The 65,405-nt window shown below is 36.2% G+C and overlaps 2 protein-coding genes and 1 long non-coding RNA gene across 3 annotated transcripts; 1 reads left to right on the top strand and 2 right to left on the bottom strand.

Annotated features, from left to right (window-relative positions):
* Nucleotides 1–5,339: 5,339 nt before the first annotated feature.
* LOC116208082 (phosphate transporter PHO1-like) lies at nt 5,340–20,710 on the top strand. Its single transcript, XM_031541304.1, has 15 exons — nt 5,340–5,703; nt 9,135–9,221; nt 9,783–9,936; nt 15,378–15,786; nt 16,296–16,344; nt 16,782–16,853; nt 17,727–17,856; nt 18,411–18,534; nt 18,629–18,878; nt 19,173–19,277; nt 19,369–19,413; nt 19,525–19,677; nt 19,805–20,083; nt 20,176–20,312; nt 20,406–20,710. Exons 1-15 carry the CDS (start codon nt 5,461–5,463, stop codon nt 20,494–20,496), a joined length of 2,328 nt encoding a protein of 775 aa, XP_031397164.1. The 5' UTR covers nt 5,340–5,460; the 3' UTR covers nt 20,497–20,710.
* On the bottom strand, nt 20,549–26,981 carry LOC116208083 (long-chain-alcohol oxidase FAO1). The gene is made up of 3 exons (XM_031541305.1): nt 26,662–26,981; nt 25,968–26,240; nt 20,549–22,494 (listed from the first exon to the last, which is right to left on the bottom strand). Exons 1-3 carry the CDS (start codon nt 26,869–26,871, stop codon nt 20,689–20,691), a joined length of 2,289 nt encoding a protein of 762 aa, XP_031397165.1. The 5' UTR covers nt 26,872–26,981; the 3' UTR covers nt 20,549–20,688.
* Nucleotides 26,982–41,113: 14,132 nt separating this feature from the next.
* On the bottom strand, nt 41,114–44,637 carry LOC116209660. Its single transcript, XR_004157295.1, has 4 exons — nt 44,320–44,637; nt 43,509–43,548; nt 42,527–42,609; nt 41,114–42,431 (listed from the first exon to the last, which is right to left on the bottom strand). It is a non-coding gene; the product is annotated as an uncharacterized LOC116209660 (long non-coding RNA).
* Between the last annotated feature and the right edge of the window lie 20,768 nt (nt 44,638–65,405).

Here is a 65,405-nt window from a genome sequence, read left to right as displayed (position 1 = left end):
TTTCAAAATATGATACAAAAAAAAAATTAGAGTACGAGACATCATATAAAATAAGAATGGAGATTCAACTTGGTCACTGAAAAATTTCCGCTGAGAAAGTAGGTCGGCCGCACCTCCACCAACTTTATGTGAAAGTACGTGAAATGGATTGATTATGGGAAGACTTTTGGGTCCAGTGGGATCCTAATATTGCACGTTGAAAACTCTGCTTTCAGATGTTGAGGAAAAATCAGGTAATAATAATAATAATATAAATAAATAAATAAATAAATAACTAGGAAAATGGTAAGCTGAATTGGAAAGGTAATTTCCCAATTTTGAAGATGAGTGTTAACACGGTCAGGAGGTTTTAAAAAATAATATCACTATAAAAACGTAGGTATAGTGCAGTGAGTAACTTATCGCTGGTCAATTAAGAGATTGCATATTTGTATTTTACAATTAGATTATTTGTGACTATTTAATAACTAATAAGATTTCTTTTACAGTACCAAGTCCATGGGCCTTTATTGTTACAAAAAAAACTTATTATTTGATGACGTCTTATTAGTGTTTTTTTTTGTCACAATGCCTTACTTGATGGAATGCCTTGTTTGTTTGAATATCACTTAACGTACTTGTGTTACGCATGAAAAAAATTACAAAATTAAAATCTATACCAAAAAACAAATTCTAGTTAAGGTCTAATATGTCAAACATGAGGTACTTTTGGTCATATTAAATTTTTTGAGTGCTTCTAAAGCGGGACGCAAAAAAAATGTAGCATAGTAGGACACCTAATTTTTTTTTATCATATATAGCTCCTTCGAATATTAAAAATTACATATTATTTTATAAATGTTTTTCACCATGTCACAAGTTCATCAGAGCGCATCCAAAATTCATTAAATTTTCAGGATTGGTGACGTGTTTCGAATGCTGAACTAGTTTAACAGATGATCCTCTTGTTTGAACTGTCCAAAAAGAAGAAAAAAAACCCCGAAAGTTCGAGGAAGAAGAAGAAGAAGATGGGAAGGAGGGGGTGGTGGCTCCCGCCGAAGTCACTCACTGCCACCCCTTCAAACGGGGCTAATACACCACTAGAGGCTACGAACAACCTCCTTTAGGCAGTGGTGGTTGGCACCTGAGCCGCCATCGCCAAATCTCCCCTACTGTCTCTCTACTCGCATGAAGAGAGAGAGTGGGGAAGATCTTGCAATGGAGGCTCGGGCACCAGCCACCAACGTGTAGATGAGGCCGCCGACAATCTCTGATGGCTCCATTGACCTCGTCTGAAGGGGTAGTACCGGGCGGCCTCGGTGATAGCCAACCCCCAAACCAACTTTATTTAGGGTTTTAGGGTTCTTGAAGAAGTGATTCTTGATCCCATTATGGGACCAGAGGACAACTGGGGAGCTTTTACCCATTCGCTACTTCCTTTGATTAAAAAAAATGATTCAATTCTTTTAATTTTTTCTTCGACCTTTTCTTTCTCGGTGTTCTTTGGAACTGGTTGACAAGATATCCGATAATCCGATTGACCTCTCAATCTAAATAACCATTATGATTGCACTAATTATTTCGAGAAACATTTAATTCCACCTTATTTTTTAAAAAAATTCCTCTTTTGCCCATTGTTTGTAAATCCGACTTGGGCCTAAATGAACGTTTGTTTTGGTCAGACCGGTATTATTTTTTCCAAACTTTCAGCTAGAAAATTTTAATAAATAGGCAATTTGGTCCCTGACTTTTGGATGTTACATCAACTGGGTCTCTTCTAACTTCTTTTTTACATCCATTTGATCCATGAGTTTTCCAATTTACATTAACTACGTCCTCGTTACATCACTTAGGTCCTTCACTAAAATAATTGCATCAATTGGGCACCTCAGCTGGAAAAGAATATATCATGTTAGGACTCTCAACTGGAAAAAATACATAATGTAACTTCTCTTTGTCCATCGGGTTTGTCCTTTGTCAGATCATTTGGATCCCTCTTCACATTAATTATAGGCGCTAATGGCATTAAATGATGGGACAATGCTACATCATTTTGGTCCAACATTACATCAAATAAATCCATTCTTTTCATTTTCCTTTTTTCTTTTCTTTTTTCCACCGCAACCAAAAAAAAATAAAAGAAAAAGGTTGAGCTCCGGTGTGACGTTCTTTATTCACATTACTAAAACTTGAGATCTTAGTTAAATAGAAGAGACGTCGAACATTAAATTTGGAATTTATATAAGAAGAAACTCTTGACCTCCTTTTCCTTTCATGGATTTTTTTTTTTCATTTTGGGTGATAGGGCACCGAAGGTCGCCACCGTTTTTATAGGCTCGCCAACAACCTATTTAATAAATTATTTTGGACATTTTCTATTCACATGACTAAAATTTGAGATCTTATTTAGGATAAGAGATGACGAATATTAATTTTAAAATTTATATAAGAAAAACCCTTGGCCTTCATTTTCCTTTTCCTTGCACGATTTCTTTTTTTATTTTTTATTTTTTTATTTTAGGGTAGTGGGGCGCTAAAGGCCTCTACCATTTTTGTAGTTTCGCCGGGCACTTATTTAAAAAATTCTTTTAGAGCCCACTTAGGTTAGCTTTCATGAACTACATGGAACCATCAAATGCCACATTGGCAAATCACTAAAATTAAAAGCGAAATAGATATCGTACTAAACGCGATACAAAATCGAATGTTGGCATAATTTCATGTGATCAGTATCAAGGTTTGGCGAAGAACGAAGTCAGACCAATTTCAAATATAGTTGTGAAGGATCCTAAATAATTCAATTAATTAACAACCATCAAATTATGCACAAGTTGAAAGTATATTAGCAAATTTTTTTCATTGATAATCATTTACGTCATTTATTTTTTATCTATACGCTACCTATATTATTACAGGAATTGATATAACGAGAATAATAAATAATTTAAAAAACTCATTTCCGGCCTAGTATCTTTTATGTTAACTCAGAAAATTTTCATTAGTAGAATAAAAAACTTAATTAGTGCATCCAATAAATGTCCGAGTGATCTGGTAATTTTATAAGGACAAATAGATGAATAGGAGAGAGCTGGTAACATGATGCAAGAATTCTATCCCTTTTGAACGCCTCTTTGAAGCTCACATATTGAGTATACCTTCACCTATTGAGTATACCTTGGTGCTGTAAAATTCACTTGAGCATGAAGTTATATATTGTCATGATTATGGGTCCAAACATATGCATGTCTTTGCTGCATCTTGAAATAAAAAGAATCTCATTATTAAAAGGAACAGAAATTTTTGAAATAATTATGAAAGATTATAGAAAATTCTTATAAATTTATTATGCTGAGACGGATTAGAGTAACGGTACCAAATATGCAGAACATACCCACTTGAATTTCCTTTTTATTTAAGGAGGAACTAGAAATTAGAGAAAAATTTTACTTGCACCTAGGGTACTAAAGCTTCTTCTCAGTTCTCACCATTGGATTGGATTGACCTGTCCCTATTAAACAAGACAAGCACCATCGGGCGGTTGATGGGACTCAGGTAATATATCTTGCGAAAGCATAGAAGTTCCAATTCATAGTGAACATGAAGTAGCTGTCGAAATCGAAATCTATAAATATACTAAAAAATGCATACCTAAATATATGAGCCAATCACTGAAAAAAAAGTCACGAACTGAATTCGAGGCACGACAGGCAGTATCTTGTTTATGTCACTTTCAAAAGATACAAAAAGAAAAAATCGATTTAAAATTTCAAATTGTTTTAGCACTGAATATTCATAAAACTGATTTGTGCCCTTTTTAAAATTTCAAAAAAGAATAATTAATAAATACACCTAGAAGCAAATAATTTAAAATTTTAAAAATCTAATCATTGAAAGGAATATATATTTTTGAAATAATCAACGGCTGATGTGGTAACAGTGAAATAATTGACGGAAAATGGCAACGGAAATGAAATATTTGATTTCACGAAGAAAAAAGCAAAACGAATTTGTTTCCTTTAGACACAATGGCCTTGTTACCCTCCACATCAACAAAATCCATTTGATGTGGATGGGCTACTCACGAAATGGTAGATAGAAACGGAATTAAAGTTTATAATTTTACTTAATTCTTTTTGATAGATTATGGCTGAGAAAGCTGAAGGTTTATAATTTTATGGGTTTTTCCAAATGATGTTTAAAATTTATTTATTTTGTCATAAAAGTGACCCATGAGTCCAGTATAAGGAAATAAAAATAAAAGTTAAATGTCAAAAAGGTTCTAGCATAGAGCCACATGCCTTTTCCGGGTAATCAAGAGGTCTTAGGTTCGATATTTATTATGGGACTACATGTTTTCTTCTATTAGCTATTAGTATTTGTCCTTTTATTAGTTATAAAAATTTTTATTTTATTATACTAGGCTCATGAATTTCATTTGTGGCCAAGAAAATGAGAGTGGTTAGGGACCAGATTTTAGGCTTGTTACAGGTTGGGCTGGTGAGGCTTATAATCATGGGCTGAGGTTGCGTTCTGAGCGATGCGGCCCGGCATGAATAATCCAAAGGGGAATGATGCTTGGGAAAGAAGTATATTGGACACATTTCACTTGATTATCGACCTATATGACATGCGTGGATATTGAATATCTTTTAAATTGGAAAAAGAAATATATCTTTCTTTTTCTTTTGGGTGAATTGGGAGCCGAAACACAATCACTCTCTTTGGTTTCAGAGTTAAAATCACAAAAATTTTGACTTTAACTTTAACTCAACACACTACACAACAAAAACACACGTTTTCTAAATCAAATTTATAATCACATCTCATTTGTCATTTTCTACGATCAAAATCAAAATTACTTTGACTCCGAAACCAAACGCACCGATATATCTTTGACTGACTATAAATATTCAGGTATGTATCACTATTTTAGGATTAAGCACATTATTGTTGTTGTTGGTTTTTTTTTTTAGAAGGATTAGGCACATTGTTACATAAGCCTTTTGTTGATTTGAGCGTCGGAGAGGGAAATCATAACACTACCTCCGATTTCTCCTTGTATAGGTGTTCGTGGATCAAGACTTGTGGATTCGTCATCAACCACCCTTATAAGGATTTCTTGTGTTTCACTGCAGATTTCTCAAGTCTGTAATAAATAAAGAGAATGTAATTAGAATATGAGAATTGAATCTACGCATGCATTCCACTACACTTTCTTTCTCACATTTTTCTTTTAAGAGACAACCTTTTATACGTACTTTCGCTGAACAGCGACAGCCGGGGAGTTGCTTCGTCACCCTTCTGGAACTATGTATATATACACACACACGCAGCTGGAGCTGGCATAACCTTTTGATCAATCTAAAGCATTCTCTCCCTGCTCTATGATTCAAATATATTCATATCTTCTCATCACATGAAACTTCATAGTTCCTTCAATCATATATTAACAGCTCGGGATTGAATTCAAACCAAATACCGATGGTGAAGTTCTCGAAGGAGCTCGAAGCTCAGCTTATTCCGGAATGGAAGGAAGCCTTTGTGAATTACTGGCAGCTCAAGAAATACGTGAAGCGGATCAAGATTTCGATGAAGCCTAAGCAATCGCACGAGTACCCTAGCAACAATGGGATCATGGGCGTTTTAGATCCGATCCGTAATCTCTTGCAGAAAATCCCTGGGAGGTTGTGGTCCTCCAGTAACGTCGTAACCAACATAATTCGGGTAAGTCGTCACGCATGTCCATACATAATTCCGGTTAGTAATTTACTTGCTGCTGAGTTAAAAAATATAGTTTCAATGAGATTTTCCTTTCTTCTTTCTCTGTCTTTCTGCTCTTACAATGAAGGGCTTTCAGACACATTAACGAGGGAAAAAAAAAATTCAGACGCTCATTGTTACGTGTTTGTGTACGTATGTGTATATGTATATATATGTACACGGAAGCTCACCGCATCTCCTGGCGGACTTTCTCTTCCCCCAAAGATAAGTCCATGAAAAGTCAATTATGCAACCCGCATGTTTTCACACGATCTCCCCTAACCAAAAGATTTTACATTTTGGTTCTCGTCAGCCGAATTTCTGAAGCTGTTTATCCAGTTTTCTCTTTCACTTAACTAATTATTTGTTGATATGCATGACTCGGTAGCAAAAAGTAAAATGGCTTCTGGTAATACAAGTTGAGTCGAATTAGCCAACTAAAAATAAAACTTTCTTAGCGGTAGATTTCCTGAAAATTCGAACCACAGACCTTTGTTGAAGGAATAGAGGGATCGACTTGAACAACCTGAATTACGGCTAGATATTTTACTGTGGATATCAATCACCTGAGAAGCGGTTACTATCCCGCCGACTGGATATTTTCTGTAACATTCTTTGACTATGAGATATTGGACACACTGTTAAATACGAGAATGCTGAATATTATTTCTAGAGCGAAGTGAACATTGCCAAGACAGATCCGAGTTAGCGGTAACAACAATATTTGCATTTTTTTAATAAAAGAGGCTTATAAATCTACAAAAAAAAAAAACAAGAAAGGAAATAAATATCTCTTAATTATGAATCAAGTGATTGGCACGGCTAAATGACCTAAGAATATTTTTACAACTATTAGTTGCGTATGATGACTTTGGCATGTTATCGGCAAACTTTGAACGGCAGCAACGTCATTAGTGGAAGTAATCAAGGGTCCACCTACATATCCATAACTATAACAAGTGCAAATTCCATATAATATCTTCATAATCATCCCTATATATAGGAATTCCAATAACCTTTGATTCTACGTAGATAGCCTATCCACAAAATTATTGTATACCTATTAATATTTTTTTTATGAAAACTATTCACATTTTTTATAATAATTTTTCTTATTAGTAAAAATAATTGATTAATTTGAAACTCAAAACAATAATCTTCAATCATATTTATAAATGATTCAATAAATTTTTTTTAACTCATTTTCTTATATAATATGAACTATACATTGATTAATGATCAATATACTAATTTATCACGAATATTCAATTCATATTTTTACTATGCCACAAACTCATTTTTACTCTAAAAACATTGTTTTGTGAGATTTTAATTTCCAAATGTAAGATTTTTTGAATAGAATTAGTCATAAATTTTAATTTTTTAAATAACCTTAATTCCATTAAATTAGTGGCATGTGATAATCTTTATCTTCTTTGAAAATTACATAAATAACAATTAATTGTTTCTTTTAGTGTCCTATCTTTATTATCATAAAGTTATAAGATTTATTTAGATTTTTTAAATAAAAACTTGCTTTTAAGTAATTTAATTAGTTAATTAATTAAATATCCCGTTGATAATTTGAAAATTTTAAATTTGAATTTTTTTTATATTTATGAAATTATGCAATTGTCATTTATATAGACCAACTTCTAACTCATATATGTATATAATCTACATATTGTAATCTATTTAGAAACCGATTTTTACATTTATTATTACTTCTTATAAGATAGTTTTCTAAATTATATTAGTTTGAGGAGTTTCTCCAATATATTTTACTATATATAGATAAATGAATATATGAATACTATAATTAAAGTATATTTAATAATTATATAAATAATATCAAATTGTATCATAATTTCGACCTTAATTGAAAAACAAATAAGTACAGTGGTTAAAACAATGGAAACATATAATTTTTTTTGGATTTATTTTCAAATTTAATAAGAATAAAAAATTTTATGAAAATTAATTGATAAATAAAGTAAATTGATATTTTTAGTCTTGTTAAATATAAGACTATTAATTACTTGTAGGAGTTAATTTTACTATATCTGTGGATGGATGGATATGGATACATTTAATTGGGCGAAATATAATTAATGAATTCATTAATTGGACACGTTTATAACCGTCCATTGCGGGCCGTGCTCTTCATGTGTTGCGTTCCGCCTAAAAAGGAGAAGCGCCGTCGCGTTTTGCCACGCTTTTATTACATTTTTTAATCTATTTCTTTTCCTTCTCCTTCTCCTTCTTCTTCTTCTTCTTTTTTTTTTTCCTGAATATGCTCATATATATATATATATATATATATATTGCTTGCGTACCGACATTTCTTATTACAGAATTTATTATCCATAATCATATCACGTCTTGTTAGGGGTTTTAAAAGTGATTCTTCTAATGAAATTAAGGATTGACTTTATTAATCTACTAAAATAAAAAAATTTATTATTATTATTATTATATGATGATTTTTATGACACACAACAAGTGGCGGCGCATACCCACCAGGACTTTGTGTATTGAAAGTACAGTGCTAACTTACCGAAAAAAAGAAAAAAAATACAGTCCTACACTGGTAAAAAAAAACAAAAGAAAAGAAAAGGATGTACAGTGCTCCACTTGGGAAATAACGTTTAATGAAATAGTAAATTCCATTCATGCAATACATATAATATATATATATATATATATTTTAATTCATCCATGTATTGAAAGTGAAGTAAGATTTTTTTTATATGTATACATATGTGCATATACTGGGAAAAAAAATGAAAAATTGGCCCCCAGTGTTGGTAATTGCCACGAAGAAGGGAGAGGAGATGTGAGGATACTGAGCTCGGTGACACTTGAAATTCATGCATGAAAATGACAAAACTGGTCAGAATTCGTGTGAGTCCTCTAAAATTGGTGTCGATATGCGATGCCTGCTTTTAACTAGTGGAGAGATGTGGATTAGTCGAGTACCATGCGAGCTGGCTTGAATACCATCGAGCTAATAGACCAACAAAAGTAATGGCCTAATAGTTTCAAGCTTATCTTAGGTGGTTTGGTAAGCTCAAGGTCCCGTGTATAAAAACATTTACTTGAAATGTGCTCTTTGCTAGGCTTGGGGGACACAGGCTTTTGTGAATTATATTAGGCTTTTTGGGATACTACGCTATTCAGTTTTTCTGATTTGTTCGCGGTTGAATATGAGAGCTCGAACATGGAGTAGAGGTAAAGTCGTTATTATTGCTGCCACCGTATTATTTATATATAAAAAAAACCACCTAGCCAATGGCGTATATATAAATAAAATAATAAAGGGTTCGTCTTAAGAGAAAAAAAGAAAGAAAGAAATTATAGTAATATGATATGATATGCATTTTGCACTTTTGCAGGTGAGGAAGAAAAGCGTGGAGGCAGATGGAGGAGATGGTGAAGTCTACCAAACCGAGCTCCTTCACTTGTTCTCTGAGGAAGAGGAGGTAATTAATTATATAACCGGCAACACAACCTAAATTGAATAATTGGTCTGCTAGAACAAAATCTTCAACACTCGTGATCCCATTCATGTTCATCCGAAAATATGCAAGGTAATCTGTTAAAAGTAGCAAAAAACTTTTTAATAGGTAGAGTTAGATATAACAACCTTTGCTTCGTACATAGGTCAGCTCGTCTAGGCTTACACATCAAACCATGTACACATTGCATGCCGATATCCTAGTATGTAGGACTACAGCATAAAATGTGATCTTCGGTAGACATAACATAGTTTTCCCACGAATTTATTAATAAATATGTCTTTATATCTATATGTCCAACTTAGGATGCATATATGTTTGTTCTACTTATTCACAAGCGATCTGACGATCGGTCAATGAGTTAGGTTACCCGGCAAGCCATAATAAAAACTCTCCTCGATATCAGACGTAATCAAACTTGGAACCTTAGGATATGTTAGATGGAAAATAGAGGTTTATGATGCCACCTCTTGTTCAATGTGTTCATCATCTGTGTGAATAAACGTTTTATGCTTTTCGAATCAGGTGAAAATGTTTTTCGAAAGGCTTGATGACGAGCTGAACAAGGTGAACCAGTTTTACAAGGCCAAAGAGAGTGAGTTTGTTGAGAGAGGAGAGGCCCTGAACAAGCAGCTTCAAATACTCATAGACCTCAAGCAGTTGATCCACGAACCAAGCCGTAAGAACATTTATCGTTCTCGGTCATTTTCTACCCGTAATTCAGATATGTCAGGTAGTTTATGGCCTTCATTTTGTTATCTTCTATCATATTTTGTTTTAGCTAAAATGACTGGCGATTATTTTTCGGAGACCACAGGGCTTATATATATATATATATATATAGTTATTATGCATGTGATTGAAAATTTGGCCAATTTAAGCATCCATACACCCTACATATCAGTAGATAATCTACGGCATCTCCAACAATTTCATAAAAAGACACTGCAGAGAACCCTTTTTTTTTTATGTTCATACAAAATAATAATACCGCATGTACATAGTGCAGTAACAATTCCGTAAAGGTTTTATTTTTCTTTGCCTTTTAACGAATGTTACTGAGCTAAGAATTCAACACACAATACTGAAGAAGACACTTTCGGTTCTCAATATTTGTTGAGCTAAGTTTTTCTTTTCTTTGCCTTTTAAGCATTAATGTTTAACATTTTACCACTTTCGCCTCTTTTTTTTTTTAATCTTCTTAGACTTAACATTTTGCAATCTTAATCAAAGAGGGTATAGTGCAGTGGTGTATGCTCCCGCCTAATAACTTAGAGATTCCATTTTTAGTGGGACTATCATTACCCCTTTATTAGCTATTATAATTTCTATCTCATTGTACTAGGCCCATGAACCTCCCTATGTAACAAAAAAATTTTGCATTCTTACTGTTTTGGCCCGTGTCCATTTTTCCATTAAAAAACATTCTTCATCAAAAAATAATTTTTATTAATAATAATAATTGTAATTTAATTTTGAAAACAATTTTTATTAATGATAATAATCCTAATTTAATTTTGAAATATATATATATACATATATATATATATATATTTGTTTTTTATTTATTAAAACGGGTCCCTATTTGGACCCTTGGGGCGAGTTGGGGAATTTTCCCCACTTGCAAGCACTGTCCCACCATTATTTTTAATTATTTTTATTCTTTTATAATTTCGACATTTAAAGAAAATTCATCCCTTTTGTTGAGTCGTTTTAAACCGGGTAGGTAATGTAGCGAATAATTTAGTTAATTCGTCTGCTTAAATGGCCCGATAGTTATGCTCCGGACCAGGTACTCAGAGAAAATTATTTTTTTTTCAAATCCATTGTTTATATTGCAACTTGATCTTGCATAAAATTATTTTTTAGAATTAAAACCTTGAATATTTGGATATCGATTCTCAACCTTATTTGTTGGTGGTGATATATTTTTTCATAATCTCTATACCAACAATCACGTAACGTATATTTCCAAATTTAAATGCATATTGTAATGGATGATCTTATTAATAATTCTAAATTTAAATTAAATAATCCTAAAATTCCTTATAGTTTATTAAAATAAAAAATAGTGAACTCGATGGTTGAACCAGTTGATATACGCCAAGTAGAGAGTCCGGCTCAATATCGAGGCCGGGTTTGAACATGTTACTTTTGTCGGGGGGGGGGGGGGGGGTTCTACCTTCAAACTAAATTTACCATCTTTACATACCGAAAAATCAAACTAAATTTACCATCTTTACATACCGAAAAAAAAAACTATATTTGCCTTTTCCTTTCTTTCATCACATATTTGCGAATTAATAATTTTTCCATCCTATCTTACAAAATATATATACAACTTTGTTTTCTTATTTTCAAATCAAATATTCTTCAATTATATTCCTCAGTTGATATAAGATTTCCATTCATATAGGGTGCTCATCAATGTCATCATTAACATTTAAAAAGTAACCTAATATTAAAGTATTCATATAAAATAGTCAATTAATCCCAATATGTAATTCAATAAACTTAGTATCTAAATTGAAACTTATAATTAAACGTTGAATAAGTAATTTTTACTTTAGTGAGTCAGACTTCACGAGGTTTATGATATATAGTGTATAATTCAATCAAATTACATTCAGCACCACAAAGCTGATATATCATGGTAAAAGTGTAAAAATAACATTCCTAAGTAATATTATATAAATAACCTTATTCATATATGTAAACATAATCGATCCAAATAGTACTCGACTAAAGTTGGAATAAGGATATAACCAATCAAGATTCTGAGAGTATGGTATGTTTCTAGACACATGTACATTTGATTTTTTTTTATATCATATCAAAATAATAATAATAATAACACCAGAAATATACAAAAGGACAAAATCAATCGGGAGTATTGTACTTTTGGATCGGTAGAAAGGTGCCCCTTTTGTAGTTAAGAAAGAGGGAAAATATAATTTTGATCCTTTATTTTTGAATAATTTTCTATTTTTATTTTTATTATTATTTTATTTTATTTTATATTATCATTCTTTACCTTTAGAAACTTTTTTGTATTAGTACTTTCGTTACTAGCACTGTTAAAAGTGCTGAGTTGGAGTCACGTTAGCTACTATAAGTGAGACCTATTCCACATCATCAACAATAAGGGAAAAAAAAAGAGAAAAGTCAGTGAATTGTAAATGAAAGATTTAATTCTTAATTAGCTTCTTTCGGCATTGAAATATATATATATATATAAATATAGAGGCTTCTTATGCTCTCCAACAAAGTCATCTGCTTTTTTTCTTCCCCCTCTCTCAACAGAACTCTTCTAGCGAACATAGTTAGTCTACATAACATGCACTAACATCTCCTTGCAAGCCCATTCTTGACCATTTCCTCTCAAGAGCACAATTACACGGATCCCACTCAAGTCCTTGATTATGAGAATGGCCAAATTAATAATGAATTCCTATATTAATTGATATGGACAAGTAAATAGAAGAGAACTCAGCTGAGGTCTGTCCCACAAGATCTCGGCTTTCAATTTTCCCAGTTTAAGGATCCCTGAAAAAGAAAGCTTCATTAGATGTCGCTCAAGCTCACTGAATCTCCACTCATTCTCCTTCTTGTCTGAGCTACTTGGAATTCAACTATGAGCTCAGCTCTAAGATCTCCATGCATGGGGGTTTTCGCTTCTAAACACCAACAACAAGCTTGGGGGGAATCGAAAGGAATATAAATCCTTTATTGTGAAGAAAATTCAATGTGGAAGCGGGAAAAGAAAAAGATGACAGGTTCTGTGTTTGGATTGGAGTCGCAAAACTAAGAAGCCTTTTGTTTTGTGTGAACACTAGTATCTAGTATCGCAATAGGGCCTCGACAAATCCAGTCGAGTCGGGTCGGTTTACTACGACTTTTCTTTTGCATTTGTTTTCCTCTTATTATTGATGATGTGGAATGGGTATCCCATATAACAGCTGACGTGGCTCCAACTCAACACGTTTTGACAGTGTTAGTAATGGAAACAGACAAGTTTCTAAAAGTAAAGGATGAAAATATAAAAAGAAAATTGAAAAATGACGGAAATAGAAAAGTACTCAAAGGTAGAGGGCCAAAATTATACTTTTCCCTTAAAAAAAATGTGTTTCTTTCAAGTTAAAACTCTCAATTTCGAATCTTTTCTTGTTTCATTTTCCCTTTTAATTTGATGTATTCTTACATGGAAGGTACGGATCCACCCAAATCAAACCGGAAACCCCAAATCTAACCCGAAACCCATCAACTCTCTCTTCCTTCAAATATCAACCTAAACCCCAAAACTGACAAATTATCTCATCTCCTTCTTTGAACAATGAAGAATGAGTAAATATTACAAACATGGATTGATTCAAGCAGTTCAGCTTCTCTTGCAAGGTCTTAGGTTTGATTCTTGTAAATGGAGAAAATTCATACTGGCAGAGTTTTTTTTCCTCTTAGTAGGTCGATCCAGCTCTAACTAAATTAGTCAGGATCGATTGAACTTCTAGATATCAAGGTATATACTGAAAAAGAAGAATGAGTGAATGTTGAACCTCTCAAGTCCATCGGGTTCCTTTATAGTTATCATCTCTCACACTCTCTCTCTCGTCTCCTTCAATTAGCTCTTTTTCTTCTGACTCCAAAACCTGAAAACGAGGATTAGTTTTGGGTTTGAGGACGATTGAAGATGATGAGGATGACCGGACAAGAGCATCATTTTCGGGTTTGAGGATGATTGAATATGATGAGGGTGACCCAAAAAGACGACGAATTGGGGGATTTAGGGGAAATTAGGGTTCATGTGCAATATACATAGAAGATATTGGGGGATTAGTTTCAGGTTTGATTGAGGATCCGGATCTGTCACACTCGGGTTGGATTTGATTTCGGTTAGGAGTTTGACCTGAGCTGAAGGAATAGAGGTCTGATGTGGCAGCCACATGTGCAGCTCGTGGATCCATTACCCTCCACCTCAGCAATTTGATGGAAAACGTGACGGCATTGTTACGACATGCCATTTTTGATACAGAATAGAGACGTTGGGATTTTTTTTATGTCAAAAGTGAAAATTGATGCCAAAATTGATATAAAAGCGAAAATTTGTATTTTTTGTAATTTATCCTCATTTAAAAGTAATATTTAGAAATGCATGCGCAATGTTAACTGAAACACACATGTAACGCCAACTATCATATCAAAATCATGGGACGATGAGTATCCTATTCTATATTTGAGCAAAAAAAGAGAGTGTCCCATTCTATAAATTGTAAAAACTATACGAGCAATTAAATTAACCCCCCAACATACATAAAACGTATTGAGGACCAAAGAAGTTATGCTGCATATTTTATGGACATTAGTAATCACATCCAATTGGTAAAGGACATATATATATCTATATAGCATCTATCATTTTTCCGAAATGGATTAATCACCAATGCAATCCTCGGCAATTTCTAGAAAATTTTGGTCATGTGAATTGTAAAGTTACTGATTTATCCTAAAAATTTCACCTAATTCCCTTTCTTCTTTCTTCCTTTTTTTTCCCATAAATTCTTTATAACCCGTTTGGTTTTAGGGTCGGTTTTTAAAATTTTAACTCTAACTTTAACTCCACTCACTACACAATAAAAGTCAGCAACACAATTATTACTTTTTTTCCTTCAATTTTTTTAACAATTCAATTCAATTTTTAATACTAAATTCTCTCAACTATTCATTACTTTTTCATACTTTTTCTAATAATTCAACAACACAATCATTACAACCTAATTAAAATCAAAACTCATATCAACTTAACTATAAAACCAAACACACCTTAGTGATTCTATCTCGTCTGGAAAGTAGTTTCAATAATTTTTGCTAATTATAGAAATTTCATTGTTATATCACATCGGATAAATGATCATTTAAAATTTTCTCTATTTCTCTTGGGTACATCCACTAGAAAGATATGTTAGTTAATTATGGTAGTTTCGGAAATCTGACTTTGTTAGATGCTCATGGGATAAGTTCTATTTAAAGGGATTTGTGTAAATATTGTCGAGGGGACAGTCAACATGTTACCTATGGGATGTAATGTGAACGTCATCATAATCTAATTTGATGCAAAATGTCCAGGGGCACCGAATAATACTGAAACACAATCAGAAATCTCGGATGCCGAAGATGTAACTGCAAACGAAGCACAGCAGACCTTTAGTGCTGGTCCTGTCAACAGCTTCATCAATCCTAACTATGGCCATTCATCTTTGCTGAAGTCGAACCGGAAGAGGCCTAACTTTATGAAGAACATCATCCGAGGAGTGAAGAAGAAAAACCTCGACAATATTGGGACCACCACCTCGACATTATCGATCACTGCCTTCACATCAATGTTGTGGGAGGATTTGGCTGGCCACAACTCGAAAAATAAGAATTGCCCAGGAGATCTCGTGCTCAAAAGGAAGAAGGTTCAGTGTGCTGAGAAGATGATCAGACGGGCATTTGTGGAGCTCTACCGGGGCCTCGGCTTGCTCAAGAATTACAGGTTTTATTTAACTGCAAAGTTTTTCTTTATCTTGGAATTTATATGGATTTCATTTCGTAGTGCCTGGTCAATAGTTTAGTTTTTGACATAATAGTTTTGTTTGCTACACTAGAATGAAAATAAACGAAATTGAATGAAAATCTCATCCACTCTATTTTTTATCTAGTCTATATATATATATATATATATAAAAGAGAATGACTTCCTGAAAAGCAAATGCTTTTTTTTTTGGCTGGTAATGTTTTTTTTTTAATTATACTCTTTCATATTTTCAAATTCAACCCAAAAAAATCATTTTTCTCTCATATAATTACATTTCACTATACATAACTCATTTCATTCCATTCTTTTTCACCAAGCACGACTTAGTTCTTATAGAAAGGTAACTCGGGGAAAACAGAATATAGAAAGTACAAGTAAAGGTTGTATTAATGATTATAGTTAAATATTGTATAATTAAATAGAAAAAAAGATTTTCATCATTCTAAGATCTCTTTTTTTCTTTTTAGCTCATTGAACATGGTGGCTTTCACAAAGATACTCAAAAAATTTGACAAGGTAATATTCTGATCATTCTTGCTTTTTCTATGCTTCTTTTGTTCCTTCTTTTACTCTCAGTGATTTATTAATTACCTCTACTTCTTTTCAATATGCCAACACTGTTCCATTTTTCCACCATAAACATATCTATATGTGCACCAGAAAATTGAGCCATGCATAAGATAGTTTTAGGGAGCGGACTTCTGTCTTTCGTAATCCTAAAATCATGTCTAAAGACTGTACTTTCAAAACCATTGTAGATGCAGTTTCTATATTATTTATACGCATTCGGAGGATTTCTACTTATTCCAGCTTGAAATTTTAGGCTTATATTTTATGAAATATAAATCACGCTGTCTTTCATCCCCCTCCCACCCCCCCCAAGAAAAAAAAATCACATTGTCGTTGATAATAATGTATATTTTACCAAGAAAATGTGGATTTTTAATGAGCAGGTGGCAAATCAGCAGGCTTCGGAGACTTATCTGCAAGTTGTGAAGAAATCCCATTTCTTCACTTCAGATAAGGTAAGAAAATTACTCGTTCGGTGGCTCATCAAATAATATTGAATAAATAAACGAGGAATAATTGCTTAAAATAAATCTCCACGTTTGGTTTCAATTGAAAAATTATCCACGTTCCAATTGATGCAAAAGAAAAGGCGGTGGTTCACTGGTTCTTAATTTTTTGCTAATAGGGGAATGTGTTAATTTTCTATCATATTTCACGATGCTTTTCTTGATATTTCAGTAATATAGAACTGTATAAATTTTAAAACAAGGCGAAAGTTATTAATATAGTTAAAAAATTTGGATCATTTGTGACCACTATATGCGACAAAGAGTCCAATCGCACAAAGAAGAGGAGTCTGAAAAGCACGAGATCTCCCATCTGGATTATTAAAATATTCGAAATTGATACATATATAGATATAAAGAATACAAATAATATTTGAAAGTCTCACTTTAGTGAAGTTTTGAAATCAAGTCTTTTTTTTTCCTGCAACAATTTAAACGTAGGGAGATATATTTTTTTTTGATTGATGCCCAATGTTGGGATTAATTTTGCAATTACCCCAATAAAATATTTTTGAAACCATAATATTTTTTCTTAATGCTTGAAGTGGAGGAGAAAATGATACTGCCATTAATCTCTTTGAACCACATCTGAAAGAGAAGCGATCATAGACTCTAGTTATTTTTCATTTTGAGCTGTTTATGACATCATATCATATCATATATGCATTAATGTATGGTTTTTAGTCACTGATATAAGTAAATAGGCAAACAGATAAAATTACTGATGGTTTATCTATGAAGAAGAGTGATCATAATTAAAATTTTTGGTGATTATCGGGTTGTACATATATGTTATTAGTGTTCGATCTGGTCAATGATAAGGTGGTGAGAGCAATGGACGAGGTAGAGTCAATATTCACAAGATACTTTGCGAACGATGACCGCAAGAAGGCAATGAAGTTCTTGAGGCCACGACAGCAGAGAGACACACACATTGTCACCTTTTTCGTAGGTAATATATTGTCCATTATTTTGCTTTTTTATTTAATTTTATAACGAGGGACATTTGAGCGAAGACCGACTAATTTCGTTTCCCTAAACATCCTGCAAATCTTCAGAGCCTGAATTTTCTTTCCGGGGGAGGCAAAATAATGACTTGACATTCTTGTTATGGGGCCAAAATTTTGGGAAACATGTTTATGGGGAATAGCATTAGAGAGGCCAATTTGATGGGGCAACTGCATTCTTGAATTACTTATGGCTTCATCTGTGAAGTCCGGGCGTAGAGTTAGTGCAATTAATCGTAATAACATAATGTTGAGATTAGGGGTGTCCCCCAAGGTTTGGGTTTAAGTTGTCTCCTGTTGATCTAAACTCGAACAATGCCGGACCAAATGATATGGGCTGGCTCTTTGACAGAGTGACCTCAGTTTGGGCCTGTTAGGTTCGATCGAGTCATCGCCTATGGCTTAGAGTGAGCCAACTCAGAAAGAGACTAGAGAGGCATGGTGATGAACATCGAACTCAAAACCAATTGATAACTCTGCAAGTTGATTCCTCTCGCAGGTTTGTTTACGGGGTGTTTCATCACGCTATTTGTCATATATGCAATCTTGGCCCATGTAGCCGGCATTTTCTCTTCTTCTCGTTCTGACATTTCGTATATGGAAACCATCTATCCTGTCTTCAGGTATGCAAAAATGTGTGCAGTGCAATCTACATTGTATCTATTAGACAGAATAAGTAGTGCCACCGGCGTTGAATTTCTGTTTCTCTATCTGCAGCATCTTTGCGTTGCTTAGCCTGCACTTGTTTATGTACGGGTGCGACCTGTTCATGTGGAAGAGCGTGAGGATCAACTACAACTTCATTTTTGAATTCAATCCAAATACGGCCTTAAAGTACAGAGACGCGTTCCTCCTTAGCACAACCCTCATGACCTCCATGGTTGGGGCGATGGTGGTCCACCTTCTCCTGAGATCCAACGGCTTCTCGCCCTACCATATCGATGCCATCCCGGGAATTCTCCTCCTTGTGAGTCCTTCTTTTCCTTTTCCATTATATACGTTTTATCTATTCTAACATATATTGCTCATGCCCATGCATAGCAAGAGAATATGATGAAATGGATCATAGTCATTCATATAAAAGCACATCGATTTCGCATACAATTAGTTTTCATTCTCTATCATCTTTCATTTCTTTGGAACGAACCTTCGCTGATCAAGCGCAGAGATTCTATTGGCTCATGGAAATAAGACATTTAGCGACAGTCGGGTTCTGCCTAAATTTGTGATTAAATAGCGAGTCTGTGCCCACCATCCGCAGGTTTTCTTTGCCTTGCTAATCTGCCCCTTTGATGTTTTCTACCGATCAACTCGGTATTGCTTCATTCGAATCACGCACAACATCGTCTGCTCGCCTTTTTGCAAGGTATATCACATGCATCTATTTAACCTTATTAAATTCCTTGAAATTGAATTGCTTTCGATTTCACTGATGTACAAAATACCCAATTTTTCAGGTTTTGATGGTTGACTTTTTCATGGCTGACCAGCTAACCAGTCAGGTAGTCAAATAATTTACTATCTTTCAAATATTCTTGTTTTTGAAAATTAAATATCCTTCATTATAGATATGTGTATCACTAAAAATTGAATGGTTTTTCTCTCTCTGATAGATCCCACTGTTGAGGCACCTTGAATCTACAGCCTGCTATTTTATAGCGGAAAATTTCAGAACGCATCAATTCGAAACCTGCAAATCAGGAGTGCTTTACCGTGAACTCGCTTACGTGATCTCGTTTTTGCCCTATTACTGGCGGGCAATGCAGGTAACTAATCATACTTGTGCTCTTACACGGAAAATTTTATTGTACGTCAATACAATTAAGTTGATGGTTAGGACTCGTGACCAGTGAGTCGTGACGTTTGGTTCCTCTTGTTTTCTTCATTTTGTAGTGCGCAAGGAGATGGTTCGATGAGTCCGATTTGAACCATTTGTCCAACATGGGAAAGTACGTTTCGGCCATGGTAGCTGCCGGAGCCCGACTGACGTATGCTAGGCAACCCGACCCCTTGTGGTTCTCACTCGTCTTGATAACTTCTGTAGTTGCGACTGTTTACCAACTGTACTGGGATTTTGTCAAGGACTGGGGCTTTCTGAACCCGAATTCGAAAAACCCCTGGCTAAGGGATGACCTGATCCTGAAGAGCAAGGGCATTTACTATGTTTCAATCGTAAGCTTCTGTCTTCTATTCGTTGTGGCTTGCACGATGAATAAATGTTATAGGTGATGACTAAATTTGAGGGAGATGTCATCCATTTCCAGGCTTTGAACGTAATTCTTAGAGTAGCTTGGGTGGAGACAGTGATGCGTTTCCGCATTGGAGTTTTCCAGTCCCGACTGCTGGACTTTCTCCTGGCTTCGCTTGAGGTTATTCGACGAGGACATTGGAACTTCTACAGGTACTCTTGTCATATAATACATTTGTGATAATCTTTAAGAAGTTACTACTAGTTTAATTCGCAGTATTCTAACTATGAACAATCTTCAAACAGGCTGGAGAATGAGCACTTGAATAATGTCGGAAAGTTTAGAGCTATTAAGACCGTCCCATTGCCGTTCCGTGAAATGGATTCTGATGGTTAAGCCTATGTTCTAGTCCCATAAGATGTTATTCAAGATATATAAATAGCTCAAATTTCAGGTGAAAATCAAATGGTCAACCGATACTAGAATGACCAAATGTACCTTACTTATGATATCAATATGCACTGACAGACAAATCTACACAAAGAATCGACTCCCAAATGTACAATGGACTTGTGATGATTTTCCAAATTATTCGTTATGATTTTTGTTCGACCCATCAGCTTTTGAGGAACTAGTTTTCTTTCCTGACAAGGACTCAGCCATCCTCTTCGAGATGCAGTAGGCAGTGGATTGAATTGTAATCATAGGATTGACGCCAACAGCGGATGGCAGCACGCTGCCATCACAAACGAATAGCCCCTCAGCCTCCCAACTTTCCCCGCATTCATCTACCGCCCCGTCCCTCTCGGTCACTCCCATCCTGCAACTCCCCATCTGGTGTGCCGAGGAGTAGATCATCCACTTCTCCCTCATCGACATTGCCCCGTCCTCCGCCGTCACTAGGTCCACAAATGCATTGATGTCCTCCTGGCTGGCCCCCTGGCACCTGAAACTTTGGCCGTCACTTCTGTGTGTCCCAACCTCCGCTGCCCCGGCTGCAATCAGGATCTCCACTGCCTGCCTCAGCCCTTCCCGGAAGTTCGCCCTGTCTGATGGGTTGAAGGAGTAGCTCACCCGACCCTCAGTTCTGACCTCCCCCGATCCGCGGTCCCGGACGATAATGATCAGGTTGGCGGTTCTTGAGTACTTAGCCATCCGTCCTTTCATGTCAGCTCCTGACCGCCACGGTGACAGGGCAACAAATGAGGCAGGCCCCAATAGTGGAGTTTCTATGATGGCCCTGACTTTGCCGGAGTCCGATCTCACCTTATGGACGGATGTGATTATTCCCCCCTCATAAGACTTACCTTTGAAATCAGGGCTCGCGCCGGTCGGCTTAGACTCAGGGAAGTAACCCCAGGCCATCGTGACAGGGTGCAGGTGGAGGTTCCGACCGATGTGCCTATTCCTTAGTCCACTTGAGATCAACAATGGGGGCGTGAGTAGAGCTCCGCCGGCGGAGATTGATACTTTGGCCTCGATTTCCAGCCTACACGCGATGTTGCTGTTCAAAACTTTTGCCATCACTCCTAAGCATCTCTTTGTTCTTGTCCCTTTAGGATTGATCACCTTTTCCATGATGAACCTCTCTGCTTTACATCCTGTTAATATGATTGTGCCGTGATTGACTGCATCGACCAACCACGTCGTGTCGGTGCCCTTCTTGTCCCCTCTCCTGCATCCATAACCACAGGATCCGCAGTAGTGACCCTCTGAAGAGTTCCGGGGAACCTTGTCAATATCGAGGCCGAGTTTCCTGCACCCCTCCCGGAGGACTTGATTCTGGAAACCCTCCTGAATGCAGTCCTCTGTGATTCCAAGTCTCCGCCACACAGCATCTGCAGCGAGGTCGTATTCTGAGCTCCCAAACATTGGAAGCTTGCACTCTTCTGCCCATTCTCGAAGCACCGACTCTGGTGTTCTTATTGCTGCAGACCAATTAACGGCTGAGCCACCCCCGACCGTCGACCCTGCCAAGATCACCAAATTCCCGTTGGTCGTTGCTAACACTCCACCCGAATCGTACAGCTGGTCCAGGGAAGGCCCTTCCAGGGAAGAGTAATCTCTAGCGGTGAAGTAATTCCCTTTCTCCAAGACCACCACCTGATGACCAGCGCTCGCCAAGACTGCGGCTGCGACTCCGCCACCACAGCCTGAGCCAACGATGACTGCATCGCACTGCACGCGCAAGACATTCCTCTTCAAATCGAGAGAGACTTTAAGGCCTTTCCGGCGGAGAGATTGAAGGAGACTCAATTCATTTAGCAAGGATGTGGTCTCAGTGATTCCCCTTTCAAGGGGTCTCTCGGTTGGCAAGCCGGACAGTTCTGCCTCGCCGGTGTCCGGTCGATACCCTATTGCTTCCCACATAGGGTTGTATCCATTCTCATCCACCTACATACATACATAAAAGTCCATGGATCAGAATCAAAGCACTTAAAATTGAGTTTAAAAAAAAAACAAAGTGGGGGTCCGAATCGTAAAGCGTAATTAAGCTTTACATAAAAATTGAATATAATTCTTCAAAAATAATTCATACATATTTATATGAATAATACCCCATAATAATGGTCAACATATAATTCAATTACTAATATCCTATAAAACAAGCTATAAACATTTTTATAGACGTCGATTTTACATAGAAAAAGCGAGGTTACATGAAGTTACCAAACTAATTTTCCATTATTTTAAGATATATGGGCTATCACTCCGAATCAATTCGGAAAATTAATCAATTGCCCTTATGATAGATTAAGAATGGTAATAAATTAATTCAACTTTGGATTGATCGACTTGAATTTCTGCTATTTTTTTCCAAACAAACATTTTTATATGAGTTCATTAGATTTAAATTTTCATGGCAGTAGACTCCTAAGAAAAGTAAAAATATAAAACTGTACCATTTTGCGTGTTAAAATCGACTTTATTGTGGCAACGATTAGAATTATTTCCAATATGACAGGCAAAGCTTATGTGGTAGTTGGGTTGGTGTAGAATTGAAGCTATTAATGTCGTGCTGGTTTTTGTTGTTGCCATGTCCGGAAAACGATACTACATCGTGGAGGGACTTTCGTCCACATGTAGCTGACAACTAGCTCATTACATATCTATCACTAGTTATCGTAACTTCTTAGGGGTAATTATACTGATAGTCCAAAAAGTTTCACTAATGTATCAAGTTGGTCCAAAAAGTGTTTTTTTTTGCTACTTGATAGTACAAAATGTTTCAAAGTTGTAACATGATAGTACAAACCGTTATCTCGCCATTGACGTCGTCATCTCGCCATTGACATGGGTGGACCTTTAAGTTAATTAAAGAAATATTTTGTACCATTATATTACATCTGTAAAACATTTTGAATCATTAAGTGATAACTTCAAAAGAGTTTGAACCATCATGTAACGTTTCACCAACTCCTAAAAATATATCAAAGTTACGTGTCGGCCACGTTTCGGTCACGTCAGCTTCGCTTGACGGTGTCAATGGTAAGATAACGGTTTGTATTATCATGTTACACTTTTGAAACATTTTGTACTATCAAGTAGCAAAAAAAACTTTTTGAACCAACTTGATACATTAGTGAAACTTTTTGGACCACCAGTATAATTACTCGTAACTTCTTAATAACAAGATTTGAATGTTCATCTAACCCAACCTCGTATAAAAGGTACCAAGATAGAGACAATTAACACGAACATGAGAGTGTGGAATCCCGTTTTAATATAGCTTTAATTATACGTACCATAAGCCCTTCCCTAATCACCTACCCTCTATTTAACTGAAAGGCGCATTTCAAAGAGGTTTATTTTACAGGAAAAATAAGGTTATTGATTGATTTGTGTTTCCCTCGCCTATTAAACTCAATACTGAATGAAGCAAAGTAGTTGTTGTATGTGCCTTCTCCTGCAATAAACTTTTGTAAAATAACATTCTTCAAAAGATTAATCAAAGACACGTTTGACATTCGAATTTTAAAGTATACCCATGTAGAACAAAATGGTTACGCAAAACCCAGTCCACTACGTCAGCAATGCTGAGCTGATTTACATTAACTAGAGTCAAAATGATGAGATTTTTTTATATGTGAACCAATCATCAATTGGCTGCATTCACTGCTGATGGAGTGGACTGACCCCTAGGCAGCATGACTCACGAGAGAGTTCAAATCATATGTTACTTGTGAAGGATGCAAAAGAAAACTATGGATTCAATATCTGTTTAAGGAATCAACATTATTGGCTGATAAATTTTCTTTCAATTTAAGCCGCCCTTCTTCAATATATATATATATATATATATATACACACATACATATTGATTTGTGCCATTAATGTTGGTAGTTGTGCATAACGAGATATTTTTTTCATTTTTGTCTATTTTTATTTATTTTCCGACTTCTTATTATTATTGTTACTATTATCATTACTTTATTTTTCTTTTTCAAAAACAAGATCATTTTATCTTCAAATTTTAAGTTGAATGTTCATGCAATTGGTCCTCTGTCGTGAGGGGTTATTAGAAACCAACTCGAATAATTATTGACCGTAAAGACCTAAAATCGGGTAATACTCGTCTCATTTTTTTTTCCTGCTGTGTATTCGGTATTTGGAAATCCAACCGGCTCCGACTAGTCCAGTTCGAATCAGTCAGCCCATAAGGAGTAAACCTCTTGAATCATAGATTTTAGTTCAAGTTACAAGTTTCGAATCCAACATCTTATTTAAGAGAACAAACATCGAAGTGATTGAGCTAATCCCAGTTAGTTATTCATTTCAAATTTAATTTCCAAATCTGTAGCATCCAAAGATTTATACGATTAATTAACGCAGATCAGGTGGCTTCCTATGTTTAGTCAAGAACCCAACATATCTATATAGAGCTTGTCACCGGGGAAGATAAATTTGATATCTTACCCTTAAAAATATATATATATACACACTGTTGCTCCAAATGACACCCAATGGCTGAATATACATTGCACTCAAATGCTAAAAAATCTAAGTTGTCTAGTGGACAACGACATAAAATTTTGACTTACAATTCAGAAGTTTTGAATTGTATGTGTTTATCGGAAAAAAACCATAAAATCCAAAACCAAAGGGATGTTTGCACTAGTCTGTGTTTAGCTTGCAGTAATACAAGAGATAAATCCACCAACTCCCACGGTACGGAGAAGATTCCACTTACAATCAATTAAACTTCTTAAATTCAACTTACCCAAAAAAAGAAAAAAAAACTCTTCTTAAATTCAACCACTCAGGGGAAAGCCATTATTTCTAACTAGAAAAGGACACGTGCCTATTTAATATATTTTGTAGGTTTGCTAGCTTTGACAAATTCCTAAATTGCCGACTCCCTTGCTCATTAAAGTGACCATATCAAATCCACAAAGCAATGGGAAATTATATCATAGTCATGTTGAAAGTGATTCTTCTAGATTAACTCAATGACCAATATCAGTTTTCCTAATATTAAAATAAGCTCTTATCATAAGTAGAGATTGGAATTGATACCGTCACATAGATCGGATCTACATCGGGATTTTGATATATCTTTCGACTCCAAAGCAAAATTTTGAGAATGACTCGACCTCTAGTTTCCGAGAATTTATGTAGTTACAATAAGTAACAACCATACATATTAAGCGACTGGTCAGTGTCTATTAATCTGTACTTAGCAAAATGATTGGTAATTACCTGGTGACTTATAGAAAATTCTCGAAAAATTTCTCCTGCTTTTAAATCGTAATTCTCTATAATCCGATGCATAAGATCACTCGCTCGTGTCCAACAGGGCGCACGTATACGTGTGTCCAAAATTCCCATAATATAGACCAAAAACAAAAAAAAGAAAGAAGGATTACCCGGGAGAAGTAAATGTAGAGGCATAAGACCTTGAGGTAGATGAAGGCCAAGCGGATGGGAGTGAAGAGCCAGTGTTTAAGCCACTTCTGCACTATCTTCTCCCTCCTCTCCAATCCAATGTCCGGGAAGCTGTTAATGGTGAAGTCCTCGTGGCCAAGGCAAAGGGACCCACACAGCAGCAGAGTGCCCAGCCTCGTGGACAAGAGCAGAAGCACCACCCTCACTAGTATCACAGCTTCCACCAGTCCCCTCTTCAGCAACAGCTCCGCAACCTGCTCCGAACATGGTCAAAACCCGAGATATTATTACTAGATGGACAAGCCCTCATGCCGGAACTCGTTTCCTTTCAGTACGAGGAAACTTTTAAGTGATCCTTCCTTGCCATGTTGTGTACAAGAAAAGACGATTAGTCGTCGTGTTTTAGAAAGAGTATGCTCGAACATCGATTCCTTATATGGTATAATCAAGTATCATCCTTTGCGATACCAGAATTCAACTGACATGTTCGTTATTGCAGCATGACATCTGGCCACTGCGTCATATGTTCGATTTAACGTGGATGATGGAGCGAATTGAAGCAGAGGCTTTTCGTCCGACATTGAAAATATTGGCTTTGTTTTCCAGAATAACCGGTCGCTTTCGTAGTTAGAAGTTTTATATTCAAATATGCTGGAGCCGAGGCATTCGTATTACCTCATCAGGTATGGGATTCTCCGATGCAGAGGCTCTGTAGAATGACCGTACAGACTCCGGAGAAGCATCATCGATTGAGAGCGGCGGGAACAGAGTCTCACAGACGCTGGTGAGGGTTCGAATCTCGGCAGAAGAGAAGCCATGACTGAATTTTCGGTCTCCTCTGCTCCCTCCCTTCAACAAAGGATGGCACCGATCTCTGTTTTCCATCTCCCTTTCTCCTCCCTCTCTTTCTCTCTGAGTTCTCCATTTGTTGAATCTTAGGGGGGGGCCCTTTTTATAATGTTCTTTCGAGCCCTGAAAGTGAAAGCGATGGCTTTTTGATTTGGCTGGGGAAGCCGATTCCCCTTGGCTGAGGAGAAAGAGAAAATCGCCGGTTGTTTTTGTTATGGGAGAAAATTAAGGGACCGGAGATAACGTGTATTTTTATTTTCCCGATATTGTGTTGAAGCTCCATTATTATTTGAATATTATTTTATATTACCAATATGGGTCAATTCAAGTAGTTAGGCGCTTATTCCGTTAAAGTTAATTTTCAGATTCAAGTCTCTGTGAATGCAGGAAATCCATGCTGGAAGAGTTTCATCTCTTAGTAAGCTGACCCGACTAGACTATATTAGTTTGGACTCAATTGAATTTTCGAATATTAGAATTCACATATAAAAAAATATCATTTTCTATTATTTAGGCATTTGGCCCACCATGAGGAGCCGTTGAGATTGGTCCAACCCGAATTTGGATCCGACTCTCTCTTGCAGATTGAATGTGGATTGGCAGATATTTAGAGTGCGTTTGGATTTAGAGTAAAGTTGAGTTGAGTTTTAGTTTTAATTGGTTTATAATGATTGTATTGTTGAATTATGAGAAAAAGTGTGTAAAAGTAATGAATAGTTGAGAGAAAGTAATGATTAAGTAATGATTGTGTTGTTGAATTGTGAAAAAGTAATGAATAATTGAGAGAATTTAATATTAAAAATTGAATTGAATGATTAAAAAAAATTAAAAAATTTTAAAAAGTAATGATTGTGTTGTTGAATTGAAGATGAGTGAAGTTGAGTTGAGTTGAGTTAAAATTTTTTTATAAAACAAACACACATTGCCGGTTATAAAAGAATTTTTTCGGTTACAAAAATGACAATGCATACTTCAATAAAAGAGAAATAATAAATAATTAATAAAGGGGCACGAGTAGTCCCACTAGGTATCGAACCTGGGACCTTTAGGTCAACAAGTGAGGACGTGCACAATTACGTTACACTCACTTTTGATGGTTACAATAGAATTAATCTCTTGTAACTCCCAGCATTATTCCGCACCTGCGAGGAGGTTCTTGTGCTATGATTTGTATTGGTTTCCACTCGACTACGTAGTGAGAATCCATTGCCGGTGCTGCTCGTGATTGTTCTTGCAAGAGACTCAATACGTGATCAACTCCATTCAATGATTTCTTGTGAAACCTAGTACAAAGCTTCAAATGCTAAGTCAAATTTATTCTCGGATTAATTAATTAATATCGGATTTATAATCTGGGTCATGTTTTTCCAACGTTGGTATCAGAGCTCGTAGGGGTTGTTTCCATATCGTTCTAGAGCAACTCTAGTTGCTCATTAAAGTTTCGATACTATGATGAATGCTCTGTTATACGATATTGATGTTCTGGCGTGTGATTTTTATATCATTGGATTCTTTTTCTGAGACGAGTCCAACAATATATTGTTAGCGTTATTTCAATATCGGGATTGCAAAGTCATATACATTTAAAGTTTTTGATCGGATCAAAATCACCAACTTTGGTTTCGGGTTTTGGAAGTAGCATGAACAACAAGAACAGCTTGCACCCTGTCGAACACCCTCGATAACGCATGTGTAGCGCGCTAAAAGATCCGATTGAGTCACTGATGGCGGCATCTGACTCCAATCCCTGACGCAACGCTGAAGGAGACTGGCACATGCCCGCTAGTGTCCTGGATAGTGGCGCATGGAATGCGCGCACACCACTGCGGCCTATATGAAAGGTTGTTGGACTGCATCGCAGCCAAAAACGCACCGAGGCACATGCGGCCAGCTTTGGCCGCCGCTCTGTTCACTGTTGCATTCCAAATTTGATTTCCTACTTTTTGGATATTTTTCAAAATTAGTGAAAATCTGTAAAAACCTGTTGAATTTATTTTAAGTTGCTGGAAAATAAAATATTTATTCTCTTGATAATTCTTGCACTGCCGGTGTAGTGCGATGTGTTTTTGAGCCTTTTTTTTGGGGGGGGGGTGTGGGTGTTTTGCTGTAGTCTCAAGATCAGGGGATAATTTTTTCTTAAATTTCCAGGATTTTCGTTAATTAATTCTGATTATTTCATCACATTCATTGATCTCCCATAAGTCTGAAGCATTGAAGTGCTTTCAGAAGTATATAAGTTTGGCCGAGAATTAATTAGGAGAATTAAGGCTTTTAGAACTGACTGTGGTCGCGAGTATCTATCAGGACAATTAAAAAGGCTCTGTAATGACAAGGGAATTGATAAACGCTCAACTATTCCAAGAACTCCACAACAAAATAACGTGGCGAAACGGAGGAATAGAACACTCCTAGACATGGTGAGGTCTACGATGGCACAAGCTAATGTGCTAGTCTCCCATTGGTGTGATGCAATGTTAACTGCTGCCTATATATTGAATCGTGTCCCTTCCAAAGCGGTTTCTATGACCCCTTATGAGTTTTGGACTGCGAAAAACCTAATTAACGTAATTTGCAACCTATCTGCACAACTCTTCCCAAAAGTATAGGAAGTTATGACATAGGGGTAGACGGTGTATCTTTAGAAGGTATGCCGAGTACTCTAAGGTATTTGTTCACTGAGGAGAGCGTCGACGACTGTTTTGGAGATCAAAATTCGAGATATGAATATCTTAGAGGATGAATTCCCTACTAGGGGTGAGGTTTCGAGACGCATAGAGATCTATGAAGTGGAGGACTCCAAACTAGATATTCCAAATGCATCAATAGAGGAAGAGGAATATATTCCTCTACTTCTTGGGAATATTAGGAGTGACTTAATATCTGATAAACTTAGTTTATCTGACAGAGCTTCACGCAAACCTCAACTGCGTGGAAAGCTAACGTGGAAACATCCCTTGTTATCGATTTGAGGTCAAGAGGGATGCTAACTGATATGCAAGATGATGGAGAACCTAGGTCTGTGCAAGAAGCTCTCTCATCTCCTACGAGTAAGGAGTGGACGAATGCAATGAACGATGAGATGGACCCCATGAGGACCAACCATGTCTATGACTTGGTTGAGCTTCCACCTGGATGTAAGACTATTTGGAACAAGTAGATACTAAAAGTCAATCGAAAAGCGGATGGTTCTATCGAAAGAAATATGGCTCATCTAGTGGCAAAAAAGGAAGGTGTGGACTATGAAATAACCTTCACACCAATGGTTAGGTTTGTTCTAATCCACATTTTTTTCTGGCCATGTCGCACATTTGGATCTCGAATTACACCAAATGGACATTTAAACTACCATTTTTTTTTTCTAAATGAAGAACTAGATGAGGAGATCTATATGGATCAACCTGAGTGTTTCGTGGTCCAAGGACAGGAGTGCAAAGTTGGCAAGCTCTTAAGATCCTTGTACAACTTGAAACAATCATTCAAATAGTCATAACTTTGATTTTATCGAGCCATTACGTCTAATGGATTTACGATGAATGAGAAGGGTCATTGTGTGAATGCGAATGTGATTGCGCAGTAGGAAGTGATCTCGAAGGACATCCTTATGGGTCAAATTATTAACTAAGCCAATAACTGGAGATAGTTTTTGGGCTTATGTAGGCATTAGGACTAAGTAGGTGATGATTATGTTTCTATTTCTGAGTTAATCATTTCATTTGAGAGATGAAGTTTGTTGTTATTGGATTGTTTCTATCAATGAGCGATAATTTTGAGTTGTTTATTATGCATTGCTTGCATGGTATATTAGCCCATGACGAAAAGGTATACATATGTCAACAGATGAAATTGACTCTCTCACAAGAGCAATTGCCCTTAGAGTCTATGATGGCGAGCAAGGATGAGACGAATACGAGTAACTGGCCTTGGCACAAGTGAGATAATGTCAAGGATGTTAATTGGTACTGATGTGTCGCCTCCGGCAGACACAAGATAAGGTCATTAAATACTTGACCGAAATGAATACCACACTCTATTCATTATGCTAGAAATTAAAAGTCGGATGTGAGATCTTAGTATTGACGCCTTGAATGGTGAGCTAATGGAGGACTCAAGTTAAGCGCTTATGTAGCGGCTGAACTAAGATCTTTATGGTGTTATTATGAAGAGCTTGACATACACTATGTAAATAGAAGCTCCATTGTAGCATGTATGTCATACTATATATGCTCGAGCAACCTATTTAGGAAATGTATGAATGGGTCCCTACTTATCCCAGTGAATTTTACACTCTTAACTATGACTGGTTAATAAAAAGTCATCATCGAGTCTCCTATGCGATGGACATTTCTCTTTGCATTAAAGAGTTTTATCACACATATCTTTTGTGCAATTTCTCCTCTCTTCTGCTTTATCTTCATTGATTATTGACAAGTATGAGAATTGGTATTAACTACTTGAGTAGTTATCATAATTATTTTTAATTGTTACAGCCTTATTGGTCTTTTCTCACCACATCATTATAATTAAGGACCATTTAAAATTTTTTCCTATTCAAAAATTCTTCTGTTGAACCAACATGAGTTAGCTTAAGTGGTTCAACATTTGGTCTCTTGAAGTAAGGTATCATATTCAAGTCTTGTGAATTGAGAAAATCCATGATAAGAGATCTTTACTCATTAGTGGGTTGACCTGACTCGAATTGAATTAGCCATGGCCCATTGAGCTTTCAGCTATCAGGATACATACCGAAAAAAAAAGCTTCAGGAGAATATCAAACCGGGCTAAGATTTGAAGCGAAATTACCCAAGCTCCAAATTATTAAAAAAAAAAAGATTTTACTTTACCTTTGTCGATATAACACCAATCCCATTTATCTCCAATGGTACAATAAGATATATCGTACATACACTGTATGACGCAAGGATGGACCAATACTTCAGGAAATGGGGTGAAGTGACCCCATTAAAGTTTTGGGAAATTCTATATGGGTACTAGTAATTGCAAATATATTTTCAATTTAATTCCCTGTGGGTAGGGGTGTGCACGGGTACCGAGTATACCTGGAACCGGTCGGAACCTACCCATTAGGGTAGGGTCTGGGTAACTCGTATTAAAAATTGGGTAGGTTCAGGGTATTAAAATCAGGAATCGGTAAGAATCGATTCCGGTTCCGGTTCTTTTCTACAGGTACATGGAACCGATTATTTATTTAAAAAAAAGAGAGGAAAGAGTAAAGTTATTGTCTCCTCTAATAAATTAGAACAGAGACACTTTGTTGTATGAGATCGTATTATAGATGTTTAATTTTGTCGATAGATTGATGAGACATATTATTTTTTTATTGTTGTGGATTAATCTAAATTTTATTGATATTCTATTTGACGTGATTACTGATTATGTATATGATATTTTCGATTTTATTTAGCGAGAGAAAAAAAATTACAAGTTCCAACAGGGTACCTAGAACCTGTGGTATAATACAGATTCCGGGTAAGTTCCGATTCCATGATTCAACAGGGTAGGGTTCGGTTTCAAAATCTTAGAACCTGTTCCTTACAGGGTAGGGTCCGGATATCGTGAAAAATGTAGGGTACTCAGAACCGATCACCCGTACCTGTGGATAACAATCAAATATAAATGGAACTCACTTTCGACTCCGACATAGAAGGAAGTAAAATTTTGGGTCCACACAAAAAGTATCCCACAAATATCTTTCTCATGTAAGCTTTCACTAGCAATACTAGTCCACTTAAAAATTATGAATTCAATTTCTCTCTCTTCATCTTGCGCCTCTTGGTTTCTATGGTAACTAGGTATAGTCCCACGTGTTGTGCGGGTAATTAGAGAAATTAATAAAATATAATTATTTGATATATATGCGTGAGTAACTATCTAATTTCTCAATATCGGGTTATATTAAAAAAAACTTTTAATATATATTGGAAAATAAAATAATAGTTTTATAGGAAACTTTTAATACTTATTTGTGATTTTTAATATATAATTAATTGTTATGATTGTATTAAAATTGAAATATTCAAATACATGAATTCTTTCGAACAAATTAATTATTTGAATAATTGAGAAGACACTTAACCACGAGTTAAGGATCAGCAATTGGAGCTTCCACGACTCGCACTACACTTAAGCACGAGCTGAGAGTTAGCAAATAGAGTGCTCACGTCTCGTTAACGAGGATTGAACTCGAGATCTCATGGTTCCGAGTTAGCGACTTCTACCGCTACGCCAGACTCCCTTCCTCAATTTTTATATACTTCTACAATCTATATTAGATTCAATTCTAAAAAATTTCCCAATTTTGTGCCCTCTCTCATGTAAGTGCGAAATCACTTTTTAATTTGAAATATAATTCTTATAGTGCAATTGTAACACATACGGGTTTCTATTGAACTCGACGTACATGAGGTAAAAAATTTAAGTATCTTCACAATTTCTTTCATTTCTCACCTAATTAACTAATGGATAAGTCCTAATAATAAAATTGCAATTCGAATTACTTTAATTGTAAAAATTTTACATAAATTACGAATAGGTAACATATAGTATATATTATATTAATTCTATTTTAAAATTCGGATTATGTAGGCTTAAGTGTGTTAATTGTCATATAAATTTTAATTCCTTTTTAAGGAAGTATATAATAAAACAGAATCAATCGCACTGTGAGAGCACCAATCATATGGAGAAAACCAAGACAAAAAATGGATAGAGTTTTGTAAAGTAAGCTCGTCCTGTTTATATCGATGATCATACATTGTAAAGTGTTGAAATATATATACATATATATTAAGATTTTACTATAATTTTGAAATCTTAAGTTCACCTTCTTAATTTTGATATTATTATAAAATTACAAAATTATTTAGGTAATATTTTATAAGAGCATAAAGTTTGTAGTTTGAAACCGCATCACATGAAAATTAATGGACACCACGTGAACAATACTTATTATCGAGAATCATATATATTCCCATCGGTCCACTGCCCTATTTGACGTAGGCATACTATTTTTTACATTGGCAAAAAATATCCACAAAGTTTTCCACACTCCATGCCAAACTTTATTATTCTTCTTTTTCTTCTTGTTCCTCTTTTTTTTTTTGGGTGAACCATGCCAAACTTTAATTTCTGCTGGTCGCTGTTAGCGTAAATTTGGTAACTTTGGGGACTCACGTAATAAGTTGGTTGGACTTTCCCCAAAGAAGAAATTTACGTGATTCTTCCTCTGAGGCATAGCCAATCAGTTGCCTTTTATTGCAGGGAATTTATGTATATTATCAATTACCTTAAGTAAATACTTATTTGCAGGTACGGCGAACCACCAGTTGACTGGCTGCCTCACCCTATGTCTTCAAATGTACATTCATGTACATACTTAACATTATTTTCACAAAAAAATAAGCTTGATTAATGTAATTAATTTGCATTTTGAATACGTGATCTACAGTAGAATGAATTTGTATATATGTACGTATGTTTCTTGGCACATACTATATGGCCTTAAGTAGACGTTATATACAAAAAAAATATGCAGTGTTCCTAGAAGACATGCCCGACGACAAGAATACAAAGAATTGTATGAAAAAATTTCAGTGTGTAAGTTTATGTCTCAGATGAAACTTGCGATTGGTTTATCTGTAATTATTTGGTGTTGCAAAAAATATAAGATGAGCTTACATAGTTCGTATAGATGTAGATTTTCCTCTTGAAATAGATGTGCATTCAATTTTGAGGTACAAAGATAGCTCGTGAATCTAGTAAAAAACAAGAAATAAATAAATGTAAATAAAGGGGTACATGTGGTTTTACTGACAATAATTGAACATAATACCTCTTGATTCATAAGCGATGGTATGTGCCATTACACTACGCTTCCTTTCTCGATCAACGCACATTATTAATTCTCATTTGGGTGCAATTGTTCGTAAGGTTGATGATTATACTGCTTTTTGTGTTTCTTTCCTATGTTGATAGTGTTTCTACCCTTTCCTGGTGGAGATCCTGAGCGAATATGTTTTCTGCTGATCGCGAGGTTTTCTCAGTATTGCTTACAGGGATCGATTAACTTTTGCTCAATGAATGAGGAAGGAGTTTTGGTGCATTGGTACAAGGCGTCGCTCGAAATCAAGAGGTCTTGGGTTCAATCATCACCAATGGGACTTATATGCTTATTTATTTTATTTTATTTTCTTTCATTGTACTAAGTGTATATGCCTTCCTTATTACCGAAAAAAAAAAACTTTTGCTCAATGAACCTTCTTTACTATTGTTCTATATATCAAACCGATCATTATTGACTTTCACAAAAATTTTCAATCCTCTAAAGTACTTCTATTCTAACCGGCACATATGAGGGGGCCTTTATTCTAATTATCATTGTACATTAAAATCATTTTCTATATTTTCATACCAAAATATCTTCATTGGAAAGCAGATCTTTTATATATGGATTTAAATTGTCCATAACTGGGGAAAGTAACAAATTTAATTTTTTTAATATTATTAAAAATTACTCTTATGTAATCCACCAAAAAAAAATTACTCTTATGTATCCATCCTTAATTCAACTGATTTATAATTCTTCTTTATATCAAGTGTACAGGAAAGATACAAATTTTAATATTTTTATATCAAAAAATCTTCTCATTTAATTATATCCTCCAAGTGAGTGACTAACAGTCCATCTGCATATAAACTTGATTGAACTTGTCGAAAAGTTATGCATAAAAAGCAAGTAAATCCTATAAATTTTTCAACAAGGTTGAATAGGTGAAAATTTAAACTAATTAAGAATATTGAGTTTGTTTTGGTTTATGTGAGTAACAGTTCATTGATGAGTGCCGCATTAGATGGCCACAGCCTGATCCTCGCGATATTCGCAGTTATATAGTACAATAACTCCCATAAATTTTTTTACAATTTCCAGTAATAGGAAGATTTACAAATATTTTCTTGAAATCCGTGACTTTCAGCAACAAAACAAGTTTACATTCATTAATGAGCGGTCCTCTGCATATAATAAAAAAATTAAGCCAAAATCATAAATTAATAACATGTGATAAAATTTTTATGTCCAATTTAAGACAGAGTTATAACGTGTATACATATAATATAGTTGAAACATATAGTACATTTGTCATGTATAGTTTGAACAAATAAACATGACAAAATCTAATTATAACACGCATTATAAAATAAATAAGATAAATTGCATAATTGATATATATTGAGATATGCAACCTATCTTAATTAAATTTAATTATTGACAGGCACGGGGAAAGGGAAACTATAATATTGGAAAAAAAATGTTATAAGAAGAGATATCAACTATTCCGCTTTGAATTTAGAAGACATGCAGTCATGAATATATTAAAAGAACGAATGGAATTCCATTAAAAGCATGACCTGAAAATTCATACTGCAAATTTTTAAAGTTATACAGATTCCTTTGATCAATTCCTGCGAGTAGTCCGTCGACACGTTCGCATTGGCAAAAGTGTAATTTCAACTTAGTGCAGCGTATTTTCCAGTCGTGAGAGATAGAAATTATTGAATTACCCAAAACACCATGATCTCACTTGTCGAATTCATCAAATCGATTGAGTAATCGGAAGCGTACCTGAATTAATTGCGAAATCTAGAAACGAACAAAATATGGGTATTGTGGTCTTCCAAGTCTATACATTATGACGTGAGCTATATCTTAGTCTGAGTAATAGAGCCTCAAAAGAGCATCTATTTAACATACAACTTGTGGACCATAACCCCTCAATTACATCTAAGTGCCTGAGGTTATTGTAATTTCTAATTATGCTCATCATTAAATAAAAAATTACCTTATAGTATTTGCACATTAGACCCAATATTCTACCGAGATATCGTTAAGGCCCATTACTTATAAGTTTATTAGATCACTTAATCATGCTAATAACAAAGATAGCCATAATGCACAACTAATCAATATATATGTTGGACCATAATTATTGAATAAAATCCAACAATCTCCCACTTGGGCCGACTTATATATCACTGTCCAATTATCTATTACAATACCATAAGAGTGCTCTTAATTGCGATCTTTATTAAATATCTCAAACAATCTGGTCCATTGAACATATCAACATAGGACCAAAGCGATCTTCATCACCCATATATCGTGACTAGACCTATCAATGCTCATGTATATCAATACACTCAACGACATAGATCACGTACAGGTGCGTAGCATGGAAATTACATGCAATGTGATCTAAACATGCGTATTTCCAACTGGTTCACTGTATTCCTTAGTGAAACCAAACAATACTTAACCAAAGTGGAATATACTATAAATTGTATTCCATATAAACTGTAATTTCTAATTATATACTACTTCAGCCGAAAAGTATCGAAATACAACCTCCCACTAAATCTTAGTATCCTCACAAATAACACCATTATGAGCAACATGCTCATAAAAGACAATGGGTGGTAAGCCTTTAGTGAGCTGATCCGCAACCATGGAAGTTGTACATGGCATATAGATAATTGGCCACTCTAAATTGTTATTGGAATATAAGACTGCCAACTTATTGTCACAGAATGACTTTAGTGGTCTTTCAAAATTTTACATAATTCATAGCCAGTGGTAAAATTTACAGCTATGAATTCTGCCTCCATCACTGGAGTAGTGGTAAGCATTTGCTTATCATTCTTCTAGGAGATGACTCTTCCAGCCAATACAAAGACATAGTCAAACGTGGATCTTTAACTGCTTTTGGCTTCCAATAGAACAAGAATACTTAATGATCTCAAACTAAATTGATTTAGTGAGCATAAATCACTTTGTTCTCTATAAATATCGGAAAACCTATTTGGGTACTTACCAAAATGATCCACGCTGAAATTACTTAAGTACCTCCTAGACATGGCAATTATGTTCGCAATGTCCAGATGCGTACATACTTGTGCATGCATCAGACTCCCACTGCACATGCATAGGAAATCTATTATAACTTTATATGTTCAAAGTTATCCTTAGGGCATTGATTGAGACTGAACTTGTCTCCTTTAGCAACAGATGTAGCTCATGATTTGCAATCTTTCATGCAAATATGCTTACTCCCACTGAACCGATGGTATCTATATTCATCAACCAAATCCATCTCAAAACTAAATGAGACGAAGCCTTCATGAAATTTATGACACCATTAACGAAATGCCTACTTTAGCCTATTCTTGAGGTTGTTGAATTTGTTCTTCTGGAGTAGTCTCTTGAAGCTGGATAAGGAGTAATTTAATGTTGTCTTATTGTTCTAAATTCATTGTCTTATCAATATCAGAAACAACAACAGTAAGAAGAGAAACAAATTCCCTCCAAATGACAACATCCTTAACCTTATCTCTCCCCAAATTCAACATCCTCAAAAATTGGCATTTCCCGTCAAAGAATCACTCGGTAGTGGGATCATAAAACCTGTAACCCCTGGATCTTTCAGATTAACCAACCAAATAGTAATTTACTGTCATTATGTATAGTTTCTTTTATTTGGCTTGCCTTAGTTGAACAACCCCAAATGCATAAATACTTTAAATTGAGCTTATTGCCCATCTATAATTCATAAGGGGTATTTGGTACTGCCTTAGTTGGTCACTCTGTTAAGTAAGTTGCGGTCTTTAATGCCTCTCCTGAAGGGATTTTGATAAGGTAGAATGAGTAGTCATGCTCATCACCATATCCTTAAGTGTCATAATTTGTCTCTCAGTAAAACCATTCACGCTGGGAATTCCTAGCATAGTGTACTATTGGACAATACCATATTCCTCTGAGGATTCAGCAAAAGATTCGATAGTATTCACATGATCCATCAAATCTACCATAATATTCACCATGGTCAGATCAATGGCCTTAATTCTCTTGCCAAGTTGGCTATCAACCTCGGCCCTTATAGGACTTGAACACATCCAGTGTTTGAGACTTCTCACTAATTAGATACAGTAATCATATCGAGCGCATCCATCACTAAACGAAGTATTGTTTGACCATTCCAAGAAACCATAGGGAAAAGTCCACAAATATCCAAATGGATTAGTGTTAAGACGCCTAAACTCCAATAGGTATTTTGAGTTTTGACTTAAATTTGAGAATCATTTTACTCTAATATACGAAGTTAAAATTGGAAATATTTTTACATACATAAGATAGTAAAGTGTATTACATTAAATTATTTTGAAATCATGATTTTTGAATAATTAGTTTCTTTTTTAATTATTATATAATATTGAATATTTTTACTTATTTTGAGTTTTAACTTAAATTTTTTAATTATTTCACTCTAATATACCAAATTAAAATTTGATATATCTTTTACATGCATAAAATTGTAAAGTATAAGACTTTAGATTATTTTACAATTTTCTAATTATGATACTAAGTATTTAGGTTTATTTTGTGTTTTAACTTATCTTTGTAATTATTTACTCTAATACACTAAGTTAAAATTGTATATGCTTTTACATGTATAAGATAGTAAAGTATATACTGTTTAATTATTTTGATATCACGATTTTGAATAATTAATTCCTTTTTAATTATAAAGTTGAACATTTTTTATTTATTTGAGTTCTAACTTAAATTTGTAATTTATTTCACTCTAATATACTAAATTAAAATTCAAGATATCCGCGACATGCATAAGATAGTGAAGTTATTATTTGAAATTATTTCAAAATTCATAATTTTTTAATAATTAGTTTCTTTTTAATTATAATATTAAATATATATTACTATATATAGATGGTATTATATGATGCAGACATATATCAGAAATTTCTTATCTCGAGTGATGAATCAAATTCTGTACATCATGTGTCTTACATATCAAACTAGTCTTGAAGCCACAATTCCGATTTTTTATATGAGAGAAGATGATTTTTATAGAAAAATGCAAAAATGAAATTAATGAAATCGTTGTAAAAAATCAAATGTCCATATTAAAAAACAGAAACTCGAAGAGCCAGCTGATGGGAATGTCCGAAAATCCTATGTGAAAAGCTCTCGTGGATCGAATGACAGGCTCTCATTCGCGGGAGGCTAATCAATTTTTTTTTTTGACATAAAAGAAGCTGACACATGGAAAATCAAAAAAATTAATTATTTCAACAATTTAAGGAATTAGATGAGAAATATATTTTACAAGTTATTATTCAACCATACAGTATTGGCAAACAAAGAAAAAAATATATGGTAAAGCATATGATATAAAAAGAATATATTGAAATTTCAATATCAATCAAAATCCTATCACGTAATTATAAAGTAGAATAATTATTTTACTCCACCGCATTTGAGGGTTTTACCATGTATATCTCTTGTGCAATATCTCTTATGCTACATCTTCGTTGATTATTGAGTTGATTCCCAACAATTATAAAGTAGAAAATGTTTTTACTCCATGTATGCCTATAAAGTGAGGAATTAATGAAACAAAAATTTGCTAATACAAATAAATTATAAAAAGAAATAGTATTTGAATATTTCACAATATTCTTTCTAAAATTGTTTATATTGGAATCATTTTTATGCAAATTATGCTCAACATTTTCATATTATCGTTTTTCTTTTCGTATTTCCATGAATGGAAACACTTATGCAGAGTTTGCAGAGCCAAATTGATTCTTTTTTTTTACAATTATTAAATTCATCATTTGTTGTTTATAATTGATTTTTTTTTTACAATTATGAAATTCATCATTTGTTGTTTATGTATTTATATGTAGGTGATTATAGTAAAAAGGTAAGTAAAGCGACACTCAATCAAGAGCCAAAGAAATAGTCTAAAATCCTACATGGCAAGCTCACATCGAATGAATGGTGATCTCTCATCGCACAAACTCGAGGAGTGAAAATTAAATACTTATAATATAATAGATAGATAATAAATTGTTGGATTTGGCATATCAGTTTAATCGGTTAAACATAGCTTTATCTGCAGATCCTGGATCCATATACCATTTTTCTTTTTCGTTTTCTTTTTTAATATACTAGTAGGATGGCCACATACGTTGCACGTGATCTATATTTCCATGATTTTTTGTATATACTTTTCTTAGGAATTTTTTAGTGCATCTTCATATGAAGTAGACTTTAATAAGTGCACATATAAGGCGTACTGAGTTAAATATTAGACCACTGTATATCAATATTGTTTTTCTCTCTTAAATATCTTCGTTGGGTTATGCAGTTGAGGTATCATAAGAATTTATTATGTACACGTACACAAATCACGAACTTTGATATATTCAATGCGTCCTTCTTTACATTTTGCAATTTGAAGGTTCATCAGCTGGAGGTCACAAAGTTAACTTTACCAAAAAGTTGAATGAAGATGACATGAGATAGAAGGTTTGGCTTTCCTGTTAGTACAAAATTCCCAGTTCCTCCCATGAAAGCCAAATATTAAACTAAATTAGGTTGACAAGGATAGCAAGCAAATCTTAAATCCAACTGTTATCCAAGTTATTGCAATAAAACGTCAAATCGAAACTTCTTAGCCCTGCAAAATTGGTAGTTCGAAATGGACTTCAATTCATATGGCTTCCTGCATGGCACAACCCCTATGGAGCAAAATAAGCAATGTGAAATGAGGTGCAATACACATGAGAAAGGCAAAACAATTAAAGCGAATAAGCATTAGAACAAGGGTTAACCATAGAAGTACTATGAGTCACAACTCTTAGATTTGTCTTGAGCTATGCGAAGATAAAGAGGTGAATAAGTTTGTTAGCAACAACAGGTACAATGTCCTCATTCTAAAGAGGTGAATAACTTTGTTAGCAATGACAGGTACAATGTCCTTGTCACTAATTTTATTTCAAATAAGCATTTAAATACCCGTTATTGAACATGTCAAATAGTCTAATCTAGAAGTGCATCTACATGTACACATTCGACCTTTTTTTTCCTTCTATTTTTAATGGTTCATCTATATCAAATTTTTCATACAAATGAAGAAAGTTGCTTCTCTATAATGCTCATATTTTATATAGCATCAATAAAGTAATGAACAGTTTTTCTCCCTTCAGATTGCCACTTCAATAGGTCACAAAGTCATATCTTCGCGTTTTGTAGTATTAAAGAATTTTAATATTAACTATTAGCGTACAAACAAAGGTTCCTCCAGCAAGAAATTATCTGATAGTAAGATCGTGTAACTTTGAAGCACCACAAAAGTCGTTTCATGATAATGATAAATAACTGATGTTTACATATGCTCAAATAATTATTTTCAAATCTTAATAAATAAAGGAAAAAATCTGGATCTTGCATCAAACTATAAGTTCCAGTTCTTGGCATGTTTTTGTATGACAACTTAGGAGCATAATAATTGCATCAGCAGATATACAGCATCCAAAATGTAGAATGTCATAGACTAGCACATATTTTTCATTAACAGTAGTTAAATAATTGCACCAACAGCAAGGTGCATATAAAAACCTGGAAAATAATAGGTGATAATGGATTGAGAAGGACCAATTCACTAATGATCACGACCAAATGAGGTCGTTGATAGCAAATTCCAAAAAGGCTTTTTAAGCTACTGCACGAAGATAAAAATAATGATTAGGCCTGCATAATATATCCAATTGATGTATCTAGTCTAGTACGAAAAATATAGTATATAATCACATGTACCTTCATTAGTATAAGGCCTTGACATAGGCCTTTTTCTTTTCCTGGGTTAAAGTTATGAATTGACTCCCTCGAATCTGAGCATTCTATAGCAAAGTGAAAAATTAACAAGCAATGATCTACTAACTATATGTATGCAATAATTTGTAGAAATATGTAAAGGAAATCTCTGTTCCATGGTCAACTCTACATCTTGCACGCAGAGAAAATCAGCTGTTTCATACCTGTGGGTGAACTTCATGCTACAAGAAGCCAACCTAATGATCTTGCTTTATATGCAATAATAAATTCGCTGCTTACATATGTGCATCTTTAGATTAAGGATAAGATAATATATAGCGAGCAAAAATTTAAGACATCACTCATAAAAGGAGCCCCTTTTTTTTTTTTGTACTTTGCTGTAGAAATAATAAAAAAATCACTGTTTGAACACTCCTTTCATGGGAAAAATATTTGCAAAACAATTCTAGAACAAAAAATGATGACTTTTTATCCTTTCTAAATTTAATGTGGCAAAGAGATCACATTGTAAGTCAGCTAGTGGTTGGAAATAATTATAAGGCAGTCTCTCACAGAGGCCTTAATTTGACCCATATCTATAATTATTAATGTCTCAAAGATGACGAAGGGAAAGGCCAATAGGTCGAGTATGTGCTGAAAAGAACAAGAGCCCTTTTACCACATATAAACTAAGTAAACTAAGCACCAAGGATATACGTCAACTTATCAAGTTAGACGATTAACTGTATAACTTGCTTATTGTTCTGTACTAATACGAGAAGATTATAAAGAATTCTTAACATTTTAAGATCGTGACATTGGTATAGCATTTCCGCCAAATCATTTTATCAACATCCTGGTCATTGAATGAAAAACGGAATCATGGTTCAAGTCTCCACCAGCAGAGAGAGATAATTGTTGCCACTAAAGCAAAAATGTACATGCTAAAGAAATGAGGAAACACTGACATCGAAGTAGTGAATACCTCTTGTTCGCGATGAATTTGAGCCAAATCACAAGAGGAACTGTACAAGGAAACATCAAAGATCAGAATCTATTGCAGAGTTGGAGATGAGATAAATAGCTGGTGAGTGCATTTGATCGATTTCGACCAATGATATGAAAAGGTTGTGAGCCATAAAATGGTAAACAGATGACCGAGATCTCTCTCATAAGAATTTGAAACAAACTAATTGCAAACAGGAGAGTAACGAAAATGAGAAACAACCTGAGGAAAAATTAGAACGCACCGACAAGTCGAATTGAGGAGGATCAATTCTCTTCTTAATTAGGTTATCATCCTTATTTACTTTTATTTCAGACACAGATCATTGGTGTCAGTCAACTACTTGAACCATTATATTACGATGAAGCTGCCACCCATGAAAAGTGACATGAGTATGGTTGACGACAAAATTGGCCAAGTCAGCCTAAAGCCATTACACTAAGATGTGCCCATCTATCGTGATAGCCTATGATACGCATAGAATGAAGGCAATAAATGGAAGAGAGTAGCTAATGGGCAGTATATACTATATGAGAGGTGAATGCTAATGACGGTAGGCAATCAACAAAGTCAAATAATAAGGTGTAATGGGGGTAAAAGGGAATCAAATATATGATAGGAACCTGTGTTGTGTTTAAACGCAGTATCGAGGCAACTTATGCTTGCAAAGAATTGGATGGGCCAATTCGTCGAACACTTAGTGGGCACAGAGCAGGACAATTCACCATTCGAACAGAGTAGATGGAGTAATGCTGTATACGGAGGGACGATAAGATCAAGGGCATTTTACCTGGAAATTAAAGTCGTGGCCATGTGAACTGGTGGTTACCATTTTCCGGAGCAAACTGGCCGACCTTTTCCTTGAAGAGAATTGCGGAGGCGGTACATTAGCGTGGTTTAGTGCGCAACTGTCTCTCAGGATAACGATTCACGACAGAGATTGTGAAGGCAGAGGGCGGTGCAAATATAGAGGATAATTTCATGATGATAAAAAATACATATGGGTAAAAATCGTGATGTCTCAATTCAGATTTTCTATAAAATTATACTTATTAACATGTGATGTATAAAAGCTAACAATTCTTTTGCTAAATTTCACTTAAATTTTTAGTATTTCGATTAAAAGAATCTAATATTACTGATAAAACTAGCAATGTCATTGGCATTTGTGAAAATTTACTTTAAATTATCAATAGATTCTTTGATTTATACATTCTCATGTCATTTTATTGAATTTTCACATTTTATGTAATGCATTATATATCAACGAGATTCGGTTTTTTCTTTTACTTTTAAATTTAAAGATTAACATTTGTAAATTCAATATATGAAAGATATAGAAAAAGTATTGACGCCCGCGCAACGCTCATTTTATTGAATTTTCACATTTTACACGACACGTAATATCTCAAGAAAATTCATTTTTTTATTTGCAAAAATTAATAATTAATTTTTATAAATTCAATTTACCAAAGATTAACTAAAAATAAAAAATATAGATGCCTGTGCAAAATGCGAATTACATGGCTAGTATGCTAATATTCTATCTTTATTTTATTGAGTGAATGTCCTCACTTAGGTATTCACAAGCCCAACCTAGATGGGCTAACTCCAGATCTCTTTTGTTATTCTTTACGCCAGATAAACGAAATGTCCTCGTTTCAAGATTCCACTATAATCTCCTATTTATAACTAAATTTTGCATACTTTAGTTAAACTTGATAGATAATTAAGTATTGAAACCATCCTCAATATTTTAATTTAAAAGAAATTAACTAAAAACACATATTGACTGCTCGTACAATGCATGAGCTAAATGACTAATTTAAATGATATTTATGAATTTCTAATTCCAATAATTAGTGCATACTAAGTTGGATATATTAAATGAAAAATTATACTATTCTTTCCCATTAGAAAACAATAAAAGTAAGGACAGAAAATCTAACATCCGATACATTGTCTACGGTTAATAATCCATTTGAAAAATAACATCCTTTAAAGTAATTATCCAAGGAGAGGGAACACTGTCTCCTGAGGGGCACAGATGTTCCAAATATTTGTTTTTCTTTTTGTGTTTTCAAGTAAAAAATTGTTTTGGTACTTATGAATATTTGATTGTGTTTCATTTTGTTGCATCAAGATTACTAACCAAGCAATAGAATACTAAAAGAAAAGAAGGATATTTGGTACTTTGGGATAACACCAGTTTTTCTCATTCATTATACAAATGAATATTCTTTTAAGTAATACCAGTGGTGGAGCATGTGTCTTCCTATTACTGAGATAGCATATTTTAACATTAAATTACTAGATATTATAACTTAGTAGACAATATCTTACGACGTTAATTTCGGATACAAAATATAATAAAGTAAAATATCATTTACAATATATTCTGGGTATAATTAAAAGAAAAAATGAACTACTCGAGACATTTTTCCTAAGTTGAATCAAAAAGTTAACTCTTCATGACTTGACCAGACACTTCATAAGTTGTGCCAACTTGGTAATTGGTGAAACTCCACTTTTACTGCATATTGCCTATTTATGAATGAACAGAGCCAAGTAGGCATCTGGTAACAAATTGGTAACAATGTTTTTTGCAAGTCAAGCAATGTATCCAAACAGAGAAATTATTATATGAACTAGGTTTACCACGTCAAATATAAACTAGCCAATAAAAAACTAACACCTAAGGCTACGTGCCATGTCATCTCTTGACCTTTAATGGCTGAAACAGCTAACATTCGAGTAAACTGGCAATTTCGTCCCTGACTTACGCAAATTGCATCATCTGGGTTCCTGAAAAAAATGTTACATCGAATTCGTCCCTGGTCACATCGAAGTCGTCCCTGATCACATCGAATTCGTCTCTGATAACATCAAGTTCGTCCCTCGTCACATCAAATTCGTCCCTGGCCACATCAAATTCGTCCCTGGACACTTCAAATTCATCCCTGGTAACATCAAGTTCGTCTTTGGTAATATCAAGTTCATCCATGGTCACATCATGTTCGTCCCTGGGCACATCGAATTCGTCCCTGATCACATCTATTTGGTCCTCGGTAACATCAAATCCATCCCTCCGTCAAATCTATCGGTAACACTGGATGGAAAATATCGTATTCATCAATATCATCCTTCTATGTAACTGTTCAATTTATTCCCTTTTTTTTTGTCCCCTCTTTTATCACTCCCTCTCGTCTCTAGTTCATAACATAAGGACCTTTTTTATGCATAAGGACCTTTTTGATACACATCAATCTGGGTCTCTCACGGAGTTATAACGGCAACGAACCGTGGGATGGATTTGATATTACCAAGGACCAAACTGATATGACAGAGGACCGAATTGATGTGACCAGGGACAAATTCGATATGCCCAGAGACGAACTTGATGTGACCAAGGATGAACTTGATGTTATCAGGGACGAATTCGATGTGACCAGGGACGAATTCGATGTGACCAGGGACGAATTTGATGTGACCAGGGACGAATTCGATGTGACATTTTTTTCAGGGACCCAGATGATGCAATTTGCGTAAGTCAGGGACGAAATTGCCAGTTTACTCGCTAACATTCCCATTACTTTTTCGTTCAAAAGCTGCTCTTTTGTACTTCTCTACCATTTTATGCAACAAGTTCTAAGAAAGAGAGCGCTTTACGGTGCGTTTGGTTTCGGAGTTAAAGTAATTTTGATTTTGATTGTGGAAAATGACAAATGAGATGGAATTATAAATTTGACTTGGGAAACGTGTATTTATTGTGTAGTGTGTTGAGTAAAAGTTAAAAGTTAAAATTTTTGACTTGAAAAATGTGTATTCTTGTTGTGTAGTGTGTTGAGTTAAAGTTAAAGTTAAAATTTTTGTGATTTTAATTCTAAAACCAAACAGAGTGTTAAAATTTCAAACTTCCCGCAATTTAAATTTCCCCGATTTTACTTTAAATAAATATTATAGATATAATACATATATATATATATAGTTTTTCTCATTCTCATATTCAATCTCTCTCAAACTCTCATCCCCTCACCCTCCGCCCCTCATGATATTGCAATAGATTCGAAGGTATTGAATCTCACCTTCCATGGCACTGAGGCGTTCAACAGGTAGGAGAAAGCCCTTTCTGGACCCTTTGAGGAAAAGTTTCATTTTGCGAAGGAGGTGGTCAACATCTAAGGAGGTGGGCTTCAATTTCTCTTTATTAGGGGATATAATAAACCTATATTTGGCTATTAGTATATATATTTGATTGATTGAGTAACACTAGGTAGAAGATATTTTCTCCTTTTATAGGATTTTTTCCTTAATTTTTCGAGAGTCACTGAGGGTGGAATTGTTATAATATGTTATGTATATCTCATCCATAAGTCAAATTCGAGTTTACACTCTTCCAATTTCATTTATTTATTACTAATTTGCCCTTTTTATGGACCATCTGACGTTAAAATTTAGGCAATGTAACTTGGTGGAACAACTGAGACAACACTCAGAAAGTCAGATCAGGAAGAAGAGAAGAATCCATACATATCTTAACGAGGAGATGATCCTTGATCATTGGAGGCATCAAGGAATCAAATTGCAAGTCTTTACTGTTAACTTTCTTCCTTCTTCTTCTTCTTTTTTTTTTTCCAAATTTAGGGTTTTGTAAATTTTTTCGTACTTGTTAACGAGGAGATTATCCTCACTGATCGGAGGCACGATCCACTATTCTTGATAATATGTGGAGCCATGCGTTTTTTGCATTCAAAATCCTTCCATGCCTCAGAAGCACGCCATTCCATGTACAAAATTTGATAGGGATGTTGTTGAAGTGGCAATCCCATTCAAAACACTTTGTACTTTCACTTCTTTGGGATGCTTTGAATCCTCCCGAAAAAATGTCGAGATTAAGAGTGGGGCACCATTTTTTACTTATCTTATACATACCCATCAATCAATTATTACCTTGAGCGTCTTTGTAGTCAACCATTATCCTTTTCCATGTCTCCTTAAATTTAGCTTCTGATTCACATCCTCGTAGACACTTGTTGAATAACTTTTTAAATCCTGGTTATGCCAAGAGCACTCAAATGTGAAGGTGCATTTCTGGATATGTGCCATAAGCATAGACGATGCCTTGTGTTAGGAAAAGCTTTTGGAATTGCTTAGCCATAGCTTGGTCTTGATCTATGAGGATAGTCTTCGGTGCTCGATTCTCCATTGATTTGAGGAAACAATTGAAAACCCACTCAAATGAATTGGCGATTTCATCTAGCACAAATGCACATCCAAACAAGACATTTTGCCGATGATGATTCATCCCCACAAATGGTGCACAAAAAAGTCCATATCTGTTAGTACGGTACATGGCATCAAAAAAGATAAAATCCCCGAAGTAATCATAGTCATTCCTTGATCGACTATCTCTCCAAAAAAGTTTGTCAATTTGTTTTCATGATCAACTTGTACACTATAGAAAAACATGGGATCTTCATCAGTTTTAAGCTTGAAATCATTCATCAAACTTTGTCCATCCCCGGCTTCAATGGTCCTTATCTTTTGCTTGTTAACACAATTATAGAAATCTCGTATCATAAGCCCAATCTTATCTACATCACCAGCTTCTTTAGACATGTACATGTAAGCATCACTTGTGGAAATGCCGACATTCACCGTTGAATCAATAACACTAGCTTTGCTAGAAGAAAGGGAACTAGCATATTTTAGTAGGTATCTTTTACTAGGCATGGCAAGTTTATGATTATGTTCAACAACAAATTTCGTAACTGTCAACTTCCCGTTTTTTACGGTGAAGCGAATTATTGCTTGGCATCCTGTTCTCATCTCCAACTTCTTGAACTTCGGTTCTCTATCTTCTTCAAGTTCTTTAAAACCTTGCTTAGAATAATAATACTCCTTCGTGCGAATATTTTTTGTCCCAGGATGATAGTTTTGCTTCCCTTTACGTACACTAAACTCGATGCGATAGCCATATCCCAAGTAACAATTGTATGCCTCATCTTCACTTAATACAACTCTTCCCGACAAGTTATCATCAAAACTATTATCATCTCTAATCACGATGGAAGACTCCTCCAAGAATTTAACTCCATTTTCTGCATTTTGACAATATAAGGGATTTAGCCAAATCATAGAAGAAACTGACAAATGTAGTTTATGGGTAATATTTTTCCCATTCTTTTAGCTTTAATAGATGGGAAATTTCTTTCATGGAGTGAGATTACACAACTCAAATTACCAAAAAAGGAAAGACTGCCAAAAAAAGAAGATCATACGGCCCAAAAAAAAGTTAATGCAACCCAAACTACAAAAAAAAATAAAAAAAATAAGAAGAAGAATACCAAAACAAAAAAGATTATAAACCCATATCTACCCAAAAAAAGATTATCTTACAACATGTAATGGGACAAAAATTATCTTGCAGCATTTAATGGGAAATCTGGGGGGGGGGGGGGATCACACTGATCGATTAACCCCCAAAAAGCTTTGGCAATATTTGTAATATTTTATTACATAAGCAAAAATTTGATATTTGTACGTTCTATAATAGAATGAAGAGAAGAGGTAACTGCGGATGTTAATGGAGATGTCACTTGGAGCCATTGATAGCGTGGCACAAAACCTTAAGTGTCAGTCCCTTATTCGCTAGTTCATATCTGACGTGATGAACCTAGTTCATATAATAATTTCTCATCCAAACGGGAACTTGTTGAAATTACCAATAATCACAAGATATAAGCTCAAAGAGAAACAACAATGTAAATATCATATACAAATGATCTTACAATTACGTCACAAATTTACACTGGAGTTAAACTACCACGGTTTCTGCAGCAAACTGGTTTCTACAGAAGAATTACATGCAATGCAGCAAAAAAATAGCACTTTTAGCAATTGAAAAGGCAAGTTTCTTACCAATCCGCTTATAGCCAAAGAACTAAATTGAAATCTGAGCAGTAGCCATTTATAGATATATTTAAAAATTAATATTCCTCAAGAATGTTAAAAGTTGCCACTACATATGATTAAGAGGATATTTAAAGAAATAGCCTAACTGCAAGATAAAATGCGCAATAAAAAATCAATTATTGTGTGAAAATCTAGATGTCATCCATGCAAAGCATTGATAATAACTTCACGAGTTTGGTGCAAGAAAAACCTGACTCTTGTGAACTAGAGATGAAATAACTCCAATATAAAGCTCATGAAAGATTGTTTTCCTCATTAACTTACCACCTCCATTTACCACTTGTCTGATAAGATACGGTGGAAAGTGGAGAGCCAACAACTTTGCTTCCATATCCATGAGTGGAGCTCGGAACTTCAGCAGATACCAAGGATTTACAACAGTGCCCATCGGGAGATGGATGCTAGGATCGAGACCGTAAGTTTGATCTTATCCTTTATAAACATATTAACATGAAACAATGCCATGCCATTATAAAACAGGCCTTATGGTTGAACACGAATTTGTAATGGTTGTCGAACATGCGCTCTCCTCTTGTGGTCAAATTGATTTGACGAACTTCAATAGGTGAATGCCGGTGGTTTCGCTTCTGGGAAATCAAATTCACCGCTTAACATCAGAATTACAGCTGGCATGTTAGGTCCATCAATTGCGTTGTCTTGAATACAAAAAAGCCCAATCTACAGTACACACATTTGATTATTTCCAAGTAGGAAATGTCCAATAATGATTGATCAACCAGTTTAAGTGGTGTATTCTCTCTCCATAATTGCGATGCCTGTAGTATAGATTGATGTCTTCAAGTCATTTTAATGTAACCAAAGTATTGATTCGTAGAGTTATCCAGCAAGATGTTTCTTGCTGCTAACAATCTCTATTAGCAGAACTCTACAACTGAAAACATCAGATTTCTAGGCAAATATTTCGCCTTATGACATAGTCGGGAGACATATATCAACTGTAGTAATCCATATGCATCATCGATAAACTTGAAATGACAGTCAGGAACTTACAGCATTTCGAAAACTTTTTGGTTTTAACCAAATCCGGCTTGCCCCAGAATATTCAAGCCAAGCTTAACCTTGAGATTTTCATATTCATCTTTTCATCCAGAAGGGTATTGCTGACCTTCAGATCTCGATATATGACTCGCAAACAAGAATCTTGATGGAGATAAAGAAGCATTGTAGCAATACCCTGGACAATGTGGAATTGTGTTTCCCGGTTGAGATCTACTTTTCTCGAATCTACTTAAAACACCAACAATGTCGTAATTGCAAGTTCAACCATGTTTAGTTACATTACATTTAAAGTAAGTTGAAAACATCGACCAAAACCTACCGAAAAGGAAGCTATCCAAGCTCTTGTTTAGCTTGTATTTGTTTGGCTTGTATTTTATATACCAAAATCTCTTCTTCTCATTCGACACAGCAACCCAGGAGCTTGATAAAGATTTACAACGAAGCGTAGACATTAACAGAATCTCCTTCTTGAATTCATGTCCAGAGGTACTTGAAAGTCTTTCTACTGCCACAACCTTGTTATCTTTTAGCTTTCCTAAATAAAAATCATGTATATGGATTTAGTAGTGTTAAGATCTCAGTTTTCTGACCTTGATCACGTGCAGACCACGAGCCGTGACTTACAAAAAGGGGAAGAACGGGAGGAAATCCTGATTTCCCTCTCTGATGCTTAAATGAGAATGTATCGAAAAAAGGTACAAATATTGAACTCCAAGTTTAGACATACCTGGTGGGGTATTTATAGAGATTGTAGGCAATTTCCATTAGGATATCGTAATTTGTATCATATATATGACTGCATATAACAAGTCAATATACTTATCTAATATAGGATTGGAGATATGAAATATCTCGTTAAGATATAAGATATATATCAACAGAATATTCAAGGGATAATATCAAAGATATTGATAGATATATGAGAGATAATTGTGGAGAAGATATATGCACAAGATATTGTTAACGATTTGGGCATATCAAGGTGGGCCCATGATGATAAGTCGGCTCGATAAGTTGGGCCAATTTTTTGGTTCCTAACATAAACCCCCTACTCTCGTGAGCTCAAGAGGTCGCGGGAGTAGACCAGACCGTGTTGTAAGAGATGCCCTTGTTGTGAGAAATTTTCCTTCGCGTTTTGAGCGAAGGACAGACTTTGAGAAATTTTTACATCACATTTTGAGTGATGGCCCAATTCTAAGAAGTCTTCGCATTACGTTTGAGTGATGCCTCCATTTTGAGAGGTCTTCGCATCACGTTTTGAGTGAAGGCCCCGTTTTGAGAATCTCCATCACGTTTTGAGCGACAACTTCGTTTTGAGATTTTTTCCAAACCGCATGGGCCAGTGAGGGTTGAAATAAATCACAGTCTTATAAGAGTGACATAACAAAGCCTGAAACTTTATTCAAAAGTCTAATAATCATGTCATAAATAGAAGCATCCTAAGTAGTTCTGATAATATTCTTAAAGAAATGAAATCATTAAAAGCTAGAAAAATAAATGTTATCAAGGTTTGCTCAACCTTTAGGGAATCACCCCACTTGGACATTATGAGTAATATCGACTAGGATCCTCGGGTCGCGAGGAACTCTCGTCGCGACGAGGGCTCTGTGCCTTGTCTTCGCGACTTCCTTTTCAGATGAATGACCTTAGGTGGCCAACTTGGATCAGCTTTTCTATTTCTATTTTCAGCAACTTGCAATTCTCGGTGTCATGACCTCGAACCTTGTGGTACCTACAATAGCTATTCGGATCATTACCCATATCTCCTTTCTTCTTGACTTATGGGGGCGTTGCTAAACCAAGCTGCTTGATCTCATTAAGAACAACTGCTTTCGATGCATTGAGGGGTGTAAACTTCTCAAAACACGGAGACTGCTTTCGGTTTAGACGGTCTTCCTCTCTTGTGTGATCTTTCTTTTCTCACCTACATGATCTTTCTTCTTCTCTATGGAGATGGACACTTCGACAACCATGAACTTTCTTGCGCAAGTAGATATATCAACAAAGCCATTAGGTAGTGTAATGATTAGACTCTTTGCGAGGTCCTCATTCCTTAAACCTCTCTAAAAGGCTGCCACCACCTCGACACTTCGACAACCATGAACTTTCTTGCGCAAGTAGATATATCAACAAAGCCATTAGGTGGTGTAATGATTAGACTCTTCGCGAGGTCCTCATTCCTTAAACCTCTCTAAAAGGCTAACACCACCTCGCTTTAAGTCAGGCCTTCCACCTCAATCGGAGCTTTGAAGAACCTATCATACCAATCGCGAAGGGATTCTTTTTCCATATGCTCCAAGGAGAACAACTCAGTGATGGTCCTCTTCGCTTGTCGCATGCTCGTGAACCTTTCCAAGAATAGCTCCTTTAGTTGCTTGAAGCTCGTTATCCAACCGGGTTGCAGGGAATAGAACCAATCCGCTGCAACTCCCCAAAGAGTCCTTGGGAACCTGAGGCATCGAGCTTGTTCTGACACTCCCCTTCCCAAGAGCGAAGCAGTGTGGCAGTGAATGTGGTTGACCGGGTCAGTTTTTCCATCATATAAAGTGATATGGGGAGAAGAGATTTTGTGAGGGGCCTTAGAGCGAAGGATATCCTTGCAGAGAGGCGACTCAAAGTCCTCCTCTATCGGTGGAAGCCCCAGTTATTGTTGCTCCACAGCCTGCATCACTCTTGCCACTTGCTCAGCTGCCAGGCGCAGGTTGTCCCCACTTGTGAGAATTATCACCTGTGTTGGTGCAGTCAGAGTTTGTTGAGATTCATCTCGCGAGCCAAAGGCTAGCCCCCCAGGTATACTGTAACAATGCGGAGGTTGCGGTTAGCATCCTGCAATGGGAGCACTACCGCCAGGAATATCAAGGTTCGATCCGCCCGGTCCACGATCTCCCTGAGAGGCTTGCCTTGTCCAAGAAGCAACATGCTTGTTGATAATAACATCCATAATCTCCGGGAGTAAAGTGTCGAGTTACGCTTTGTCGACATCTTATAGGAGCAGAGGTTGTTCGTTCTCTCGCCGGGCTGATTCAATTGCGTCTCTGTTAACATCCTTTGGGGTATTCCCATTGACCTCTGACCCCTCATTGCCTACTTACCTTTGGCTTCTTGTTAGCACCATGACTTTTTGTGTCGGTTCCCACAGACGGTGTCAATGTTAGGATCTCGATTTTTAGACCTTGATCATGTGCAGACCACGAGTCTCGAGTGACCCACAGAAAGGGGAAGAATGGGAGGGAATCACAATTTTCCTCTTCAATACTTGAATGAGAATATATCGAAAAAAGTAAAAAAATTGAACTCTGGGTTTAGACATACTTGGAAGGGCATTTATAAGGATTATAGGAAATCTCCATTAGGATATCGTAATATGCATTATATATATGACTGCATACAACAAGTAAATATACTTGCCTAATATAAGATTAGAAATAGGAAATATCTCGTTAAGATATAAGATATATATCCGCAGAATATTCAAGAGATAATATCAAAGATAATAATAGATATATGAGAGATAATTGTGGAGGAGATATGTGCACAAGATATTGTCACCTATTTGGGCATATCAAGGGAGGACCATGATCAGAAGTCAGCTTGGTAAGTCAGGCCAATTTTCTGGCCCCTAACATAAGCCCCCCACTCCTTAAGCTTGAGAGGTTGCCGGAGTAGACCATTACCGTGTTATAAGCGATGCCCTCGTTGTGAGAAATTTTCATTCGCATTTTGAGTGAAGGCCATGCTTTGAGAAATTTTTACATCATGTTTTGAGCAATGGCCCCATTTTGAAAGGTCTTCGCGTCACGTTTTGATTGACGGCCTCGTTTTGAGAGGTCTTCGCATCACGTTTTGAGCGGCCCCGTTTTGAGAGTTCTCTTGTCACTTTTTGAGTAACGACCTCGTTTTGAAAGGTCTTTCATCACGTTTTGCTTAACGGCCTCATTTTGAGAGGATTTTTCTCCATCACGCTTTCAACGACAACTTCGTTTTGAGATTTTTCCCAAACCGCATGGACCAAGGAGGGTTGAAATAAATCGCACTCTAAAATCTCGTAGAATGTTTTAGTTTTGCTAAGGCATTGATATGTGCGGAACTAGAAAATCCGAGTTCGGGGGTTTACGTTACGTGTGGGCCTATATCCCACACGCCCTTTTGGTACTCTGGTTTGCTAGGCTTGCTGTTTTCATTTACCACGTGAATTAGACTGCGCTCGGTGCACACGTTTTGACATCAGAAATTCGGTGAACTAAACGTTGGGAATAGCCGTGGGTTTCCTAGACCCGTTTCGGGTTTCAAGCATTCTCTTTAACCCGATTTCGACTATTTTTCGCATGTTCAAACATTAAACACAGTAAATAACACGTATTTAATAAAGGTCGGTATTGCCAAGAGTTTGAAAAACGCATTCAAGCATACAAACATACACAAACACGTTATTTATGGAATCGATAAAACAATACCGACTCCATGGATATAGGAAAGCATAAAGATTCGGGAAACAATTTAAATCGTGGCAAGGAAACCGGTTATAACCCGAAAAACCAACAAAGGGGTCACAGTTACCTTTCCTCGAAGGAAACCCATGAGCCTCTTTGGTCGTTCGAGTTTAAATCGGTCTCCTCGACTTCGATTTAAACATTTCCTGACATGCTAGCACGTTAAACGATGATAAACATGCATGATATAACATGAAAATTGCATAAAATTAAAACTTGAAAGTAAAACATGCATAAAATCAACTTATAACTCCGTAAACACAACGAAAACATGGGACTGTTAGAAGTCGGGTTGGATCTTTGTTGGGTCAGGTTTGGGCTGTTTTTCATTGAACAGACCCAAATAGGTGCAGACAGATCCGGCTGGAACACTGAACCGACCCGACTGCCACAAGTCGGGTCGGACGGCACCACGGAGGCTCCCGATGGAATTTTGAGGCAAGGTCAGCGGCTCCCGACTCCTAACGACCCCTAGAGATGGCTGTGGTGGTCGTTTGGTTCCAGACCTGTCGGGTTAACCCGTATAACCCTGCAAAAATCACGGAAAAGAGAGTACGTCTGGAAAATAGACCCCAACTAGGCAGTTTTCGAGTCGGATGTCACCACGGCTCTCGACTCGTAACTGACCCCCGGAGGTGGCTGTGGTGGTCGTTTTGGGAAAGAGTCTCGGATCGACCCGATATGCAAGAAAACCGCAAGAAAAGTCGGAAAAATCGACCCGTTTGGGCAGTCGAGCTGTTTCTTCGTGCTGGGTTAAACCCACTGGTTTTTCTTAGATTTCTCGACTCCTTGACACCCTAGGGTTGTGTGGGGAGGTGTTTGATGGGTTTTGGCAAATCAAACCAACCCGGAAGGCCTTGAAACCCAGGTTGCCATTCTTTACCCGAGAAGACCATTTTCTGGGTTCGGTTTTGTGGTGGCTATTCCGATGGGTTGGAGGCTTCAAACTTAAAATTTAAGCTCGGAAATGGATAGAGGGTGTCGAAAAAATATGAGATATGAAGTTTGGTGAAGTTTGGATTTAAGCCACGATGGTAAATACCATGATTCTGACTTAAGTCTCTGGTGTTCTTGCTTGGTTTTGCTTTGCTGAAGCTTGCTGCGGTTTCTTCAAGTCTTGGAGAGCATTTGAAGAGTGAGAAAGCTAGAGAGATGGCATGTGGTGAGTTGTGATTAGCTTAATGACAATAATGCAATATATAGGCTAAGCTTAAGTGCAATTAAGTGAGAAAAAGCTTGATTAAGGCATGCTTAACAAAAACTGCTAGCTTAAGGAAATATCAAGCTCAATCCTCATCCATTGCTTTAATGGAGAAAAGATGGAAGCATTGATGAAAATGGAGTATGATCTTGGTATTGTAGGCTTGATATTTTCCATGAAAGACAAAGCAAGTTGCATGGAGGAAGAAGCCAAAGAGGAGGGCAGTTTGGGCAATGGATAAGGCAGCTAGGGCAGCCCGTGGTCCCCACGAGTCTTGAGGGAAGTTTGGGACAAAGTTCGGGTCTCGATACATTGCGTGTTCGAGGTTCGTGGTTCAACCAAACGTCGAATTGTCGTTGTGCGCGCGAAAACGGTTCAAATGAGCCTAAAATCCTCCATTTTGCCCAAAAGAATGTTTGTGTGGTTTTGGGCTCGGAAGCCGGTTTTGCTCATTTCAGGTGATCAGAGCAAAGTTAACCACTTCTAACAACATATCTTATATCTGCATCCCACGTTGGTCGTTTTGACATAAATTGTCAAACAACGTGAACAATTGACCCTTAAGTCGGTAATGCAAATGTGGAGCCGGAGACGTCCTAAGAGTCCGAAAATGTATTTCTCATATTGCTTTCAGAGTTTCTTGGGTGATCCAGAGATCACTGTGATCTCTGTTTATTGATATTAGACCTCGAAGGACTTGAAAAATGCCTCTGAGACCTTTAAATCACTGCTCAAGAGGCCTAGATGAGTTGTGTAATTCAGTCTGACGATTCCACATTGAGCCTTGGAATGGCTAGCACTATGTAGGGTAGGCATCCGGCGTCAAATTTACACAAAAAGGACCTCCGGATATGAATTTCCATTGAAAATGGCCTTTTATGCTCTTCGGATGTTACTCGGGAAACTAAAAAGGGTTTTGCTGTCTGTTTTGCCCAATTGATTATGTCCAATGGAGTTTTCAGGGCAATGCAGGGTCAACTTCGTTTATTGTTATTCCGTCAGACCAGTCTCCGATTATGCATTTCCGAAGAAAGGTATGCTTGTTACGTCGCTCGGAAGTCATTTGAAGTGTCAGTGTGACTTTCAAGAGACAATCTGAAGCATTGCTCATGTTCTGTATGCTTGTGGGACTTGGCCGCATCTGACATTTGGAATTAACTTTCCTCAGAGAAACCGGCATTTTTGGACTTCCACTGAAAAGTTGTTTGTATACAGAAAGTTGTTCTATATATTGCAAATGATCTGCGAAATGCGTTTGAAGACAATTTTCATCTGTTTAGCACTGATGTGGATTTTTGAAGTCCAATATTGGTTATCTTCCGATTGTTGAGTGAACTATCGAAAAATAGGACTGTTCGCAATGTACTCTGAAAATGCCGATTTTAGATGTTATTGAACTCTCTAGTCACTATGTTGCCTTTTGATGACCTAGGGAATTCTTCTATTCTTCGTCCATATCATCTGCTTGTCTTTGCTAACTTAAGGATGAATAGTGATTTCTTGCTCTGTCAAGCCGTTTTCTGTGATAATACTCAAGTCCTGGCATGGATCACTGCTGATATGTATTGCTCGAATTGGTGAGCCAAAATGGGGTGCTAACAATGATTCATACTCCTAACTTATATAGCCGAGCCTAGAGTAACTAACAATCAGTTAGCTAAATTTTTATTACAAAATAGGCCAAAATTAAGATAAGGGAACCAAGAAATATGGCTCTTACTAACTATGCTTCAAACGAGCAATGAAATAAATAAAAATGGTAATACCCAACTTAATACGTCCTTACCATCTTGAAGATTACTCTAGCTTGCAATTTCCTTAGATGCTAAGATCTCCCCACGCTTTCCATTTTTGAGCCTACCAACCGTAAACGCGGTAGGTCTAAGCTGGATGTCGCCGCTTCCCTCGGCCTGGGCTAGCCTAAAGATGTCCTCTGCAGGCCTCTCCTCTTCACTTGGTCTTTACAAGCCTAAGTCCATTAAACCTCCCAAATGGATCGTCCACGTCACATATTTAAGCCAACTCACATCCAGCCAAAGCCCAATTGATCCTTAATCTTAGTTAATTAGCTCTAGTTCTCATGACTAACGCGCAAATACGGACATGACCCTAGGGTGATGTGATGACGACGCCAGCCCTTAAAGCTGATCTAGTACTCCATTCTGTTACCTCAAAGGCTAGGACTTCAAGTTCCTCGTCCCAAGAAGCTGGCACATCCAGGCATGAATGGTCGGCCAGGAAATCAACTACAGCCTGACCTTTTACGGCCATGCGATGTTTAAATATCAACGTAAACTCTATTAACGATAGTACCAATTTCCCTATGCGGCCGCTTAGAAAGGGCCGAGATAACATATACTTGAGAATATCTGTTGGGAATTGGTGTATGTCATAGAGGCAATCTGTCATCAATTTTGTAATGTGATACATATATTTCATTATAATATGAGGCATTTATGTTATTGTGTGGGTTGCACTGAATATGAATTTTACACAATAACGTCCTTGGAATAGTAAGTTCAACAGGCATCAAGTGTGACTTGATTGTGAGATCCTATAATGATTGAACTCTATTCCTAAATGTCCCTAGTCAAAGTATTATCGTTAATTAGGACAACGATGATGCGGTTAGACTAGTGTGGGTGTAAATTGATGATCAAGTCTAACAAGTCATGGATGTGGAGACATCGAATCACACCGCAGGTATACATTAGGAGTAATGTGTATTGGACTGACCCGTCATGAGACTGCTACATGGGTTATTACGTGACTGTCATTTGCAGATCTCATAGTGACTATGGTGCAGTGGTCCTTTGACTTGAGGTCATTATAGTTTCCTACATGTAATGTTGTATACTTTGATACTGTCAAACGCCACCGTAATAGGCTGGTTATAAAGATAGTTATTGGGTATACTACAGAGCATGGAGAGGAATGTGAGTGACCAAGATAGGATTTGTCCCTTCTACGTAATGGGAGTGATATCTCACGGCCGCTTGGTTGGCAGAGTCTATAAGTGTATGCATACCCAAATGAGTTGATATAGGGATATCGAGCTCATTTGTTCTGATAGACTTACCCGGTAAACCAAGAAAAAGAGATTGAGCCATACAATGATGATAACGACCATGCCTTGGGCTCAATAGAGATATAAAGGACAAAGGGATTATACTGCACAATAACATAGGTCACAAGGTCTGTCGAGAAATTGACTTTCCGATTACTTGAGTAGCAGTGATGCATTGCTAGATGCCACTCACTGTTTATAATATTAAAATAGAGATTTCGATATTACTGTCAACGTAATCGGGAACCTACAGGGTCACACACTACAACCAAATCGACAGGATGGTTTTGAAATGCTAAATTTGTCTAATAGAGATTAGACGAGTTACGGTGTGATTAGTTGATCGGATATTTAATATGATTAAATTTACCGATTAATTAGACCCAATTTATTAGAATAATTGGACCCGATTCATACACGAAATAGAGACACACGGGACCCGAATTGGGAGCCACGTGGCACGTACATGCCAAGACACACATATCTTTTTTGCTTGGAGGCTAGGTGGCCATTCAAGCAGTGTTATCAGAACCGGACCGGATGATGAACCGGAAGGGGTACGGGGTCATGGGTTTATGGGTCCAACCGGGGGTTCGATGGGTCGGACCGCTTGTTTATTTAAAATAAAATAAATATTCATATTATTAAAAAAATTATGATAATTAAGATAAAAGTATGATGATTTTAAAGAAATATAACAATAGTATAAGAAAGTATCTATATTTAATATTTCTTACTTCAAAATAAATATTTTATTTTAATAAGTACTTAAAAGTAGAGTTAAAAGAACAAAAAAGTGGTGGTGGCTTGGTTGGTAGTATGCTAATATGAAAAGCAAGAGGTCATGAGTTCAAATCCTTACACAACCAACCAATTTTTACATTAAATAGGAAACCCATAAAAACCCATAGAACCGGCCGGTTTAATGAAATTTTGCTTAAAACCGACCGGTTCAATGGGTCTGGCGGTTCAAAGCTACCATTTCGGTTTTTAGGCGAACCGGACCGGACTTGGTGCCGGTTCCCGGTCCGACCGATCGAACCGGCCGGTCCGGTCCGGTTCTGATAACAATGCATTCAAGACATGTGTTTCATTGCATGCTTTCATGCATACTTACACATGGCTTCCATTCAAGAATTGAATGGAAGAGCATATGTATAGTTTATATGCATATGATGCATATGAACAAAAGAATGAATATGTGTGCGTACAGATGAGATGCGTCCCAATATGTCTTTTCTAAAGATATGGGTTGCGAAGCTTACGTGAAAAGATTGTCTTCGGATAAGCTTGGTCCTAAATCGAATAAATGTTACTTTGTGGGGTATCCTAAGGAAACACGAGGATACTATTTCTATAATCCCACCGAGAGCAAAATGTTTGTCGCTCGAACTGCGGTATTTCTTGAAAAAGAGTTTCTCTTCAAAGGAAAAAGTGGGAGGAAATTAAGACTTGGGGAAGTTCTACCACAAAATGACATTGACCAGTCGACGGGTAAGGTTGCAGAACAACCACAAGGTGTTGTGGTACGATCTTCTACACAGGTGACACAAGAGCCTCGTAGGTCTGGTAGGATACGTCATGAGCCCGAGAGATATGGATCTCTCGTGACTCAAGATAATGACATATTGCTCGTAGATAATGATGAACCTACAACTTATGCGGAAGCCGTGACAGGCCCAGACTCCGAGAAATGGCTGGAGGTCATGAGATCTGAGATGGAGTCCATGTACACTAACTAAGTATGGACTTTGGTTGATCCACCTGAAGGGGTAAAGCCCATTGGGTGTAAGTGGGTCTTCAAGACGAAGACCGACATGGACGGTAATGTAATTACCTTTAAGGGTCGACTAGTGGCAAAAGGTTTCAAACAAGTTCATAGTGTTGACTATGACGAAACATTTTCCCCAGTGGCTATGCTTAAATCTATCAGGATCTTGCTTGCAATTGTAAATTACTATGATTATGAGATCTGGCAAATGGACGTCAAAACTGCTTTCCTGAATGGAAGGCTCCTCGAGGATTTGTACATTATACAACCTGAGGGTTTTGTCGATCCACAAAGTGCTGGAAAGGTTTGTAAGCTGCAACGGTCTATTTATGGACTGAAGCGAGCTTCTAGGAGCTAGAATCTTCGCTTTGATGATGCAGTCAAAGAGTTTGGCTTCATTAAGAATGAAGATGAACCTTGTGTTTACAAGAAGGTTAGTGGGAGCGCAATGATCTTCCTGGTGTTGTATGTAAACGACATACTTCTAATCAGGAATGATATTCCTTTTCTACAGTCTGTGAAGATTTTGTTGGGAAGGTGTTTCTCCATGAAGAACTTGGGCGAAGCTACCTATGTGTTAGGTATTAAGATCTATAGAGATAGATTCAGGAGAGTGCTTGGCTTAAGTCAGAGTGCATACACAGATAAAGTGCTTCGGCGCTTTAGCATGCAGGATTCTAAGAAAGGATCGCTGCCCATGTTACATAGCATAAACCTTTCGAAGACTCAGAGTCCTTCTACTCAAGAGGAGAGGGATCGCATGAGTAGGATTCCATATGCATCAGCTATTGGATCCATCATGTATGCCATGTTATGCACTCGACTTGATGTCTCGTATGCTTTGAGCATGACAAGTCGGTACCAGTCAAATCCAGGTGAGAGACACTAGATCGCAGTAAAAAACATCCTTAAGTACTTGCGAAGGACTAAGGAGATGTTCTTGGTATATGAAGGCGAAGAAGAGCTCGTCGTAAGAGGTTACACCGATGCTAGCCTCCAGTCCGATAAGAACAATAGTAGATCGCAATCAGGGAATGTGTTATGCCTAAATTGAGGTGCTATGAGTTGGAAGAGTTCCAAGCAGGAGACAATAGCCGACTCTACCACAGAGGCCGAGTATATCGCTGCCTCTAACGCCGCAAAAGAGACCGTTTGGATCAAGAAGTTCATAACAGAACTTGTTGTGGTTTCTAGCATCGCAGACCCAGTGGAACTCTATTGTGACAACAATGGAGCCATTGCGCAGGCTAAGGAACCCAAGTCTCACCAGCGATCCAAACATATACTCAAGCGCTTCCATCTCATTCGCGAGATTGTCGACAGAGGAGATATGAAGATATGCAGAATACCAACAGATGAAAATCTCGCAGATCCACTTACGAAGTCTCTTGTACAGCGCAAGCACGAGGCTCACACTAGATCCTTAGGCATTAAGGATATGTCAGATTGGCTCTAGTGCAAGTGGGAGATTGTTGGGAATTGGTATATGCCCTAGAGGCAATCTGTCATCAATTTTGCAATATGATACATATATTTCATTATAATATGAGACATTTATGTTATTATATAGGTTGCGCTGAATATTAATTTTACACAATAACGTCTTTGGAATAGTAGGTTCAATAAGCATCAAGTGTGACTTGATTATGAGATCCTATAATGACTGAACTCTATTTCTAAATGTCCCTAGTCAAAATATTATCGTTAATAAGAACAACGATAATGCGGTTAGACTAGTGTGGGTGTAAATTGATAACCAAGTCTCACAGGTCATGAATGTGGAGACATCGAGTCACACCGCAGGTATACATTAGGAGTAATGTGTACTGAACTGACCCGTCATGAGACTGCTACATGGGTTGTTACGTGACTGTCATTTGCAGATCTCATAATGACTATGGTGCAATGGTCCTTTGACTTGAATTCATCATAGTTTCCTACATGTAATATCGTATACTTTGATACTGTCAAACGCCACCGTAACAGGCTGGTTATAAAGACAGTTATTGGGTATACCACAGAGCATGGAGAGAAATGTGAGTGACCAAGATAGGATTTGTCTCTTCTACGTAATGAGAGTGATATCTCACGGCCGCTTGGTCGGCAGAGTCTACAAATGTATGCATACCCAAATGAGTCGATATAGGGATATCGAGCTCATTTGTTCTGATAGACTTACCCGGAAAACAAAAAAAAGAGAGATTGAGCCATACAAGGATGACAACGACCATGCCTTGGGCTCAATAGAGATATAAAGGACAAAGAGATTATACTGCACGGCAACATAGGTTACAAAGTCTGTAGAGAAATTGACTTTCCGATTACTTGAGTAACAGTGATGCATTACTAGATGTCGCTCACTATTTGTAATATTGAAATAGAGATTTCGATGTTATTGTTAACGTAATCGGGAACCTACAGGGTCACACACTACGACCAAATCGACTGGATGGTTTTGAAATACTAAATTTGTCTAATAGAGATTAGACGACTTACATTGTGATTAGTTAATCGAATATTTAATATGATTAAATTTACCGATTAATTAGACCCAATTTATTAGAATAATTGGACCCGATTCATACAAGAAATAGAGACACACGGGACCCGAACTGGAGCAACGTGGCACATACATGCCAAGACACACATATCTTTTTTGCTTGGAGGCCAAGTGGCCATTCAAGACATGTGTTTCATTGCATGCTTTCATGCATACTTACACATGGCTTCCATTCAAGAATTGAATGGAGGGGCATATGTATAGTTTATATGCATATGATGCATATGAACAAAAGAATGAATATGTGTGCGTACAGAAGAATGCATATGATGCATTTGTAAGTCTTTGTACACATGTGTGTATCCATATATGTGTATGAACTTCCGGATTGAATTGTTCGATTCGAAGAGGTCAATTCATCTAATAAGGATTGGAGTCACACTGGTGTTTCCTTCGAGAGTTGGTTGCTAGCACCGCTGATCTCGAAGTCCTGTCGAGGAAGCCGGTGTGGATACCAGTAGAGGCGTCATGCTTGGGACGCTCGGTCGACGGTTTAAAAGATTCCAGATACACTTTATCTACTCCTATTCTTCTAGTAGGTCTTGAGATCTAGTTTCACGAGTAGGAAATTTTGAATTTCTATTCCTTTTAAGCTTCCGTAGGCCCCGTGAAACTAGCAATGTCGGCCTTTGGCACTATGAGAACCTCATGACGAAGCATATAATGTCTCAATTTAGTGGCCGTAAAATAAAGTCCTAAATATAGTTTTTCAATTGATGAATAATTAACCTCAGCAGAATTCATAAGGTGACTAAGGTAATAGATGGCTTGTTCGAAGCTGAAATTATTATT

This window comes from Punica granatum, chromosome 5, assembly GCF_007655135.1.
Source record: "Punica granatum isolate Tunisia-2019 chromosome 5, ASM765513v2, whole genome shotgun sequence".
Lineage (NCBI taxonomy): Eukaryota > Viridiplantae > Streptophyta > Magnoliopsida > Myrtales > Lythraceae > Punica > Punica granatum.
The sequence above is the reverse complement of the archived record's forward strand: the minus strand, read 5'-3'. Positions and strand labels throughout refer to the sequence as shown.

Excerpts from the sequence above, each read along its gene's own strand:
- LOC116208082 (XM_031541304.1), top strand. The coding sequence starts at position 5,461 with ATGGTGAAGTTCTCGAAGGAGCTCGAAGCTCAGCTTATTCCGGAATGG. Across the intron at positions 19,678-19,804 it reads ATTACTGGCGGGCAATGCAG|TGCGCAAGGAGATGGTTCGA; the intron begins GTAACTAATCAT and ends TTCATTTTGTAG. Across the intron at positions 20,084-20,175 it reads GCATTTACTATGTTTCAATC|GCTTTGAACGTAATTCTTAG; the intron begins GTAAGCTTCTGT and ends ATCCATTTCCAG.
- LOC116208083 (XM_031541305.1), bottom strand. The coding sequence starts at position 26,871 with ATGGAAAACAGAGATCGGTGCCATCCTTTGTTGAAGGGAGGGAGCAGA. Across the intron at positions 26,241-26,661 it reads AGAATCCCATACCTGATGAG|GTTGCGGAGCTGTTGCTGAA; the intron begins GTAATACGAATG and ends TGTTCGGAGCAG. Across the intron at positions 22,495-25,967 it reads TCTACATTTACTTCTCCCGG|GTGGATGAGAATGGATACAA; the intron begins GTAATCCTTCTT and ends GTATGTATGTAG.